The 72,089-nt window shown below is 38.6% G+C and overlaps 1 pseudogene; it reads right to left on the bottom strand.

Annotated features, from left to right (window-relative positions):
- Positions 1 to 60,781: 60,781 nt before the first annotated feature.
- Positions 60,782 to 68,700, bottom strand: LOC122813675 (annotated as a pseudogene).
- Positions 68,701 to 72,089: the final 3,389 nt, after the last annotated feature.

Raw genomic sequence — 72,089 nt, 5'->3', positions numbered from 1 at the left:
GGATTTTAAACAGTGAACTACAAAAGAGCTGGAAATGGTCCCAAACAATCAATTACTACAGCTTCTTGTGCTGAGGTCACTTCCCCCAAGGACAGGTAGGCTGCTCAAGGTCCCCACTCCCACTGGTGAGGAAAGAAACTTCCTTCTATCCAAGTAAGGTAATGGACAACACAGGAACTACACCACAGCCCAGAATACAGCAATGCCTGTAAACAGTCTAAACTAGGCGAGGAAGGCAGGAAAACAAGGATTATTTTTTTGTTTTTTTGTTTTTTTTGGTAGAAACACACAGAAAATGCAGAAACAGTGATAAATTAGTTACACAGGCTAGCAAACTTTAGTGGGCAGCCTCCACAGTTAAATTAAACAAGCAAACAAGCAAACTTTCGATCAAATTCGACTAAAATGTAGCTTTATGTGCAGATTTTAAAATAATGCAGCAATCAGTTAAAAAACAGTTCAGGCTAGTTCAAGGTAAGCTACAGAAGCTATTTCAAGTGAAAAAAAAGCAAAGATACTTAAATCCAGAAGGTAGTCGCTTTTCTGAGTTCCCTGCTGCTAGGACCACTCTGTAAACCCACGTGGAGCTTGTCTGAGCAGTATAGCCAGAAAAAAATGCCCAGAGGCGGATTTTAAACAGTGAACTACAAAAGAGCTGGAAATGGTCCCAAACAACCAATTACTACAGCTTCTTGTGCTGAGGTCACTTCCCCCAAGGACAGGTAGGCTGCTCAAGGTCCCCACTCCCACTGGTGAGGAAAGAAACTTCCTTCTATCCAAGTAAGGTAATGGACAACACAGGAACTACACCACAGCCCAGAATACAGCAATGCCTGTAAACTGTCTAAACTAGTCGAGGAAGGCAGGAAAACAAGGATTATTTTTTTGTTTTTTTGTTTTTTTTGGTAGAAACACACAGAAAATGCAGAAACAGTGATAAATTAGTTACACAGGCTAGCACACTTTAGTGGGCAGCCTCCACAGTTAAATTAAACAAACAAACAAGCAAACTTTCGATCAAATTCGACTAAAATGTAGCTTTATGTGCAGATTTTAAAATAATGCAGCAATCAGTTAAAAACAGTTCAGGCTAGTTCAAGGTAAGCTACAGAAGCTATTTCAAGTGAAAAAAAAGCAAAGATACTTAAATCCAGAAGGTAGTCGCTTTTCTGAGTTCCCTGCTGCTAGGACCACTCTGTAAACCCACGTGGAGCTTGTCTGAGCAGTATAGCCAGAAAAAAACGCCCAGAGGCAGATTTTAAACAGTGAACTACAAAAGAGTGTAGAATCCATTTGCCTAACTACAGAGTCACCAATCACTAGTACATTTCTGTTTGTGTTTGAATGTTACTTAAGTCTAGTTGGTCTGGAATGTGCTGTTTCAAAATGACTCACAACTGTTGCCAGAAATTGGTGTTGCAGTGCATAGTTTATGCTGGGACTTGCACCTACTAGTCTGTTGCAACCGAGGAAAGGATTTTCTTATTGTTTCACAGTATGATGATTTAGTATGTTTGGATTGTGGTGTAGGTGAGTGATGATCACAGGAATTATTTGCTTGTGAGAGTGTGACCTTGAATTTGGCTATATATAAACAAACAGTGACAAGTTAAGAAAATGATCATTGTCTGTGAACATCAGACTATCCTTGTATTTCCTGAGTATACCAACTGCTATGAGACTGACAACAAAAGGAAATACACAGTGCTTTGTTTTACTTCCCATATTTGTGTAACACAAATTATATAAATGAAATGTATGTTATGTTTACTACTCTATATAATTGAACCCCTTTCCTTGCTATATTGTATATATGTTCATTTTCCCAATGTATTTGACCATATCACAGTTTTAGAAATGGATGATGTCTGGAAATATGAAAAAAGATATGCCTGTAAATGTGGTCTAAGACTATTGATGAATCAAGACTCCATATAAAAAGAAAACAACATATGTAGACTAAGCAATTCAATTTATCTTGCTTTGCCGTAGTTGTTAAAAATTTGCCAGAATATCAAAAGCGTGTATAGTTCACTCATAACTTAGATTGAGTAATCATGGGATGAAGAACCCAAGGATGCTGTTCCTTTAAAATTCCTTAAAACAAACTTTATGATTTCATTAAATCTGTTAGACTATATTAACTCTTTTAAAAGAAAACTTTACCAAAATGTCCAGATTTTTCATCACAAACCATTATTCTTCCCTTTAGTTTAACACAAATAGTACCTCATTAAAAATACTTCAATTAGTACCTTACTGATTTCTGCATACAGTTGGTTGTTTATAAACAATTTAGGTTTTTTGTGAACTTTCGTGTAATTTAATTTTGGTGTTTATGTCATTTTCCATGAAATTACATAGGGTATATTTCCATTTTTAAGAAATGAAGTAAATGAGCAGATCGCTAATTCATGGTTTAAGCTCAGTTTGTCAGTCATTTCATGTCTTAGTTATTCAATGTCAGATGACCATCTTCACAACTCAGCTGGAGTTTCTTATCATATGAGCAGGGGTTCGGTGGGTGGTCTAATGTTTAAGGTCTTTGCCTTACAAACACAAGAGGCAGGGTTTGAGTCTCACAAGGAATAATTGGCTAGGCTTAAAATGACTTGCAAGGGCAGTTAGTCTAGTATTAATCTATGAACCTATAGGGCAGAGGGCTAGAATTTGTTGAATGCCTTTTGATAAACCACCTACAGTTCTAGTACCATTCTGACACTCTACCATTTTCTTGCTCCTAAATCTGATCATTATCATTTCATTGTAAGCCTTCATGACATACTGAAATTAACATTTTTCTTTTAGTATATTTTCTCTCCCCTTTCCTGCTGACTGTCTGAGCCACCATAGCAGATGTACCCCTACAAGGTTGCCGTTCAGGCAGAAATCAGAGGAATTTACCTTTAAGCCCTTCAATTCCTCTGTGTGTTATCAAATTGTACTCAGATGGTGGGCATGCAATGGGTGTAGTGATGGAGGTTGCATGGGTGATATAACCTTCCAGAAATCCTGTCCCCACTACAAGTCATTATTTAGTCCTCTGTTTCCCAGCCCTCTTCTAAGAGACTCATAAAAAGCTGTGTAATTCCTCTGTCTGTCTAGTCATCTCCTCCAGGACCTGTACTGCTATTTGAATCCAAGTCATTTGGGTTATAGCCAGCTTTTATCATTCTATGTAATGGTGCCAGCTGTCTATTTATCTAATGACTTGCAGGTAAAGATATTAGAGAAAATGGCCTTTTTTAATCACACTCTTGTTACAGTAACATAAAAGCATGAAACTATCTACAATAGCAACAACATTAACTTACAAATGTGATACATTTACTAGTATGTTGTGCTGTTATGCTTAGATAAACAATTAAATTATACCAACTTGTATCCATCCAAGTATAGTCCTGGAGCACAGAAATTCAGTAAATACAGCACTGCAACTACATTCAGCATTTTGTTGAGTTATGTTCTGAGTGACCTGGAGAACAGAGATAATGGGGATTACTGAGTGTACCAGGTATTGCATTTTGTATTACTGGGACTTTAATTAAAAAAGCTGTGCAAGATAATAAATACAGAGTAACTGATACTGAAACTGAAGCAGACAAAGATGATCACAGAAAAACTTACTGATTGTTAACCTCGAGCTAAACAATGCTCAGTACATTGAAACTGGAAGAATGCCAGCATGATTTAATCAGTGTTACAGTTAGAGAAGAAGGATAGGGTGACTTTTAGGTTTTTATCATTTCCCTCTTTTCTCTAAGCTTGTGTGAGCTCAGAGTATACATATATATATATATATATATATATATATATATATATATATATATATATATATATTAATTTGGAGATGTGGTGGCTCGTATGCTTGTCCGGGGATGCAGGGGCTGGGCTTTCTCCTACAAAAAATGTTTTTTGTGTGTTTTATGATCTTGGGAGAGTAGCTATTTTGAGTTGTGACCACCCAAGGATTTTAGACATTTTATGTATGTTTAATCATGTGTCAGTTATATGAGACATGATCATTCACAGTAAATCCATGACTGAAGCCCCATTGTGTAATGTGACGCAAAAAAAAATATATATATATATATATATATATATATATATATATATATATATATATATATATATATGGGCTCACTGTGAGTAATCCTGAAATACTGAAATCCCACATTTTAGTATTTTGAAATTACATAGCCGAAAACACTAAATCCTGAACCGCCAAAACAGTGAAATTTTAAATCCCGAACGTACGATACACATACAGCATACACATACACACAACTTCCCCCCACAATCAAATATATAATCCTACACTACAGAAAAAAAGGGGGGCAAGCCCCCCTGCACCCACCATGTGGGGGGCAGCACCCCCACACCCTCTACTTAAATATACTAACTCTGAGATCGCACAGACACACAAAGGAAACTCACACCCACACATTTTACAGTCCCTCAGACACACATCACAGTCACAACATGCACTGACACACACTAAAACCCCTAACCAACACACTTATGCATAAATACTTACCTAAACTTCTACCCATCCATTCACACATCGGACCACCAGAAACGCTAATTCAACATCTCTGAGCTTCATGATTTTGAATTTCGTGCTTCTGGGGTTTCGTGATTTTGTGATTCGGGTATATAATTTCGAAATACTGAAATTCAGGATTTCAATATTTCAAAATTACAAAGTGGACCCATATATACATTATAACTATTTATTTATTTATTTGAATTTGTTTACCGGGGTAGTGTACCAGTCAAAACTGACCATTTGTAGGCACAAATTGTAGGCCCTCTTCAAGAGAAATGTTTGTTTAATGTGGAACAGTTTTGCTTTAGATAGTGTGAAGCAGTGACGTTCTTGAGGAGGGGAGTTTTTGATGAATCTACAAACTGAGAAATCTTGATGAGTGGATAGGAAATAGAAAGTTCACCCTGGGGATCACTCCAGTGGCTCTACTTGATAGAGGCACTGGGAACTAATGACGGGCAGCATGATGCCAGGGCACTTCTATGGACTAGGCTTGTAAAGGCTCCAGGGCCATTAACCTATTACACACCTACGAACCTGTGAACCTATGAACAACTACAGTAATACAAAAAACAGTCATGAAGGGAAAGCTTATAAAACTAGTGCATAGACTATAGAGGTTTCGGACATGTACAGAATACAATAGTAAAATATATATGTACACTGTAGCTCATATACTGAAGATTAATTTATGCAAATGTTGTATTAGAAAGAATGTTAGTGTGGGGAGAATCCCATGTCCATAGAGAAGATATTGTATGTAAGCAATAAGTGAAGGAGTAAGAAAGTTTGTGGATAGTCTGGATAGCTACGGCATGGAAGTAGAGAGTGGTTTAGGTGATGCAGTCATTTTAGTGACATGAGCACTTCTTGCTGAAGGTGGGTGAAAAGCTCTTTCCTGAATCTGGATAGGTCAGATGTGCTGAGGTAATGATTGCCAGAGTGATGTGGCTGTTATAGTTCTTTGGATAGAATGAAAAGGACCAGTTTAAGATATGTTGTGTAGGTTGTATGTGGACTTTTTTTTCTTGAAGTCTGGCAGAAAGATGTGTAATGGACTGAAGGGGAGTTTGAAGTTGGGTGCCAAGTATGAGGTCAAATCTTTGTTTAATGTGGAACAGTTTTTCTTTAGGGAGTGTGAAGCAGTGATGTTCTTGAGAAGGGGAGTTTTTGATGAATCTACAAATTGAATTAGATATGGTTTGAAGTTTACAGGTATAGTCTTTGGAGGTTGTTAATGTGAAGAAACTGAAAACATTGTCATCTGTGTTAGCATGTCTGGCACGAGATTTGTGCATATTCTCAGATTAACTTGTACTGTATGCCAGCATGCCTAATTGTGAAAATGTAAATAAGTTTAAAAATGCTATTTCCCTGTTTAAACAGAATGTTTAAATAATCTGTCACTGCTTTGATACATTTCTAACTGCGCATGTTTGAGAAGGAAATTCTAAAGCATAAACCGTGGAGAATCAGTTGAACAGTAAGTGACATCATTAGAATGTTCCTGGTTGCTAAGAGATTATGTTAAACAGCTGACTGAGAGAAAAATATTTTTTTTAAACAGCTGACTGTTATCTTTAGAAATTAGACAGGTTAGGCTGCAGTTTGTCAAGTAATGAGCAAGTCAGTGGACACCAAGAAAACAGAACTCACCAAAAAAACTGTAAGCTTCCCTTGGCCTTGCTATTATATCTTAGAGTAGATCAGAGACAGTATTCTTTAGTTACATCAGGAAAGCTTAGTTATTAGGTTAGAGTTTTTCTGGATTAATGGACTCCTATCCTACAGTTTTATTTTACATTTCTGGTGATTGAATTCTGTTGTTTATTGCATCCTCCAAGTATGTTCATCCATGCCAAGCTATGCATAACAAAATGTGCACAAGGTATTGCATTTTCATAATCATTTCTTATTAGAATATCAGCACTGATTTCCTGACCTTTTAATACACAAAATAAAAAGAGCACTGTTCCATTTGACCTCATGCATGGCCAATATAAAATGGGTCTATATTAGAAGACCGAATGTTTATGTGATCTTACACCTAAACATTGATCTTCTAATATCGAAAGCAAAAACGGTGAAAGGCCGATTTAATGCAGGGAAAGACTTCCCTTGGCCATTCGGCGGACTTTGCTATTTCCCTACTGTTCAGCGATGTTGGAGTTGGTATATTTAGTTTATGTATGTTTAGATGTAAAGTAATGTTTTTTGTGTTGTGGCCAAGGGACATGTTTCCCTGGGACGTTCGACATTGTTTGGTTCGATATTAGAAGATCGAGGTTTAGGTGTTCGATCACCTAAGCGGTCGGTCTTATAATATAGAACCTATAAAACACAGGATATCACTGTTGATCAAGTATTTATTAATGATATGCATTTTACTAAAGGCATGTTTAAAAATGCCACAGATATAATAATCTCAAAAAAGAGCTGGATTATAATTATAATGTTGTAATTATACAAGGATAGTAGTAATACTATGCTTCTGTTTTTTTCTATGAAGGTGGGAGCCCTCAAACAACTCAATGATGCCAGATTCTGTATGAAGTTACCTCATGATCTAACTATTTCCAGCTACAAATTCAAGATTTTTTTAAATATTGGTTTGAACTTGAGTTAATTTCTTTTGCCTTGATGCAAGAATTGCTAGTAGAACATCACACATATTGATGTCCCTTATGGTACACAGATGTGAAAAATTGCTTCAAGGAAGACCTAAAGGCTTTCTCAGTGGTTTCTTTTCTGAAACCCACTCTGAGCTCCTTAGCACATGCCTAAACCCCTTTTGTGCCTGATAGATCTAAGATGTAGGATGACACTAAAATTTTATAATTGATGTCTAATATGTAGTTTGCCTGGAATGGTACCATGCAGAATAAATGTTAAGTCATTATATACATCTAGACCTGATGAAGGGGACTTTGTGCCCCGAGATTCTGTTTTGAGTTAAGCTGACATTCATTGTAGTAAAATTAGGGATTTTCTAATACAATTAGTTGAATCAGTGCTAACCAAGAACACTTTTTATTTTAAGGTTGATGTTTATCTACCTTTAATAAGCACAGCAATAGGGGAAGCTTTTACTCCCCATTTATGCTAATTTATTCATGAGGTATTTGTATGGAGAAATATACATATTTTATACATATATATATATATATATAATGTACACACACACACACACACACACACACACACAAATGAGGTTGTAGTCAGTAATATCAAATATATAGAATAGCAAATGTCACATTGTTCTGTGCATTAGTATTGCTGGTACAGCAAACATGTGTGTGTGTGTGTGTGTGTGTGTGTGTGTGTGTAGTGGGTATTTGCCCATTCCCTGCTATTGACTCATTTCAGGGTTGGTATATTTAAGTTATAGGAGGTGTTGGGCATTTTCCCTTTCCCTGCTATTGACTGATTTCAGGGTTGGTATGTATAAGTTACAGTAGGTTTTGGGGGTGCAGGAGGGCTTGACTGCATGTTTGCTGACTGTCACACACACACACACACACACACACACACACACACACACACACACACACATATATATATATGTGTGTGTGTGTGTGTGTGTGTGTGTGTGTGTGTGTGTGTGTGTGTGTGTGTGTGTGAGAGACACAAGCAGAAAGAGATTTATTTCTTCATTAGATGTGGATGTTTGGAGATGTTTCCTAGATGGCATAGGATTAATTTAGAAAGGTGAGCATCAGAGTTTACAACAGTTTTGTGATTATTTGAATGCAAATTAATTTGAAATACAGTTTGTATGTCAACCTGAACTGAATTGTTTAAACTTCAATTTTTGATGACAGGACAATATAATAATTAATTTTTATGAAATGTACTAAAAGACATGATGTAGGTGGATTAGACACTCTAAATTGGCCTTAGGTGTGAGTGCATGTGTGTGTGTGCCTTCTGTGGAAGGTTGGGTGCTGGGCTGGCAACTCGACACTGTAAAACTCCACTGCCAATCATGAGCGGACAAGGTGATCCACTGTGGTGACCCCTAACTGGGATAAGCCGAAAGAAGAAGAAGAAGAAGTACTAAATTGAACATGTCCAGTGTGAGTCGTATTAGGCTGAAGAATAGTCAGGATATCTTAAAGAATAAATTGTAAAACAAGTTTGACAGTTGTGCATATAAATATATAAATATTTTGCTTACACTGGCAGAATTTATAAAAGAATGGAAAGAAGATAATACATTAAGTGATTAGTTTCAAATTGAAATAAACTAATGGAATAAGAGTGGAATCATACACATGGACCTGAATGTAAATAAAGATAACTATACAAGTATTTACAGTTCTAGTAGGCATTTTCCGTGTAGTAACAAAAGGAAATATCAAAAAATCCAAAAATCTAAGACAACTAAGAATATATTAAGAAAACAACTGAAGAGACTTTTATTTTAAGTTGTATGAAGAGAAAACTTAAAAGCAGCAATACTTCTCAGAATTGAAGATGTAAACTATAATTTAGACATAGATGTAAACAGATTATATGGTCTGAACACTTTTACTGAGTCTCTGAATAATGACTCAGTGATATAGAGGCACTGGAGGCCAGAACCAAAGTTCCTACTGTTGTACAAAATCTACAGCCTACAATCAATGTTAGAAAAGGGCCTAGTCACCTCGTAGTTACTGGCCCAGTAAACATCAAAACACTAAAAGGCCTAAAACAGATACTTAACACAAATACAATAAATTCACATAATAGTATTGACAAGCCAATGGGAGACAACAGGCAGAGTTTAATGAAACAAAACGCTTACTGCTGAAATATTGCAAGACTGAAACACAATGGGAGGGCAATAAGAGCTCTGGAGCAACATGCCCAGTGACTACTAAATTAGTACTAATAGCCACAAGAAGAAAGCTGTGAAAAGAAAAGAGAGAAAGGAACATACTCATCAGAACTTCAAAATTAAGAGAACAGTTGTTCACCTCTTGGGATGAACAACCACATACCATAATGATAAATAAAGATGACAAAGATTTTATAAAAAGGGACACAGTAGGGAAAGATAATAGTAAAGGATGTAGCAATTCTATAAATGACCAAACAAAATTAGTAGAAGATGAAGAGGAAATTCAGATAAGAGGTGATTTTCAATTATCATCTGGCTAAGGTTATATATACAATAGGATGACTATATTGTCTCTATAAAAGAAATAGAGTTAAATGAGCAGTTATTTTGTACAAAATTGATGCCTAACACCTATAACTATACCTTTGTGTACTGGCAGGAATAAATCATATAATGTTTATTTAACACATATATTCTCTAGAGAGTACAACATAGGTGTACCGTTTTGTGAAATTCCACTGTCCCTCCAGTTTAACGAGAATGCTTATTCAAGAGCAAAACTGTTCAATATGTGCAATATATGTTTAACAACACAAGGATATCTGAAATTCATCACTATTATTACTATTTGGGCAGAACTTATCTGTGAAAATCAGTAGTTTATGGATGTTAACAGTAAAAAACTAAATCAACTACAATAAATAGTTATTGTCTTTCCCATGACAAAAGAGTTTTTGATGAGTAAGTGTAGTGAAAATCTCTAGCAACAGTTAAAAGAAATATCAGATTTAACAGAAAGCCATGATGGTGTAATAAATTAAAGATACTGTTAAAAAAAGAAAATTATTTATAAGTTATAGAGAGTATGCAGAAGTAACAACTACAAGATAAGGTTGTAGACATTTAGTAAAGAATTTAATAAAACAATATTGAGCCAAGAAAGGAAATTAAAATTAGAATTAGAAATGGTGAATAAAATTGATAATTACCAACAATTTCATGGGTATGTGAATTCTCAGATTCGTATTACAATCAGACCTCTTCAAATGAATGAAACACAAGGGAGGTCACTTTAAGAGATTGCTGAATTTCTTAATAACCATTTTTTTTAATTTGAGGAAAACTAACCCAATCAATACTAACAATATCAGTATTAGAACAAAGAACCTGCCTTATTTTTTTGATTAAAGATGTTAAGGAATCCCTAACCAAACTTACAAAAAACATATAAACCACAGGTCATGATAGTATCTTTGGTCAGTTAGACAGCACGCTCTCTAATAAATTAGAATACTCATTAACTTAAATGTTTGGTGAGTTATTGACAAAAGGAATTGACCCAAGGGTTGGATCAAATCATAAGTCTTTTTATCTATACAGTAATGGAAACAGGGAACATATTGCCAATTATTGACTTATTAGTTTTATCTCCAAAAACAATAAATGCTTTGAAAGCTGTTTACTAGCACAACTAAAAAGGGGCATCAAATATGAGCTCAATATTGACCAATGGCAATTTGGGTTCATAAATTGTCAATCAACTTTGGTCTGTTAGACATGGTTTTATGATGACATCTCTAAACTAACTGAGCAAGGAAATTGATGGGCAGTGCTATATCCTGATGCATCTAAGACATTTGATACCATGCTTCATGACCATATACTAGGCAAAGCATGTAGGTTAAATGTCAACCCATATATAAGCAGATGGCTAGGAAATTAGCTGACTACTAGAGAGAAAGCAGTGGAAAAACAATAAATCAGGGGTACCATTCAATATTATTTAATTTGGTATTTACTGATTTCCCAACATCAACTAATTTTTAAATATGTAATTATGAAGTGGACTGCAAGGCAGGCACAATACTTCAGAAAACTAAAGAGAACTCAACTGAATACCTATGCTGAAAAAATCAAAACATGGCTTGAAACTAAAGTTTCTATTTATCTATTTATTTTACTTTTTTATTTATCCTTTATTGAACAGGTTAGTCCCAGTAGGCTAGTAACCCCTTTTTAGTGGACTCCCAAGGTGGTATTTAAACTACTAAGAAAAATTTGGACCGAGAATTGGGGAACTTTCCGGACACTTTTTGATTGGTGATATGAGATCTTTTACATCTACCTGAGCTGCCACCAACTAAAACAGACAGAGCCTCGGATTCACATCTGATCCAAAGGATGGGACTCTTAGGAGTCCAGTACCCTCATATGCTACACTGCAGTATTATTAATCCCTCTACCCAGTGTGGGAATAGAAATCAAAAACTTCTGCATCAAAGGTACACTACCTGTTGTGCCACTGACACCAACAAGGTTTGATATTTAATATAGATAAGTGTAAAACATATTGCTCTCTGCAACAGACTCCCCATTCATGTGAAACAGAGCTCTTCCCTAAGCCTATCAAATGCAATTTAGACCAATGGATGGGAAATCACAAATTCATCCCTGCCTTGTCACATGTGTCCCTTATCAACAGCGCCAGTTTGTAAATGTCCTATGTCATGGGCATATTTCAAAGCCTTTCTGACCCATGAGCACCAATAACTGGGAAAATTGGGGCATGAATGGAGAGGCTGAAAATGGCTCTAGGGCCTTTAGCCTGGTAACCTCCTATGATCCTAAAATAATTTAATACAAATAAATGTAAACAGTCTGTTATATAGTACTGGATTCACTTCACATGCTCGAAATACTGAAATATCAAATTTATTATTTATTTATTCCAGTTTGGTGACCGGGGAGGTCCACTGGACTTGAGAGTCCATTTTCAGTGGAGGCCCGGAGAGAAAAGCTCCAGATAACAAGTTACAAATAATGTTTACATTGTTAAGCTGTGATGGTTCGCATAACAAGTTACATAACATATAGAATTTTTTTCACATTCCTAAGTTACTTATCAGATAACAAGTTAAAAAAATAATGTTTACATTGTTAAGCTGTGAAGGGTCGCATAACAAGCACATAACATATAGAATTTTTTACATTTCTAAGTTACTTATCAAGTTGAAATAACAAAAGAATGATTCTTTTACATTGCATACAGTATATAGTAGTGAAAAGTGTTTTATAGCTGGAAGGGTGGTAGCTAGAGAAGGAATCCAATACTAAGTAGTTAAGAAGATTACGAAAGATTAGAAATATAATATACGAACACAACTACGCTATTAAGAAAAGAAAGGCTGATAATGCACTAGCTAAACACGTAGAAACTCATTCAGACCATTCTTTTTTCTTCATAGCTATTGACCAGATTTCACCTGATTTCAGAGGTGGACCTATACCATTGTTCCTTGAATGTCCTGAGCTGGAATGGCAACTAGTGTTGAATGCATTTTGTTCTCATGGCCTTAATGAAAATTGCAACATTTCTTGTTTTTTGAAATGGAAGCGGTTAGTTAAACATTGAGGCTGGGTTAGATTTGATTAACTACAACTTAAATAGTTTATTTTTGGTTTCTAAAAATATTCTCAAGAGAGTTATTAAATTTTCAATGATAAACTCCTGCGTGATTATTTGTGGCTCTGCACTTCTGTTTTCTTTTTCGTTTATACTGAGTTTGTTTTGTGAACTTTTGGCTTGTTTGTTATGGCTACAGCAGTGTTTTCCAGCCCTCCCAGCCCCAACTTGTTTCGTTCCAATTCACCGACGAGACACACGGATTTAGTGTCCTTCATGAATTCACTTACTCAAAGACTTGACAACATTGTCATCTGTCTGGACACTATTGAAAATAACCACAGGACTGTAACTACCGAACTTAACAAGAGTTTACCTCAACTAAGTGGAACTTCGGTTAGCACAACCCAGCTAAGAGAAGATAACCCTTCTGGAAACAGGAACGGAGACATAAACTGTTCCAACAACTGTTCCAACAGTATACCGCTGCGGCAGATACCAAGACAAAGAAACCAACACGAGCCATGCACTAACTACACCAGCAACACAGGGCTTATTGGTGCTCCTAACTTTGCCGAATGGGTTAACAACATGGAGAACTTGACAACTGGCTTTCAAACACATCAGGAATGACCGGCCAGTGACGCTTTGCCAGCTCTCGTAAGTAAACCGACAGTTATGGATAAACTCAAAACACTTGATTTTAAACTAGTGAAAATAAAAAAACTGCAACTTGAAGTAATTTACTTCAAACAATGTCTAAAAGAGAAACTAGTACCTAAAGGTTTGAGAAACTATCAATTCCCGACTGGCTTAGTCCCAGATTCCTTATTTCACAAAGAATTGATGGATTTTTTTGACACCTCTGGTTTTACTCTTATGGAATTAATGATTAAACATTACTCAGTTCAAATTGATAAACTTTCAGTAGAAGTAAATAACTTAGACATTGACATTAAAACAGACAATGACTTCACTAGATACAAGTACGAGTATGACAGAACTTTTTCGAGTATTAACCAAATGATCGACAAACTTAAAGAGAACAAAATAAGGAAGTTGAACCAGGACCAATTGGCCTATTCAAACAGTTCCGCTTATCCTAGACCTAAGCAAACCCAAGTCTGGAATGACAAAAAACTTACTCTTAAATTTAATAATCAACCTTTAGATTCCAATTCTAACAACTTTAACTTAGACGATGATTTTGACCTTAGCTCACCTAATGGACAGGTGAGACGCAGTGAAAGATTACAAGCTAACAGAAACAACACTAATGTGGGTCAAAATTTCCAACAGACTGAGAAACCAAATAATCGGGTTGACAACGAACAGGTTTTTTGCAAAGACGGGCAAGCTATGAACAAGTCCAATCCCAAAACACCTCAGAACCAGAGGAACAAAAGATGGACCAGGAAGAAGCGATAGTAGAACTTTTGACTCCACACTTTCAAACTAAGCCAATTATTCAAAAAAACTCTAATGGTGACTTTAACATCTATAACTTTTCTTCTGTGGTTATTGACCCATTGTTGATAGACTTGTCAGCTAAAGGAAACACGTTTGTCCCGAGCAAGAACATGAACCTAGCCCGTACTATTATAGATTTAAAATGTTTCGTGAGGAAATTGAACCTTACTTTTCTATTTGGGAACAACCATTTCCATAACACTAGCTTTAAGACTGCTAGTGTTTCCAATCACCCACTTCACCCTTTGTTACGCACATTTGAAAATATGTGCGAACTAGACATTAGACACATTCTGTTTCACCGTAAGGTTAACAAAGATATGAACAATATAAGTCATGAACAAACTCAAGCTTTGGAGTTTCTAAGATCTCAGTCAGTTAGGTGTATTAAACCAGATAAAGGGGGTGGATTGGTCATTCTCGACAATAGTGAATACAATGACAAGATGGAAAATGTACTTGACACTACAACTTATGTAAAAGCTTCACTTAGTGAACACAACACTGCGTTGTCTAGAGTTAAAGGCTACTTCAGGGACCTCTTTATTGAAGGTAGAATTAACATAGATACATTTAGTTATATCAACACACCCTTTCCTAAACTTCCTATTTTGTTTGGGATACCCAAAATCCACAAAGACCTCTCTAATCCACCTATGAGACCTTTAATTGATGGCAGAGGCTATTTAACCTATCCGTGTGCCAAAGTTGTCGATTCAATTTTACAAAGATATCTAAAACTGATTCCACAAGTATGTAAGGACTCATGGTCACTATTAGCTGACTTGAATGAGGTAGTGTTGGACCCCTGTGACAACCTTTTGACAATAGACGTAGTAGACCTTTATACTTCTATTCCACACCTAGAAGCTGTTGAATGGTCAACTTTGATGTTAAAAGAAAAGAACACTTTGAAAAATGAGATAGACTTGGTTGGTGAACTGTTAGATATTATTTTGACTAACAACTACTTTACTTTCAATAACCAATTTTATTTGCAAAAGCATGGTGTAGCAATGGGCTCACCATGCGGAGCTAGTTTAGCAAATATATTTGTTGCATATTGAGAGAAGACTTTTATATTTGATATACCTGACAAAAGAAGTTTTATCAGTTACTATACAAGATTCCTTGATGACATATTTATAATTTTTAAAGGCGTACTAAGTGAAGCTAATCAATTTGTGGAATACTCGAACAATACGACCAATTTTTTTTAAATTCAAGTCTAAATTTGATACAACCAGTATTGAATATTTAGACGTGAAACTGACTAAGCACTCAAACCAAACAGAACTTTTTTCTAATATCTACAGAAAACCAACATATTGTAACTCTTTTCTCCATTTCACTAGCGCTCATCCTTTCAAACAGAAATGTTCTATAGTTAAGGGTCAACTAGTACGTGCAGCTAGACTATGTACACTAGAAGTTGATTTCCTTGATGAGTGTGGTAACCTGTCGAACATGTTTAAAAACAGAGGATATCCCCAGAGACTAGTCCAAGAGCTAGTTACAGAAGTTAAAAACAAATGAATGAAGGGTTTATTTAACCCCATTTTGTACTTTAAGGAACCTACAAAGAGTCAATTACTTTATACAGCAACTGACTTGGCATTGGTCGACACTGACTGCGACGTCAACGACTCTGTCACAGATCGGTCACACACTACTACACTTCCATTAAAATCAAGTTTTGTAACAGTTTTTAATAAAGACAGTAACTACATTAAATTTATCTTATATAAAAACTGGCAACTACTAGGTAGGGACAGTTCTCTTTTAGAACTGCTAGGTTATTCCTTTACCATTATTTACAGGAAAAGCGCTAACCTAAAAAACCTTTTAGAAACTAAGAGGACAGGATTTAAACATAGAACTTTAGGATGTTTCCAATGTGGTTCATGTAACGAATGCCACAGTGTTAAACCAACAAATTCATTTGTGATTAATGGTAAAAAGCACCTCATTTATCACAGACTTGACTGTAACTCTAGAAGATTAGTCTGTCTGGCACAGTGTAAGAACTGTCCAGTATTCTACATTGGAAAAAAAATCGAAAGTTTAGAAATAGAATATATGAACACAACTACGCTATTAAGAAAAGAAAGGCTGATAACGCACAAGCTAAACACGTAGAAATTCATTCAGACCATTCTTTTTTCTTCATAGCTATTGACCAGATTTCACCTGATTTCAGAGGTGGACCTATACCATTGTTCCTTGAATGTCCCGAGCTGGAATGGCAACTAGTGTTGAATGCATTTTGTTCTCGTGGCCTTAATGAAAATTGCAGCATTTCTTGTTTTTTGAAATGGAAGCGGTTAGTTAAACATTGAGGCTGGGTTAGATTTGATTAACTACAACTTAAATAGTTTATTTTTGGTTTCTAAAAATATTCTCAAGAGAGTTATTAAATTTTCAACGATAAACTCCTGCGTGATTATTGTGCTGTGGATGTGGCTCTGCACTTCTCTTTTCTTTTTCGTTTATACATTTGATGCCATGCTTCATGACCATATACTAGGCAAAGCATGTAGGTTAAATGTCACCCCATATATAAGCAGATGGCAAGGAAATTAGCTGACTACTAGAGAGAAAGCAGTGGAAAAACAATAAATCAGGGGTACCATTCAATATTATTTAATTTGGTATTTGCTGATTTCCCAACATCAACTAATTTTTAAATATGTAATTATGAAGTGGACTGCAAGACAGGCACAATACTTCAGAAAACTAAAGAGAACTCAACTGAATACTTATGTTGAAAAAATAAAAACATGGCTTGAAACTAAAGTTTCTATTTATCTATTTATTTTACTTTTTTATTTATCCTTTATTGAACAGGTTTGTCCCAGTAGGCTAGTAACCCCTTTTTAGTGGACTCCCAAGGTGGTATTTAAACTACTAAGAAAAATTTGGACCGAGAATTGGGGAACTTTCCGGACACTTTTTGATTGGTGATATGAGATCTTTTACATCTACCTGAGCTGCCACCAACTAAAACAGACAGAGCCTCGGTTTCACATCTGATCCAAAGGATGGGACTCTTAGGAATCCAGTACCCTCATATGCTACACTGCAGTGTTAGTAATCCCTCTACCCGGTGTGGGAATAGAAATCAAAGACTTCTGCATCAAAGGTACACTACCTGTTGTGCCACTGACACCAACAAGGTTTGATATTTAATACAGATAAGTGTAAAACATATTGCTCTCTGCAACAGACTCCCCATTCATGTGAAACAGAGCTCTTCCCTAAGCCTATCAAATGCAATTTAGACCAATGGATGGGAAATCACAAATTCATCCCTGCCTTGTCACATGTGTCCCTTATCAACAGCGCCAGTTTGTAAATATCATATGTCATGGGCATATTTCAAAGCCTTTCTGACCCCATGAGCACCAATAACTGGGAAAATTGGGGCATGAATGGAGAGGCTGAAAATGGCTCCAGGGCCTTTAGCCTGGTAACCTCCTATGATCCTAAAATAATTTAATACAAATAAATGTAAACAGTCTGTTATATAGTACTGGATTCACTTCACATGCTCGAAATACTGAAATATCGAATTTATTATTTATTTATTTATTTATTCCAGTTTGGTAACCAGGGAGGTCCACTGGACTCGAGAGTCCATTTTCAGTGGAGGCCCAGGGAGAAAAGCTCCAGATAACAAGTTACAAATAATGTTTGCATTGTTAAGCTGTGATGGTTCGCATAACAAGTTACATAACATACAGATTTTTTTTCACATTCCTAAGTTACTTATCAGATAACAAGTTAAAAAATAATGTTTACATTGTTAAGCTGTGAAGGGTCGCATAACAAGTACATAACATATAGAATTGTTTACATTTCTAAGTTACTTATCAAGTTGAAATAACAAAAGAATGATTCTTTTACATTGCATACAGTATATAGTAGTGAAAAGTGTTTTATAGCAGGAAGGGTGGTAGCTAGAGAAGGAATCCAATACTAGGTAGTTAAGAAGATTACAAGTAGTTATGAAGGAGAGAAAGAGAGACATAAGAGTGAGCGGCTGGGAGGAGATTGGTTATAACTTATAGTAAGAATATAAGAGAGAGGTTTGAAAGGAAAGGAGGTTACCCAGGAGAGAAGGAAGGGGGGAGCTTGGGAGGTATGGTGTGAGGAGTGCAGTTACATTTTCTTTGAAGAAGCAGGTAGGAGTGTAATAGTCTTTTGAAGGTGTTTAGGTTGTCACAAGCTCTCAGAGTGGAGGGCAGGGCATTCCATTTTTTAGCTAGAGTGAAGGAGAGTAGAAGCTGACCAGCAGGACACTTTGGTTTGTAGCTGGAGATGAGGTTTTGGTGAGTGGATCTAAGGGGTCTTGGAGGGCTGTAAGGTTGGAGGATATTAGATAAGGCAGGGCAGCTGGCGGGTTGATATATTAATTTGTGGGCTGAGACTAATTGGAGGAAGTCTAGTTGATTGGGGAGTTCTAGCCAGTTTATAGTTAGTAGGGAGGAGCAGTGGTGGGAGGAGGCTTTTGCCTTAGTGGCAAATCTGGAGATTTTGTTGTAGCATACTTCTAGTCTGGAGGTAAGGGTGGAGGATAGATTAGTAAGTAGAGGAGCACCATAAAGAAGGGATGGGAGAAGGTAAGTTGTGGCTAAGGTCAGTCTAGTAGAGGGAGAGAGGAAGTGATTATTCCTGTAGAGTAGGCCGAGTTTTATGTGGGTTTTCTTGATGCTGAGCTGGATATGGGTATTGGATTTTAGGTTTTCATCAATGGTGACTCCCAAGAGTTTGGTGGAGGGAACAATATCAATGACAGAGTTGTTAAGGCTGGTAATTTGGAATGAGTTTTTGTCAATGTGGGTGGATTTTGAGGGCTAAAATAAGAGGATTTTAGTTTTGTTGGCGTTTAGTGATAGGTGGTTTTGGTGCATCCATTTTTCAGTGGTTGAGAAGGCAGATTGAGTTAGAGTCTTGAGTTCAGTTTGGTTGGAGGCATAGCAGATGAGAGTGGAGTCATCTGCATATTGGACAATTTTGGTGAAGGGAATGGCTTTGTGGAAATCATTAATATCATTAATAAATCATTAATAAAGATGTTGAATAGCAGAGGGCCAAGAATGGAACCTTGGGGGACTCCTGTGGGTGTTGGAAGGAATGTGGAAGAGGATTTGCCCCATTTCACAGCTTGGGACCTGTTAGAAAGATAACTGGAGAACCAGGAAAGAGTTTTAGGCGAGATGTTAAGGTTAGATAGATGGTTAAGTAGATGGATGTGTGAGATGGTATCAAAGGCTTTAGAAAGGTCTAATAGAACAGATGAAACTAAGTTACCAGAATCTCAGGTCGAATTGATAGTGTGTAAAAAAGGAGAGAAGGGCTGTGTTGGTATTGTGTCCTGGGCGGAAGCCATGTTGGGTAGGAGAGAGCAGTTGATGTTCGGTTAGGAATGGCAAGAGCTGTATGTGAATGCATTTTTCGAGAAGATTGGAGAAGGGAGAGAGGATGGCTATAGGGCGGAAGTTGGAGAAGTTACAGTTTTTGCCACCTTTGTGGAGAGGGAGAATAAAAGCAGAACACCATAGTTTTGGCACACATGACTCAAGAAGTGATCTATTGACCAGGATGCTGATAGGAAGAGCAACACTGTCAGAGGCAATTTTTAAGAAGGAGGAGGGAATGTTGTCAGGAGCATTGGTGCAAGGTTTAAGTTTGTAGAGAAATTTCTTTATGAGGTTGGTGGATACTGATTTAAGTTCAAAAATATGGGGAGTGGGGAGGAGGTGGGGTGGGAGCTTGGGAGGAGGTTGGTTGGGGGATGTTATTTGGGAAGGTTTTGGTTAACTCAGCAATGGAGGAGGTGAAGAAGGTATTGAATAGTTCAGCAATTTCAGGTCAGATCTGCTGGTGTCAGGACAAGGGTTTTTTGTGGTACCAGGCTTGAGGAGGGTGTTTATAGAGTTCCAAAATTGTTGGGGTTTTTTGTATGTTTTATTTGTAGAATCTTTCAGTATCTCGAGACGAAAAGATTGAGCAGCCACAATGTCAAAGTACCAAAACATTGCAACCACAATGTCGAAGTACCAAAACATTCCAACCACAATGTTGAAGTACCAAAACATTGCAGATATCAAAATATCAAATTGTATTACACTGAATAGTCACAGAATGGAATATTCAGTGCATGATTTTATTGAAATAAACACATGCTCCACTCCAAAGTACACCTCCCCACACCGTAAAACATGTAGTAACATTTTTCACAGTAGAACTCCCGACACCATAACATATATAATAATATTCCCAAAGTGGGCCCCGATCCCATGCAACACATAGTGAAGACAGCAGTGCTTCCATGAACAAAGCAGTATATACTGGTACAACAACGGTCTAATTACATTTTCAGTAGTCTAGCTATCACTAGTAAGAAGTCCAGTGTGCTGTAGCTTGTCTTATTGGCTAAGACATTCTCAAACTGGCCATGCCATTTAACTATATGCCGACGTTTAGGTGAAGGGGCAACACCACTATCCATCTGAGCTCTCAATTCTTCAACCTTGTCCTGCTCTCTAGCTAACACACCCATAAATAGTGCTAAATCGGTTGCCTTGTTACATAAGAGACACTTTATTCTATGATGCCATGCCTCTACACTGTTTTGCGTGCAAGGCTGAAATAGGGTATTCCCCTCATGGATACTCCAAAAGGACACTGGGATCAAAGGTGGAAATCTACAAAATGTGGCTGTTTGTGTTGTAAATGTATGTACCTTTCACAGCACTTACCAGGCACCGAAGTACTTGATCAGATCCTTACCCTCGGTAGGGAATGTCTCTTTAAGTGCTTGAAATGCAGACAACACCTCCTCTTCCAGTAGGAAAGTCAAGGCCACAAGGTACTTCACTGCCATCTGGAACTGCATATGACTGTTATAAAGTGGACCTAATCCTAGCTGTTGGACCTTATGCCAAATATTTTGGCCAAAATGGAAAAGGCACCCTTTTGATACTACGCCATGTAGATTCAGTCTAATACTTTTAGTTGCCACTATTTCGAAGTCTGTCAACACATATTTCAGGCAAAATTCATAGCCATGCTCTACTAGGAGTTCTAGGGCACAATGCCACATGAAATTGTATGATTTCAAAGACTTCTTACTCATGAGGCAAAACAGTAGTGGTACACATTTATGAAACCCACCATAGTTGATAAGGCCATGGATACTATACAGCTGATGGCATATTATCCCTTTATAAAAAAAGTGCTGCCCATGAGCCAGATTTTAGCTGTACTTAAATCTAGTAGATTTTGTGCCATGTTTGATACCACTTCGGTGGTGTCTGTACTGGCATCTAGCATTCTTTTAGTGACAAAGATCCCTATTTTAGTGGGAGAGTCAGTGACAATATCTTCCAAGTGTAACATAGGTGCACCACATGGAGTTGTCTCCTTTTTACGTACTCTGCCTGCCCATTGCAGTAGAGCTTTCCATGTTGGCATATCAGGTATTACGTTTGTGGATGTGGATGCCAAAGCATCATCCACTATTAAGCATGGTGTGTCATGGGACATCATAGCTCTAACTTTCAGCTTGGCACACAGAGTATAGCATTCAACTTCTGCGGGGTCACCACTATGATTAAGACAGACTGACTTCACTAATCTTTCATCTATGGGTGTGCTCTCTGTAATAGCCCTACCTTTGCAGTTCTGGGAAAACTTCCTCTTACAGCACCAATACATCCTTTGCTTCAGGATAAACTCACGAGTTAGGAGATATCTTTCCAAAAGCAGTACAGGGTTTCCTTTCTGAGATGTACTCAATTCATATATATTTCCAATCTTTCCTGGTGCCATGGGTGCATTATGTGCCATAGTACTTGTAACGTCAGTCTTTCTCTCTGACAGCAGCAGCACAGTGGTGTAGTGTTATGCTAGGCTTTATTGTCACATTTAACATTTTAAATTTCACGGTAGTGAGTTTATAACATTGTGGTTGCTCGATCTTTTCATCTCAAGATACTGAAATTCGATATTTCAGTATTTTGAGCATGTGAAGTGAGTCCATAGTACTATATTACACTTACAAACCACATTAGGACAGTGTTCTTACTTGTGCATACATAAAGGATTTGGGTACCATTATTGGTAATCAATACACCTTAAAGTACCACTCACTAGATATAAGGTAACAGGCAATTAAAAAAGTTAGTTTAAACATAAAGGCAATAACATCAAGAGATGAAATGACAATGCTTATGTTACACAATTAATTGGTAAGATCAGATATTGAATATAATCTGAGCTTTCATAATATGACTTCAGCTGATCTGTGATTATTAGAATGTATTAAATATATGTTCACAAATATAAAATGGTGCTAAATATCTGGATTATGTTAAACAAGCTGAGGGAATTAAACTTCTACAGCAGACATAGGTAACTTAGGTGACCAAGGCTGCAAAAGTTTGGTTTAGAGAAGGGCAGGTCCTGTCTCCTGACTATAATACATTTCTGTGAAAAAGTTAGAGGCTGTGAGCAGTGGCTACTCTATGAACACTGCTTATCCTGATCTTACTAGGGCTTTTGACATTACACCTATTCTGATATTATTGAAAAGTTAGACAAACAATGAAGACTCCTATATTATCCACTGGATTGCAAACTTTTTATTCAAAAAATCCCAAGTAGTGAAGGTTGTCAGTACCCTATCTGAATGTAAAATTGTAAATACTGGGGCACCACAGAGATTAGTGCTGAGGCCTCTCCTGTTTAGCATTTATCTATCTATCTATCTATCTATCTATCTATCTATCTATCTATCTATCTATCTATCTATCTATCTGTTTTAATTGGGAAAGTCCATCTGGGATAATTTTTTTTTCTAGCAGAGGCATAGGGAGAAATACTTCACATTTAACACCAAAAATATATAAAATAGTTACATGATATCATAAAGAAATGCAAAATAAAGGAATGCGTGAAGGTTAACATATTGTTTTATAGTGTAAATATACATATTAGCTTAAATAAACAATACTTATATATATATATATATATATATATATATATATATATATATATATATATATATACATGGATTCACTTTATAATCCAGAAATCCTGAAATACCAAATCTCAGAATTTCGAGACCATAAAGCCGAAAGCTCTAAATACCGAAATCCCAAAAGTGTGAATTTTGAAATTGCGAATCCTGCACTAACCAGACACCACACACGTACACAAACACACACCTTCCCCCCACACACAAACACACAAACCTACACTACATACAAGCAGGGGCAAGCCCCCCTGCACCCCCACACCCCCCTACTTAAATATACTAACTCTAGGGTCACACTACACAGACAAACACACAAAAGTACCACCACACACCTACATTCCCCTTGCACACACACATCACAGTCACAACACACACTGACACACACTATAAAGCCCCTAACCACCATCCTTAAACATACATACTTACCTGAACTTCCATTCAAACACCGCAACACCAAAAGCGCTACTTCAACATCTCTGAATGTCGGGATTTTGAAATTCATGCTTCTGGGGTTTCGGTAGTTAGAACTTTTGGCTTTATGATCTCGGGATTCTGAAATTCGGCATTTCAGAATTTCGGGAATATAAAGTGTTCCCATATACATACACACACACACACACACACACACACACACACACACACACACACACACACACTTGTGTTGATAAAGCAGTTTTAGGCTAAATACTTTCACTTCCAATATCTTCACCAAATGCCATCAATTATGATGATGAGTGGCACTACTTGCCACCAAATGTGAAGACTAGGCTGGAACTGATAGATTGAGCCCCATAACTTCCAACCACTGGACCAGCTGAGTATGTCAGGAACAGTGACTGTGTTCATTGTTTTTTCTCCTATGCTCAAAATTGGCCTGATGATTGCCAGTAGAATGGCATCGTGAGTCATGCCACTGCTACTCAACAAGATAAATTAAAAAGGTATGCACAAATATGATTTAGTAACTAGTTCAGTAAGGGAATTCTGGTCCCAGGAGCCAAAACAGAATGTGCAGTGCTGTCCTGGGTATGGACTTTTGAAATCTACTCCCAAAGTAGGTCTATGCACTTTTTCACCTTTCACTCTGTGAAACACAGTGTATCCCACTGCCCCCTATTCAATGTAACTGTCTTCCAAACAAAGTAGTTTTCACACACACACACACACACACACACATAGAAAATTACCAAGGAAGGCTGGTAGAATTCTCCAATTCATCAGAGCTTTCATTCTGGCACAGTAGGACTACCACCAATCCTTATATGACTTAAGACCAAATAAACCAATTACTTGGCACTTTTTATTTAGTCATATATCAATGATATCTCATTGGTAGTATGCTCAGGCAATCTGCATAATTGGAGATGAATACCATGTTTTTCCATCCAAAAATGCTAAATAATATCCTCTTCTCATGCACTTAATGACAATGAATAAGAAATACCAGCCACAAGAGCATGAAACTGAATACTTAAAACTTTTCTTAAACAATACAGAAATCAAGACAGTAGTGCTATTACAGATGAACTCTGCAAAGGTCAATGCAATGCACAAAGAACATAAAAAATGAAAGCCAGAGGTGCAAGTCAGAATATTTTAAGAATAATCTGATATACAGGTAAAGTACATTAGCCTTCTCTTACTAAAGAAATACAGGATCTATTTGTTCTAAGTTAATAAAATTATACATTACCAGTCATGGGGATCTGCAAAAGTGTGGCACCTAACTAGTAAAACACTTAGTCTGAAAGTGTAACTGTGCATTCAAGAGAAGTGTCCCATTTGAAAACAAATGTACCCTTATATTTGGAGCCATCAAAAGTACACCATATGGACTTAAACCAACTGAACCATGTGCTTTCTACACTTACAAGTATGTGCAGAACAAAGTTATGTTTAACAAATTAATTAATTAAAAAACTGTTATGAAGTTAATCCTGCACAAATGCACATAGCATTAACGTGTCCACACAAATGGTTCTAAAGTGAAATGATACAATTGTTCACCCTGTTTGGAAGTGAAGTAATGCAACTAGTCATCCTTTTTGGAAACTAAACCTGTAAAACAAGAAGGGAGATGGGATAATAACGTGGCTTGTGTATGTAATATATTACATACATTTTAAGTGTCTGAAGGATTTCAAGCCTGCATAAGTTATAGCACTGCTAGTGATTCCCTGCAAAGGTTTCCCACCCATCCTCCTGTCTGTCATTCTTTTTAAACCTGGTGATTTTAAGCTTCCCACCACTACTTTAAATTGAGTTTAATAAGTTCTTCCCTTTATACACTGCTGTTCATATCTTGAATTTTTTTATTTGAATTATTTATTTGCCGTTCCTTATGCTTATATCAAAAAAAGTGCATTTGCCTTTTATTATCTGTTGTACTGATTTACTTCATCTGAATTCATTATCCAGCTAGCTGCTGGATAAAGTAGAGTATTTTTTTTACACTCTTGAAAGCACTTGTTTTCTATGAAGGTCAGTAGATTTTCCTTCTAGTGCACTGGGAGCCTGGTCTGTCTATATTGAGGAAATACTTGAGATTTCTGCATATAGTTTTATTACCTGGAGACCTTATTAATTAGCTTATCTTGTTTTTAGCGCCTTTATAAATTTTGTGCAATTGAGTGGCTCTTGGCTCATTTATACAAAACAAAGTACTTTTATTGAATAATCACACTTTTGTGAGCTGTTTTAGGTACACTGCTGTATCCATATCTTTAAGTTTGTTTGTGTAGCACTTCACTCTTGACACTCTCTTACTATGCTTTTACTTAGGAGGATTGGGATTATTCATCTAGTGGCTGTAGGTGTTTACCTGGTTGCCCACAAAAGGGCTCTAAGTACTTCTTCTTTGCACTTCTCTTATACTGTGACTGCACTTCAGCAGTTAAAATAATGTACTGTTTGCTGCTGCCTTGCACTATATTTTACTTCTGCATTTGTTGCACTTTGACTGTATTTCATACCAACTGCTGCTTTTACTAAATTTAAGAAAAAAATCTGTTTCTGTGGTTTTATTCTGTTGCTATTATTAATTCAAGAAAAACTGTGCTGCTTTGTACACTGTTGCTTATTTAATTAAAAAGAAATATCATCCTGCTTTTTTCCTGTTCTTCCTTTGCACTTCTGCTGGCGATAGTATAGACTGGATTCAGACCAGATGAGTCCAGTTCTGTTTTAGACTGAGCACTAAAAATCAGTGCATCTTTTTTGGAGAAGCCCCCCCCCTTACCCTCATGGCAGGAGCATACAGTAGGACTATTAATGTTTCAGGGCTCAGTTTGAGCTATTTCATTGGTGCAGGGCTCAGTTTGAGCTTTTTCATTGGTTTCTTTGTAGTAGCTGCTTTGGTCTTGCTTGCAAGTAGTGCACCATCATGAACTACGATGCCGAGGGGGTAACTCTTGGTGGTTATAGATACCAAAGCGCCAATAGAAATATCTTCCTTTAGAAGCAGCTGCTATCTAGCCGAGCAGTTATTGAATAGCTCTCAGCTGTTCAGTGAACCACCCAGCAGAGATTTTACCTCTCATCTATCAACATCAGATCCTATATATTCACTCTTTTATAGACCTCGTACTGTACACCTCATAGGTTAGTTGCCCTAAAATAGCTCCCAGCCTGATACCCCTATATTTTTCTCCCTATCTCCTGAGATACCAGGTTCAAACCTTACATTATGGACAGTCAGTTTCCCTCTGATTCTCCTGCCAGCCTGGTGTACAGGGCTTTTTTGAATCAGTGTAGCAGCTGTCTTATGTACACTGAGAACCCCTTAGTCCTAAATCAGTCAAGTACAATTTGTGAGAAATGCTCCTACACTAAGTATCTGGAATCACTGCTCTCTCACCCAGAACAGCAACACTAAACAGGTCGGCAGCTCACACACCATGACTCCTATTCATAATATGCACTCAACACATAGATCTTCATATGCAGAAGTACTCTGAGGAAACCTAGCTATACAGCAGAGACCTCCAAAACACAAACATGCTACACCTAACACAACACCCAAAGCACCAGGTATATATAAAAACACTACCACCTGTGTCTCACCAAATAAACCCTTAAGACAATGCACAACTATTCCAAATGTTTCAGTTATAGGTGACTCTATAGTGAGAAATACCTCACTCACCAGGTTGAACAAGGAGAAGGTTACAGTCAGCTGCCTGACTGGTGCAAGGATTTACCCGATCACACATGCACTCAATTTTCTCAAGAACAAGTACTGTTATGATTCTGTAATAGTTCATGTTGACATGAATGACTTGAGACATACCTCTCTGGACAATATGAAGAGAGACATTATTGAGCTCTCTAAATATGTGTCCCAGGCAGGTATGTCCCTAGCTTTGATCAGTATTTTACTCACCTAGGATGATACCACAATATAAACAGAAAATTATTGACTTCAATAATTGGATTAGTTTCTGGTGTCATTCTAATGGTATCACTTTCCTCTCAGCCTGGGATGACATGGTGAACAGAGCACTCTGCCTTGCCAGAGATGGTCTTCACCTGGCACCTCTAGGCTTTCAGTTGCTGGCTAAGACACTTGCTTCCCCCATAATGCCTTTTTTAGGCAAGGTCACAACAACAAAATTCCCAACATGATAATATCAAATACAAAGAAACTAAAGGTCATGCTGCTAAATGCTAGGAGTTGAAATCAGAAACTGTAATCTCTGGAAGCACTCCTCTCCCTGGAAGATGTTGACATCTGTGCAGTCACAGAAACCTGGCTGAAGGCCCCAGAAAGTACCCTGGCTTTGCAAGGCTACAATGCCATCCATACATTCAGACTGCAAATTGAAGGCGTGAGAACCAAAGGAGGTAGAGTATCTATCTTCATTAAAGATAATTACACCTCTAGACTGGTTAGATAAAAAAACACTATGGAGCTACTCCAAGTCCAAATTACTGTGGGTAAGATCCCCTCCCCTTCAGGTCATCATCAGTTACAAGTCCCCTTCCATGAGCCAAGATACCCAAAAAACTTATTTAGACCTATTGGGACAATTAAGGTACAACCTAACACCCTAGTCATGGATGACTTCAACTATCCTTGCATTAATTGGGAAGCTTATATGAGCCCAAACTCACTTGCACAAAAGTTCCTGGAATTTGTTAACTCAAATGCCCTTGAACAAATAGTGCACCACCCCACAAGGGGCTCCAATATTCTAGACCTAGTGCTCAACAGCATGAGCGACAGATGCAACGCCTTAAGTGTAAGGCCTGCACTGTTTAAATCTGACCATAAATCAGTCATTTTTGAAGTAGAAATAGCACCAGAAGTCCCCTAAGGAGAAGTCAGGCTAAAAAAGTTCACCAAAGCTAACTATACCCTCCTAAGGGAAGATATCATAGACTTCCAAGCTCCAGTTTTTACAGATGACATTGACAGCTATACTAAGGTTATACATTGATGACCAATATAAACATCAACACAAATGTATAGACACAGCCATGCCAGATGGGATTAAAGGAAGAACCTCAAAAAAATCATGGTAAATGTCTAGCATTAATAAATTATACTATAAGCAAAGGAAGCTGCTGTCTAAAAATACAAAAGTGAGATCCTAGAGCTGGAAGACCACCCTCCTCAGCCTAAACAAGTAAATCAGACAACTTGTAAAATCTTCAAAGAGCAACTAAGAGAAAAATTTAGCAAGCATAAGGCTTTCTTCAGCTATGTCCACAACTTAAAAGGTAGGACTCAGATGTGTGCTGAACTAATTGAGAATGGCATCACACACACTGACCCTGCAGAAATTGCAAACCTGCTAGCAGACAGGTTTGGTGGAAATTTCATCCCCCCATCTCCACAAGCATACCACAAACCATGTTATCATCATCTCCTCTACTCTGCATCTCGGAAGAGCAAGTAATCAATGCTCTCTCCAAGGCTAAGAACACAGCCTCCATGGGACCAGATGACATACTGGGCTGCATTCTTAATGTTCTAAAACAAGAGTTAGCTATTCCCTTAGGTACTCTATTCAACCACAGCCTAAGTACTGGCTTTGGGGACAGTTGAATAGAAAACAGTGACTGTTATCGTCCTCCACGAGGGCAGCTTGGCAACAAACCTGGGTAAGTATAGACCCATATGTTTAACCAGCCTTATCTGTAAGGCAATGGAACAAATCATTATGGACCTCATAAGTATGTATATAGGTGACCTCTAAACCCTGGATCTATCCCAGTTCAGTTTTGCTAAGTGCAGGACATGCCTGCTAAACCAGGCGGACTTCTTCAAGAACGTGACCAGAACCATAGATGAGGGAACAGCCATGCACAAAGCCTGTCTTGACTTGGCCAAGACCTTCAACACTGTCCCATATTCAGACATCTTTAACAATCTCACCTAGTTGAATATCAACTCCTATATTGTCAGGTGGTTTGCAAACTGGCTCACAGATTGACAACACTTAGTTAAAGTGGGAGACTTTATCTCTACCAGCAGACCTGTCACCAGTGGGGTCCCACAAAGGTCAGTGCTGGGCCTCCTCTTGTTTGGCATTTACTTCTCAGAAGTCCATGCCAAAATGGAGGGGCTGTGGCTAACCAAGATTGTGGATGACTGCAAATTAGGTGCTATCATTGAATCCCCTAGTAGTGTCAGTGTAATTCAAAAGGGGCTTACACAGACCAAGAATTAGTGCCAAAGCCATGGTCTTAAACTAAATGCTAATAAATACATCATCATTCCCTTCGGTAAAAACAACATAACTGCTGATTATAAAATAAACAATATAAGTACCAATTCAGTAGTAAGAGACCTGGGAACACAAGTTGACTGTGACCTCAGATTTGACCACCATGTGTCTACTGTAGCGAGGATGGCATTGTATGTCACTCACCTGATTAGCAAAGGCATCACCCCAAGACCAAAAGTAGTTATAACTCCCCTGTACTCGTCCTTCATCAGGCCTATTATTGACCATAATGCTCCCTTAGATATGTGCCATACCAGACACCTGCACTTGAGAGACCTGAGAGATTTCTAACTAAGAAAATTCAGGATTTCCAGCACATATCTTACATGGACAGACTGAAGTCACTGTCACTATACTCAGTAGTGTATAGACTACTTAGATGTGACTTATGTTTGGTTTACAGGACAATCTCTGACCCAAATCTAATGAAAATGTTGCACATCTGTAAGTCAAATGGGACTAAACACTCACCTTCTAGGGACCACAGTCTAGCCAGCAACATAAACAGTAACTGCTGGAGAGACAGATACATCTCTCAGAGGTTGCCACTCCTCTAGAACAGACTTCCAACCCATATCAAGCAGAGCACCTCCATACCCCTGTTTTAAGCACAACCTAGAATACTGGATGGGAAAACATAAATTTCTACCAGGGATTGCCCCAGTGTCTCTCCTGGACATGGGTAGTCCTTGCTAGCAAAACCTTGGGCATAGGCAATATCTCTCATCTAGTGTTATATTGGGATTTAATGGCTAGTTTTGCATAGACCCTTGTGTCAATAGCCTAGTAACATCCTATGAACCTATGAACCTATAACCAAGGTTTACAAAAAAAGAAGATAGAACCTTCAAACCACTTAATACTAATCAGAAAGAAGGCATTTAGCAAAATATCTCTTGAATTCCATGAAGCTGACAAAGTAACCTAAAATTACTAAGATTACAATTATCTAACATATAAAGTAACATCAAATCTTCCTAGTTAAGTTAGCAAAGAATGTTAAGAATGTTAAAAAAACAGTTAAAATGTATGAGAATGTTTAACAAGTAAACCATGCTAAAATATAAAATATAAATAAATGCTAAAAATAAATGTATCGGAAAACAGAACCAATGTCAGTTATTTTCATTGTAAAATGTTTACAGTGTTATTTATTTTTAAAAATATTAGCCAGTAATTTCATCATTAATCAGTCCCATATCAGTATTTTAATAGTCTTTTAAACAATAGGGCATTTTTCTGAGTTCTAGTATTTTGTATGGAGCAATAATAATTCAGCCCTAGTTTTCAAAAAGAGTTCAGTTTCAGCTGCCACAGTAGTTTACATTTTGTTAAAAAATTGGGGGTGTCTCCTTCCAGTTCCAAAAGGTCCACATGGTCAATAATTTGAAATTTAAAGCCAGTGTGTCTTTTGTGAAGCTGCAGGTGCTGAGCCAATGCATTATTCTTGCACTTAGCTCTAATTTTGGAATGATGGCTAGAAATCTTTCTTTTGTGTCTTTTGACCATTTTCCCCAAATAAAATGCTTCGCAGTCATTGCAGATCGTCCTGTAAACCAGCTGTATGGAGTTACAGTCTCCTCTTGCCATTAGTTTTAATCGTTTTCTTTAAATAATGGCAGGAAAATATCTCCTTCCTGTATGTGCTGAATAAAGACACAGTTGGCTCCACACTTATTGGAGCATGTATCCTGTGGCCTGGACCTACCTTCTACCCAACTCCTGGTGTTTCTAGCTTTCCTATACATAAAAGAAGGGGCTTCTCCAAGGATGTCCATTAAATATGAGCTTTCAGTAATTATGGCCCAACATTAATGATGCTGTGATAGTCAACAGTAAAAGTCAAGATACAACTGTCTTTAGATTTGTTGTTCTTGGATTTCTTTAACACACTCATGCAAGGACTATTAAGTACCGATACATTTTTACTTTTTAATTCAATTATAGGTTCCAAAATGCTTCTTAACATTTTGCTTCTATATCCTCTCACCAAAAAATCATTTCCAAGATCATTTATGTTTTTAAGGATAGGTTCCATTTCATGGTGACTCTAGCCAACCTGTAGTCCTGGGACTTAACAGTGTTATATTTTGTCCTGGTGGGATGGAGACTCTTATTATGCAGCAGGAGGTCAACTTTGGTAGGTTTTCTGTAAAGATATATGTCCATTTTACCTTGGTCCAAGTCTTTAGTTATCTGCATATCTGCATATCTAAGAAGACTGCCGAGGTGAGGCTGTGGGAGGAGGTGAAATGCAGGAAGCTGGTTGTTTGATTCAGACAGCTGATAAAATCTTCTAATTTAGCATTGTCTCCTTTCCAAACAATAAAAATATTGTCAATAAAGTGCAGATACACTGTAATATGTTACATGTATTCTCTGTTGTTATAAACAAAATCCTCCTCCTACTTGCCCAGGGCTATGTTGACTAAGCTAGCTGCCCCCCATGGCTATACCAGGCTTTTGTTTCTAGTAATTTCATTAAACATAAAGAAATTGTAGCTGTGTGCCATTGTTGTTTTTCCTGTAAGAATCAATCACTGTTTCAATACAATAATTATGTGGAAGTGCAGTATATTTTTATGACGGAAATGTTCTTCTCAGCCAGAGAGTGTAACAAGAAATTAAGGTAAATGGCAGTGACTTTGGTCTGGGAATCCCTGCTTGCAACCACTGTCCTGTAAGGAGGGTTTTCTCTATTTTTTTTTGCTTAGAGATTCCAAAGAATTCAGGCAAGTGGGGGAAGGTGTCTGTAAATAGTCAGACAAGTCATCTGCTAACAAACCATCATCATAAAGTGCAGTCAAGGCTGTGTAACAGTCATTGTATGGTGCCTTAATCTCCTCTAAAGTTAAAGGTTCTTAATAGTTTGTGTCACTCAGCATTTCTTCTATCCTGTGGTTATAGCTGCTGGTATCAGTAACAGCAATATCCCCTCCCTTGTCAGCCTTCATAACCCGTTGAGACTTATTTCTGCCTAGCTCTAACAAATTTGTTTTTTCTCACCAATGTTAAGGTTATAGAACTTTCTCCTCACTGTTTTTTGCAGTACTTTCTTAATGTCCATTTCATATTTGACCACAAAGGCTGCTACAGTTGGTGTAAGGGAGGACAGTAATTACTGTTTTTCTTATTATTTCTTCCATAGTTTTTTTTCTCAGTGGTATCAGATTTGCCATGGAACAGAACTTTCAGATTCAATTTTCTGACGTAGGATTTTAAATCAACCAGTACCTATGCTGTGCTAGATCTGCAGTGGAGAGCAAAAGTTAATCCCTTTGAAAGGACACTAATCACTGTCCCATGGGTAGACTCTTCTTCTTCGAGACTTTGTTGTAAATATATTTCCTCCCAAAATAAGCCTCTCATGTATTTCAGTTCTTTCTTGTCATTTATTAATTTATTTATTCATTTACTTATATTTTATATTTTAGTATGGTTTATCTGTTAAACATTCTGATACATTTAACACTTTTTTTTAACATTCTTTGCTAACTTATTCAAAAGATTTAATGTTACTTTATATGTTAATAAATTACAATCTTAATATTTTTATTGTTACATTGTCATCTTCATACAATTCAGGAGATAGTTTGCTAAGATTCTTATAGATATGTTACTTTATATTCTGGGATTTAAGTGGTTTGATGGTTTGAGTTTCTATTTCCTATTTTGGTAAACCTGGTTATAACATTTAAAATGTATGTAACATATTATACACACAAGCCACATTATTTTTCCATCAGCCCTTCTGGTTTTACAGATTTAGTTTCCAAACAGGGTAACTAGTTACATTATTTCAGTTCCAGATGGTGATTAGTTGCATCATCTCACTTTAGAACCATTCATGTGAGCCTGTTAATGCTAGGCACATTCATGCAGGATTAACTTCATGAGAGTTTTTAGTTAATTCATTTATTTATTAAACACAACTTTGCTCTGCACATACTTATAAATATAAAATCACATGGTTCAGCTGGTTGAAGTCCATATGGTATATTTCTGATAGCTCCACATGTAAGGATACATTTGTTTTCAAACAGGACACTTTTCTTGAGTACACAGTTACACATTCAAGCTAAGTATTTTACTAGTTAGATGCCATACTTTAACAGATCCCCATGGCCTTAGTACTTTATTTTTAACATTTATCACTGCATTTCCACCTGAGCAATTATCATTTTGTTTCTCCTCCTACTTAGGTTTTCACTTGTAGAATTATACATGTGTTCCTTCACTTTATAATTTGTTATTGACACACAAACCTGATGAAGTAGGTATTTGATGCAAAAGCAATCTTTGTTAATAGTGGTTTAGTTCATTTTTATTAATATTTATTGTGATAGAGGACTAGTGGTACATTTTTTGTTAGTAAGTTAGCTAATCAGTTTGTTAGTTTCTTAATATAGTTTGGATTATTTGGTTAGCCTATATAAAGTGTTAATAAACTGGTCTTATAATAAAATTTGTCTCTATATTTTTAGTTTCAGTGTTAGGTAGCACAGTCTCTAATTATTCTATGGTGTTAAGGGGAAGGGGGACTTGGTTAAAAGAATGATTGTAATGCTTTGATTATTCTTAACAGAACTACCCTCTGTAACAACTCCCTTGCTCCAAATAACCTAATTATATATAAATAAGAAATGTTTTTGTTGATTTATATTAACCAGGATCACTTATTTGTGTGTTTCAATAAATGATATTCCATGTTTAACTCAACTGTGGATTACCTACTATTTTCTATTTTATTTTTTGTAACATGTATTTTACAGTTTGGTTTTTATTATTGAACTAGGTGCTTAACATCATTCAGGAAGTGAGCATCACACCCTCCACACTGTGAAGTTTCTTTTTGGTTTAGTAAAACAAGTTGACAAACACTGTGGACATTTTTTTTTATTTTGATCACAGTTTGTCATATGAAGTATACAGTGTCAGTAATGTCCATAAATAGCTCATACATATAAAACTGTCTCATTCTCATAGCAGGTCTGACTTGTATTCTCAAGAAGTAGACTACAGTTGGAAGATTATTTACAACATGGAGTTAAGTATGACCAATTATTTATGCAAAACTGAACCCATGCACAAAGCTGGCTCTGCTGTTATGTTGCTCAATCACATTAATGCTAACCCTACTAATTCTGTTGCTTTCTGCACCCTCTTTCTCTGAAGTTACTAGCTGTCACTGTAAATAAGGCTTGTTTTCCCATTTCCTGGGCCCACCTGTCAGCTGTTTCTAGACAGACTTTGGTGGAGCATAAAAGGTGTTTACTCCTGGAAACATCTTCCCATCCATACTCTGTTATGTGACTTCTAATATTTTCCCACTTTTACTTTGGTTATTAGCAGCATGTCATTACCTTCTGACCTTAGCTAAATGGTAGGACTGAATATTTAGAAATCAATGGACTCATGCAGGTTTTGGGAAACCTATGACCTACAAAGTTTATTTTTGAATCATTCTTTATTGGTTATGTTTGTTTTATTCAGCAGTGTGTTGGCATATGGCAGAAATAATAGGGAGACTGACTGGCCTTCTGCATCGAGTTCACTTTTGAATCCCTCTGTCCTGATCCTCGTAATGTTCAGCAGTGCTGATATGCAGTAAGAAACAGTGAAAGCCTGAATGACTTCTGCAGTGTCCTCTGTGTCATTCCAAAATGTCCACTCAGTCATGCATTTGAAAGGATGCATTTTGTAAGACATTTCATTTCCCATATGTTAGTTATTAGGCTATAGGTATGTACTCCCACATTCCTAGATGGAATGAATGGTGACTTTTTCCTGGTTTCCTTTTTTCCTGATTAGACCCAATTTGCAATGTGTTGGACAGTTTTGCACTTCACATTTTATTAAGGGCTCCAGATGATTAATCTATTGGGATATTTTGCAGTGTTGCATATTTACACAAACTTTGTTATCTTTTGCGATTATTGGGATTTGACTCATTCTGATAGTCTTTGTTTAACACATGGCTGGAGAGACAAATAACTTGTAAAGATTTTAGAAAGATTTCTCTCTTTGTGTCTGAAGATCTCTATGGTGTTGATATTTCTCTCATAGCTGTGAAGTAGAAGTTAACATGGAAGAGGCCACAATGGTTAAGGTTTAAATCCTATGTGTCAGGCCTGAGTTTTGCAGTCACAGCTTGGACAAATCTCACAGGTTTGAGATTGACAGCATTGAAGCTAACTTTGTGGGACCTGCATATCTATCTTTATCTTTAGAATTTTGGTGTGGAGCAATTGCAAGGACTGACCAATGTGGCTTTCCAACCACTAGTACAGTGAACATGTTCTTAACACATCATGACATTTGGAAGAATAACAATCTGTTTGCCACCTTCTGCTTTTGAAATGATCTATGGCATGAACTGTTCCACTATCTTGCACTGCCAACAACAACTTCACTATATTTTACTTCACTATATCTTATAATGCCCTAATCGTGAGACCTCCTTCCTGACAGGACAGCATGGGCAGCCACTACCTTCAGTATTTTACTGGTAGAGCCTGTATGGCTAATTTGCACATCTGAATGTAATACCAAATTTGAAGGATAGGTGCATAAACTGCAGGCACCTGCAGAATCTGTTCATGTGCGTGGTGCATATAATATTCTTAGGAATGCCTGGAATACAGGTCAACACTAAGGGATTCTGGCTAACAAAGTTTGCAGATGACTGCAAACTGGGAGCCATTATTGAATCCCCAAATGATGTGGATACTCTACAAAAGGGCCTTACAGAAACAGATGCTTGGTGCCAGAGCCATGGGCTCAAGCTCAATGCCAAGAAATGTATTGTTATCCCCTTTGGGAAAAAACATGTATCCATGAATTACCATATAGGTGGCAGTACACTAAACACAGAAAGTGTGATAAGAGACTTAGGGACACAGGTGGACAGTGGTCTCACCTTCGATAACCACATCGCCACAACAGTCAGGAAATCCTTCTATGTGGCACACCTCATCACGAAGGGCTTTTCATCCAGAAAAAGGAGGTCATTGTCCCTCTGTACTCATCCCTCATTAGACCCATTATAGAATACAACGCCCCATTTGGTATGTACCTCTCAAGACATCTGCAACAACTGGAAAGGCCTCAGAAATACCTCACTAAAAGAATCACAGGCCTAAAGCAGATGCCCTACGCTGACCGCCTTAAAAAACTCCAGCTATACTCTGTCACATATCGTCTACTCAGAGGCGATCTCTGCTTAACATACAAGGCCATGTCAAACCCAGAGCTGTTGGACATGCTACACTTAAAGAAATCCCAATCCCTCAGAGCTACACGCTCCAGGGATCTAAACCTTGTCATCACAATAAACAAAACATGTTGGAGGGATAGGTTCCTGACCCAGAGACTCCCCAGACTCTGGAATAGATTGCCCATACATGTCAAGCAGAGTGCCTCTTTGGACCTCTTCAAGAGGAACCTTGACGATTGGATGGGAGAAAGGAAATTCACCCCAGGGATCACGTCAGTCGCCCTGCTAGACAGGGGTCCAGGAAAGTAAATAATGTGGGAAGAAATAGCCAGGGAATTGTTATGGCTAGGCTTGTATAGGCCCTAGGGCTGATAGCCTAGTACCAACCTATGAACCAACCTATGAACCTATATGAAACTACTGGATGACCTAGTTGCTTTTTCTGCCTTTTTATCAGCTTTGCTTTTTGAAGCTGGGATTGTTTTTTCATATGTATTAAATTAGTGACAGTACAGTGTGATAGAACTCTACATTTGTCTTTGTGTAGATTTTTTCACTCATTATCAGCAGGTTTTCACTGCCAGGAAAGAGCACTACAGATGCGATCTTTGCTCTGAGAGTGTTGATGGAGAAGTACAGAGAATGTCGGAAGGAGTTGCATTGTGTTTTTGTAGACTTAGAGAAAGCATATGACAAGGTGCCTAGAGAGGAGTTGTGGTATTGTATGAGGAAGTCAGGAGTGTCAGAAAAGTATGTAAGAGTGGTACAGGATATGTACGAGGATAGTGTGACAGAGGTGAGGTCTGCAGTGGGAGTGACGGATGCGTTTAAGGTGGAGGTGGGGTTACATCAAGGATCAACTCTGAGCCGTTTCTTATTTGCAATGGTGATGGACAGGTTGACAGACGAGATCAGACAGGAGTCCCCGTGGACTATGATGTTTGCAGATGACATTGTGATCTGTAGTGAGAGTAGGGAACAGGTGGAGGAGACCCTGGAGAGATGGAGATATGCTCTAGAGAGAAGAGGAATGAAGGTCAGCAGGACTAAGACAGAATATATGTGTGTGAATGAGAGGGAGGATAGAGGAATGGTGAGGATGCAAGGAGTAGAGGTGGCGAAGGTGGATGAGTTTAAATACTTGGGGTCAATAGTTCAGAGTAACGGTGAGTGTGGAAGAGAGATGAAGAAGAGAGTACAGGTAGGATGGAGTGGATGGAGAAAAGTGTCAGGAGTGATTTGTGACAGACGAGTACCTGTAAGAGTGAAAGGGAAGGTCTACAAGAGGGTAGTGAGACCAGCTATGTTAAATGGGTTGGAGACAGTGGCATTGACAAAAAGGCAGGAGTTTGAGCTGGATGTGGCAGAATTAAAGATGTTAAGATTTGCACTGGGTGTGACAAGGGTGGACAAGATTAGGAATAAGTATATTAGAGGGTCAGCCCAGGTTGGAAGGTTTGGAGACAAAGCCAGAGAGGCAAGATTACATTGGTTTGGACATGTGCTGAGGAGGGATGCTGAGTATATTGGGAAAAAGATGCAAAGGATGAAGCTACCAGGTAACAGGAAAAGAGGAAGGCCTAAGATAAGGTTTATGGATGTGGTGAGAGGGGACATGCAGGTGGTTGGTGTGACAGAGCAAGATGCAGAGGACAGGAAGAAATGTAAACAGGTGATCTGCTGTGGCGACCCCTGACAGGAGCAGCCGAAAGAAGATGATGATGATCAGCAGGTTTTCACTGTACTGCTGTAGACTGCCTACTGTTCTCTCCTACAATAGTTCAAGGTGCATATGCACCACAATACAATATAATAATCATGTAGGGATAGGTATAAAGTCCTGATAGTCTGTGTCTTATAATATACTTCACCATAGTGTCTATATTTTTAAAAGTGACAGTATTATGAAAGTTTATAATTTCATTAGGTAGTATATTCTAATCTAAACCAGCAGTTCTTAAAATGAATCAGTTGTGATGCTATTTCTCTCTTTTTCTTACGTCTAAACACTCCCATAACAAGGGGTTACATACTGCCTAGTAAAGTAGGATCACATCACCACGTGTTAATCTGCAATTTACAGAAAACATCTGCAGTTTAGACAGTCTTTCTTAAAGGCCAACTTCACCACGCATGGATCATTTTAGTATACTTTTTATGGATTTTTCTCCAGCTATATTTTGTGAGTTTTTAAAAAAGTAGGTCATCAGTCAGTTTCTAAATTCAGTTTTAGGTCTAATAATACCATGTAGATTGTTTTGATGTCACATATTTGCCCTGATTTAATATGTTTTAATGCAGCCAAAATAGAAAATTATGATCAGGTCGCTGATCATAACCTGCTTATTATGTGCTCAAGTCATGAATGCCAAGAAATTCACCTTAACAGTGAAGCTCAAGAGGTGAATCTTAACATCTTTGTTGTAAACACGTAGTTAAAGGTTATGGTCAGAGACCAGACCCTAATTCGTTGTAGTGCATGGGGCTTTATCTGCCCCATGTACTAGTAGTTACAGGAAAAAAGAAAAACAAAAGCAAAATGTTTTGCCAGCTTTCAAAACTGTACATCTCTTAGCAAGTTCTGTCAGAAATGCAGTGTAACACAGCCCCTTATGCTTATACTCACCTTGCCATGGCTCTCAAATGTCCAGATTATCACAGAATGCCCAGATGTTTGTGTTCAATGTTTAGTATGTTTCTCATAAAACAACTCTTTTCTGGATAAACTACTGAGGAATAAAGTCAGTAAATAATGTGACATTTGAAGTTCAGACTTCATGTCCTTCAGAAAATGCAGGATAATATCCTGCTATTCTACCTGCTTTCTAACTTTGTAACAGGAAGTCAGAGACACATTATCAGTACAGACAGCAGGCAGAAGCAAATGTGTGTTTTATTCTGCCACTGTCATTTGTTGGTTATTAGTGGAATATTTGACTGACTAGCATGAGATCTGACCTTAAGTGAAGTAGGGGATGCCTAACATTTAAGATCAGGTCTCATGTAATAGTGGTTGTCACACTGCCAGCCCAACTATCTGGAATTTTGTAAATAATTCTATATCATTTGTGAATATTGATATGACTTATACAGAACTGTATGTTATGTACTGAGCTTCAAGAATGTAGCCACAGCATACCCTGCTGGAACACAGAAGATTAACTTACAAAGGTTAAGAATAGTTGAGGATAAGTTACTTTATAGCTGGGCTATAAACAAGAGATGTTATCTCTCAGTTTCAGTGCAGAAGCAGACACAATATCTAGAGCTAGAATGGTTTTGTATTGTCTTGGAGAAAAGTAATTACTAGGTTTGAAATGTAAAATTTGTTTTATTGCTTTTTGACTTCCCAGCAGCTGCACAGTTCTGAGAGATATGTATTTCTCACACAGAAATGCTGAATTCTGTTAAGTTTCTGTTTAGCCTGGAAACTGAAGTCAGGTGATAAAGATTGATGTCATCCCAGCCAAGCTGGCCCAGCAGTAATGTTTGATATTAATTTAAGAGCACTCTCAGAGAGAGACTGTGCATTTTGTATTTTGTCTTGGACCTAGCAAGAATATCCACTCATCATCAACATCTGCACTTGCCTGCCTGGAAGTAAGATTCAGGGCACAGTATCTCTTGTAGATATAGATAGGATTATAGTAAAGATTAGTTTAGATGTTTTCTATATTTATTTGAGACTGTCCTGCAATGTTGTTTTAAAACATTTCCTGTGATTTTGAACTCTGAAGTAACTGTGATTGTTTTCTGAGTATTGTCTTGTTCTTTTATCATTTATTATTAAACATATTTAAACTTATCTTTGTGGCTGATATTTGTGAGACATATTTAAGCTCTTAGTGTACTTGCATATGTATTTGGTAACACTGTACAGGCCACTCCTAAATAGCCTTGCAAGTCTTGGTCAAAACTACCATTTGGATTAATAGTAACCTTATACAGTAGGATTGTACACCATTGTAAGGGCCTTATAGTAGCTGATAAAGGTAGCTTGTGGTAGCTGGAACTACCTTATAGTCTGGGCATAGCTAGTAAACCTGTGCCAGCCTTTTCCAGGTGTGTGTGTGTGTGTGTGTGTGTGTGTGTGTGTGTGTGTGTGTGTGTGTGTGTGTGTGTGTGTGTTTGCATATCAATCAAATCTCAAAGTGTGTATGTGTGTCAGCTACTTGGGCAGGGACACGAAGCACTGGTTGGACAAAGAGGGTGCTGGAGGGCTTAGCTTAGCCACTCAGCTAATTTCTCAACTCTATAGCTGTGCCAGTGGGGAGTCTTATTGGGGATCTGGAGAAAGAGGGAGAAACCAGCTCCAGACTGACTGTGATCTCTGTGTGCTTTTAAGGGAAATTGCCCTTTACTGTGTGTGTACTTCTCTTCCTCCCATTGTGTACATCCTTTACTGTTTCCATTGGTGAGGACTGAGGCTCCTTGATTACTGGGCCAGTGCTGGGATGTCACAGTGTGCTTAAATGATTTGCCTTTTCCAGGTATCAGAACAAAATCACTATGCTTCATGTACTACAATTTTCTTCCAGTCTTTATATGTACTGCTCATAAGGTGACCAAACAAAATTTGTCTTTAAAAAACATAACATTTTTAATATACGTTCCCAATCTTGTAACTGTATTCATTATGTCATTGCTTCATTTCATTGGTGTTAATGTTCATGCTGTTTTCTTCTGACCAGATATTTAGTTCAGTCAAACATAATTGCAATTGCTAATTATGATCTTTACTGGTAGTATATGTTTATAATTTTAACTCAGCATAGACAGATTGAAATGTATAAATGTATGCTGATGTCAAGATATATAGCCTAAACAGATAAACAACAACCCTACCCTTGAAGTTGTATTTACCTCTTCGTTTTGCTAACCATTCTACCATCCAGTCCTGGTATTGATAAATCATACAGTTTCTGCATTAGTGTATTGTGACCCACCCTATCAAATGTTAAAGTAAGGTCAATAAAGATCACATCCATTTGCATTTTTTGGTCAACAACCATAATGACATTACCATTAAAAAAACTACAAGTAGCAATGGCTCTGTCCTTCATGTATGCATGTTGATGGACATTATATATGCGTAACTGTTCTAATTCAGACTCCAGTGGCTTAATAAATAAGGCATTGGCCTCCTGAAAGATGTATCGTGGGTTTCAGTCTTTTGGAATGTACCTCACAAGACATCTGCAGCAGCTGGAAAGGCCACAGAAGTACTTCACAAAGAGGATTACTGGCCTCAAACAGATGCCCTACACTGACCATCTCAAAAAACTCCAGCTTTACTCCGAGTGAGGTGATCTCTGCCTAACATATAAAGCTATGTCAAACCCAGAGCTGTTGGACATGCTACAGCTAAAGAAATCCAAATCCCTCTGAGCTACACGCTCTAAGGACCTAAACCTTGTCACCACAATAAACAGGATATGCTGGAGGGATAGATTCCTGTCCTAGAGACTTCCTATACTCTGGAACAGGCTACCCATCTATGTCAAGCAAAGTTCCTCACTAGCACTCTTCAAGAAAAATCTTGATGAGTGGATGGGAAATAGGAAATACACCCCAGGGATCACTTCTGAGGCTCTGCTCGACAGGGACACAGGAAAATAACTTTGTTGGGTGGTGTATGCCAGGGAACCTTGTTGGCTAGGCTTACTTAGGCCCTTGGGTCAATAGCATAGTACCTACCTATGAACCTATGAACCTATAAGGGGTGGTATAAATTTCTATGAACTTATATCTCAGTTATTATCGCTAGGGGTAATATATAATTATTAGCCAAGGGATGGAAAAGGCTAATCTGTCACCAAGCAGGGTAGTTTAATTCAAACACCAAAACAAAAAAATGGCTAAGCTTAAAATTGAAATATGTTAGACTGGTAAAGTTAGTTTCACTGAATGTAAAATGAGTGAGCGCTGTTCGGAGAAACTAACTTCACCAACAGTGGAGCTTGCCTTTTTCTCATATGTTATGAGTCTTTGAGTTGGTATATACATCAATTTGGGAGATGTCTGGGTGTTTCCCCCCACATGAAGATATAGGGGGACTTATCCCTTTGCAAAAAAAAAAAATACTTATAGTCACCAAAGGTGGTTCCAGCAGGAAGTTTTTGAACTTTTACCATTGCCAAAACTACCTTCAGTGAGTTGACACAATTCCCTTAAAACAGCCTGCAAGGGCAGCTAGCCTAGTACTTTCGTATTACAAATTTTGTAAGTAATGCTGAGAGTGTAGTTGACTGCATTACTTTTCCAGTGTTTGACAGCAGACTGATGGGTCTAAAATTACTTAGGCAATCATGTGCACCTTTTCCATTATGTGTGGATCTTACTGTTGCTAATTTCCAAGCATGAGATATTTTGGCAGTACCATAGGTTGTTTTAGATATCAGCAACTGAATATCACAAGATTTTTCCTGAGCAATGTTAAGTGATTGCTAGACATATCATCTCTACCACTGGAGTTAATGCAATCCAACTTAATATGTTTAAAATTATGTCTTTGATATGGAAAGGTGAAGGCTGTCCGTTTTGCTCTTCTTCTTGTTAATAATTCCTTTGTTACCATTAAGTAGTTTTGTAACATTTTGTAAATATATTTGCAATTTCTCTCACTTCCCTTGCAGTCTCACAATGAAAACAAACTTAGCAACAGTAAACTTCTCTTCCACTGAAATGTACATTCATTGAAAATGCATCTGGCCAGTAGTGGATTATATGTACATTTATCTCCAACGTCATACCCAAACTCAGTAGTTATAGCTACATTGCCAACTGAATCCTTCTCAGATGGCTGTGTAAAGGAAAAATAATAATGACCAAAGTCACATTTCAAATCTGTTTCATGTAAATACGCAGTAGCCAAAGTATTCCAGCTTAATTTACACATGTGCACACTAGTGCTGCAAAGCTGGATTAAAAATGTTTAAAAATGACCAGATGATGACAGCATCAGGCACTTTCATCCACAGAGAGGCCCCCACCCCATGAGCAGTTATAGCCACTTGTACTTAATTGGTAACTGTGTGTGAACTACATGAAATTGTACAAAGATCACCATCATCATACCATAAGATGCAACCACATGTAGCAGAGTTTAAATAGAAGAGTATTTATGAGCATAAGAAATATTAGCCATCTGATAACATACGTTAAGTCAATATGCACAATCTCTGAAGAAGTAAAAGTCATCTGAGTAATTCTACATTAAAGAGAGATATTGATAATGCAGATGTTCCTGCTGAATCTTGGACTAGATCAGCAATGGAATAGGGAATGGCTGGCAAACAACAACAGGTTCAAAGTTACTAGGCATACAGTCCAGAAGACCATTAGGGAGCCGAGCCCAAATTCATAATTTTTCCAAAGCATTGTTTGGTTAAGTGGCTTGCTGAATGTCACACAATATGTTAATGAAGGTGGAAAGAATAAAGCCTTCCAATCTTGCCACAGCAAGCAGCTCATTAACAAGTAGGAGCTTTAGTCCTCTGCACTATATCCTTTACAATCCAACCTTGTAGAGAAGAGTGTATACCAATCACATGCAACAATGACTATATAATGGATGCTGAAGATAAAACTGTTCTGATCTTCACCACAACTAACACAGGCTATATGGCTTGACAAATATCAACCCCTTTGCAATTTTGGCAGGCTGTACAGAGAATTTTTTTTTAAATATGCTGCTAAAATATAATATGTTCATACTATTAAAATGCAACATGTTTAGGTTATATTACACAATCAAGATATATTAGTGAATTAATTCAATTTTTAGTGCCATGAATTAAAAAGCAATTAATGACAATATAAATACAGCAGCAGCTTTTGTTCAACAGCTCACGAATCACACAAAAATCAGACACATTACTGCATGGAACATGCTATTCATGGATAGGCGTTTACATGCTTACAGGACAACTACATCTCATTTTGACATCCCTATGTCTTCTCTGTCATGAAGAATAGCTATTACATCAGACATCACTTAGTATAGGTCAGTCGTACTTGAAAAATGGCTAATAATGCTGTACTGTTACACTATACACCCCCAGAGTCAACAGAGGCAGATCCTGGCAAATAAGGCCCTTAGTAGGGTAATGAATCTGTCTCCACCAGCCATACCAATATCCCATTATTTGTCTGTCCTCTAATTACCAAAAGCCAGGCTCAAACCTGTCAGTGTTCACACTGTTCTTTTCTTTACTTTTACACTTATCAAAGTGATTTGGATTTCATTTAAAACTTGTATTTCAAATTTTACAGAAAAGACACTGATGGCAATTTTCTAAATAAAACAAAGCACTCTCACATAGAAAACAGATTTAGCATCAGAAACAGTAAACGTCTCTTCCCTTGAAATTCACATTTAGTGAAAATGCATTTGGTAGCCCATTAAACTGCAAGAGATGTGCTAAGATTCATACTGAAATATTACACATTGAAGTGCTTACTGGTCTAACAGCCTGGGACAGGCCACTCAGCACATGTCCCTTTTCAGGAGCGCGCAGGAGTACTATCTGATAAAGTAACTTGGCACATTCTCATAGAAGACAAATGGAAGTTGAGGGAAATCAAACCTTGTACTACAGGAAGCAGCTTATTTATTTATTTATTTATTTTTATTTAACATTTGTTTACTGGGAATGTCTGACTTGGAATGAAGCCAATTTTCAGTGGAAGCCCAGGGAGAAATGCTCTAGATGCATGTCTTTGTAATGTGGGAGGAAACCCGGGCTGTATACTGCATGAATTACAAAATGAACTTGCACCTCACCTAAGTGTCATGTTTAATCATACCCTCACCTCAGGCTTTGTGCCCACTGAGTGGCGCACAGCTTCAGTTATCCCACACCACAAGGGGGGATCCACCTTGGATCTCGGGAACTACCGCCCCATCAGTCTGATGAGCTTGATCTGTAAGGCCATGGAATGTATTATCATGGAACTTATAAACAAAGACATTGGCAACCTTAAAACACTGGGCCCCACTCAGTTTGGGTTTGTGAAGGGCCGATCTTGTCTGCTGAACCTTACTGACTTCTTCGAATCAGTCTCCAGAGCTGTGGATGAGGGTAAGGCAGTCCACACAGCCTATCTGGACCTCACCAAGGCCTTTGACACCATCCCCCACTCTGGAATCATAGATAAACTTACTAAGCTGGGCATTAATCCCTACATCACTCGATGGGTTGCCAACGGGCTTACTGACTGAACCAACACTGTAAAAGCAGCTGACTCCAAATCCAGCTCCAGACAAGTGACAAGTGGAGTACCTCAGGGTTCAGTCCTGGGACCTCACTTGTTTGGCATCTACTTCACTGAAGTACAGGCCAACACTAAGGGACTCTGGCTAACAAAGTTTGCAGATGACTGCAAACTGGGAGCCATTATTGAATCCCCAAATGATGTGGATACTCTATAAAAGGGCCTTACAGAAACAGATGCTTGGTGCCAGAGCCATGGGCTTAAGCTCAATGCCAAGAAATGTATAGTTATCCCCTTTGGGAAAGAACACGTACCCCTGAATTATCACATAGGTGGCAGTACACTAAACACCGAAAGTGTGATAAGAGATTTAGGGACACAGGTGGACAGTGGTCTCACCTTCAATAACCACATCACCACAGCAGTCAGGAAATCCATCTATGTGGCACACCTCATCACTAAGGGCTTTTCATCCAGAAAAAAGGAGGTCATTGTCCCACTGTACTCATCCCTCATTAGACCCATTATAGAATACAATGCCCCATTTGGTATGCACCTCTCAAAACATCTGCAACAACTGGAAAGGCCACAGAAATATCTCACTAAAAGAATCACAGACCTAAAGCAGATGCCATATGCTGACCACCTTACTTGTAATTTCTTTTACCCGGCCTTTGGCATCCTATATATTTACTTAAAAATAATACGAAAGATTTCCTGAAATTAAGCATTGCACAAATGCAATCCATAACATTAGTTTTCTTATCAATTTTTGATAAATGTTTCTAAAACTTGAACGTATTCTTTAACCAAAAATAAAACCTTATCTTCAACACCAGTGATACTGCATGTATGGCAATAATAGATTTTAGAACCTTCAAAATCACATGCTCAGTAATAGCTGTGCCCACTTCGTGATTATGTAAGGACTGGTTAAGAAAAGCCCTGTTAGTAAGTCTGTGTATGTGTGACACCCCTGCACTGGCCCAGTAATCAAGGAGCCACAATCCTCTCCACTGGCAACAGTGGGGGATGTACACAATGGGAGTATGGCAAGTACACACACAGTAAAGTGCAATTTCCCTTAAGAGCACACAGAGATCACAGTCAGTCTGGGGCTGGTTTCTCCTTCTTTCTCCAGATACCCAATAAGACTCCCCCACTGGCTCAGCTATAGGGTTAAGAGCTCAGCTGAGGGGCCAAGCCTAGACCTCCAGCACCCTCTCTGTCCAACCAGTGCTTCATGTTCCTGCCCAAGTAGCTGACACACACACACACACACACACACACACACACACACACACACACACACACACACACACACACACACACACACACACACACTTTGAGATTTGATTTATATACAAACATATACACACACCTGAGAAATGCTGGTGCACACAGGCTTACTAGCTATGTTCCCTTCTGCCCAGACTATAAGGTAGTTATCACTGCCACCAACCCCTACTTATCAGCTACTATAAGGCCCTTACATAGTGTGTTAAGTCCTACTGTGTAATGTTACTATTATCCAAATGGTAGTTTTGACCAAGCGCCAGGCTATTAGGAGTGGCCTGTGTGGTGTCACCAAATGCATATGCAATACTCTAAGAGCTTAAATATGTCTCACAAATAGCCACAAAGGTAGGTTTAAATATTTTTAATAATAAATAATAAAAACATGACAATAATCAGTCAATCAACACATCTGCTTCAGAGTTCAAAATCACAGGAAATATTTTAAAACAACATTGCAGGACTGTCTCAAATAAATACAGAAAACATCTAAACTAATCTTTACTATATTCCTATCTGCATCTGAAAGAGATACTATGCCCTGAATCTTACTTACAGCAAGTGCAGATGTAGTGCTGATGAGTGGATGTTCTTGCTAACTCCAAAACAAAATACAAAATGCACAGTCTCTCTCTGAGAGAGTTCTTAAATTAATATCAAGCATTACTGCTGGGTTAGCTTGGATGACATCACTGTTTGTTGCCTGACTTCAGTTCTCAGGCTAAACAGAAACTTGACAAAATGTAGCATCTCTGTATTAAAAATACATATCTCTCATAACTGTGCAGCTGTTAGGAAGTCATAAAGCAATAAAACACTTTTTACATTTTAAACCTAGTAATTACTTATCTCCAAGACAATGCAAAAACTCCTAGCTCCAGACATTGTGTCTGCTACTGAAATGAACAGAGAGATAACATCTTTTATTTATATTTATGGACCAGCTATAAAGTATCGTAACCTCAACTATTCTTAAGTTTTATATGTTATTCTTCTATGTCCCAGCAGGGTATGCTGTGGTTACATTTTTTGAAGCTCAGTACATAACACACAGTTCTGTATAAATCATATCAATATTCACAAATGACACAGAATTATTTACAAAATTCCAGATAGCTGGGCTGGCAGTGTCACAGTAGGTTTGTCAATAAAATTGTTAGTTTATTTGTTTTATTTCTTGTCTACAATTTTAAGACAATTGGAAAAAAGCAGTAATGTTATGTTTTGTGCCTCAACATATCAATTCTGTGTATTTCTTTGTCTACCTTGCAAGAATAACAGCCATCCTTTACATACTAATGAACAATGTAGGATGACTGGGATATACCTAGCCCATGAGTGGATTTTTGTTTAACATTCCCTGTCACCCAATCAATGTTTAATGACTAATTAGTCACAGGTTATTTTTTTTCTCATTAATAGGATCTCTTATAATATGCATTTTAACCCAGTTTTAGATAAGGAAGTTATCAGGTCACAAATGTTGCTATATAGGATATGTGGTTCTTCACAAATGAAATTTGTTACAGCATGTATGGTAGTTTAATTAAATTTCTTGTCATCTTTTATTATCCTGTGTCTCTCTCTTACTTCTTCAGTCTATACTCCATTAAAATGCATAACAGTTCTCATAAAATTGTTATTTTTGCATCTAAATCTTATTATTACAGAGTTTACAATAATTATTGTTGTCAGTTTAACTGCTGCATTTACTTTGACCCTGTTTTGTTTTTTTTTTTTTTGTGTGTTCGTTCCGGGCCTTCTTTCTGTCTCTGCCAATACTTCACCATAATCTTTAGATCCCTTATATTTGGTGTGGAGTGATTTATAATGTTACTGATTTCATGTAACTTAAGTTGGAAAAACATGTTCACTATCAAATATACCAATCACTAGTCAGTAACTCATAATCCTGTCATATTACCCCGCTACTATTTTATATGAACAGATACACTCATTAAAAATGTAGCTGCTAGACTTTTCCACTGTTTTTCATGTACGTTTTCCTTAATTTATTAGAACTAAAGCAGCTCTTACTGAATGTATCTTGAAATTACAAATTACACCAACACACAAATACTAGAACCCCCCCCCCCCCCACCGCTTAGACTCTGTTAGAATCATAAAAGGGAAAGGTAATATTAGCTCACTTGTGGGACTTGAACACACATCCTCCAACATACCATGCTAGTGGCAGTGCTGCTGCTGGACAAACAAGGGGCACTGGACATACTGGTACTGAGTTTTCCCTTAAGAAACTCATTATTTCAACTAGGAAACCACTGGCACGATGATTAACATCAAGTTACAAATTCAGTCATAAATATAGAGAATGCCTTCTTGTAATACCCTGAAAAAATGTGTACATGGATGCAATGCATTAAAATTATTTAAAGAACCTTTCAAAACAAATGTGTTAAAATCCTTATGTTGATGAGGTATTGAGAAACAATTACTACACGGCATTACACAAAACAGTGTGGTGAGTGGCTATGTGAAAGGAGGTGGTAAGTCACATAAACATGTAGCACAACTGTAGAGATAGAAGATTATTATTGTTATGATAAAACTGCATAAGTGACAGCTGTCAGTTATGCAAATATTGAAACCAGACATGATGCAGCAATTCACAAATGTGTGATTTAGCACAGGGAGCCACAACACTCAACTATCCTGATCACCAGGATCTGCTAGCATACAGGATCCTGTTAGTAAAAATCAGTATTAGCAGGGAAACCTAGAGGTACAGGATATGTACGAGGGTAGTGTGACAGTGGTGAGGTCTGCGGTGGGAGTGACAGATGCGTTTAAGGTGGAGGTGGGATTACATCAAGGATCACCTCTGAGCCCTTTCTTATTTGCAATGGTGATGGACAGGTTGACAGACGAGATCAGACAGGAGTCCCCATGGACTATGATGTTTGCAGATGACATTGTGATCTGTAGGGAGAGTAGGGAACAGGTGGAGGAGACCCTGGACAAGTGGAGATATGCTCTAGAGAGAAGAGGAATGAAGGTCAGCAGGACTAAGACAGAATATATGTGTGTGAATGAGGGACAGAGGAATGGTGAGGATGCAGGGAGTAGAGGTGGCGAAGGTGAATGAGCTTAAATACTTGGGATCAACAGTTCAGAGTAATGGTGAGTGTGGAAGAGAGGTGAAGAAGAGAATACAGGCAGGATGGAGTGGGTGGAGAAGAGTGTCAGGAGTGATTTGTGACAGATGAGTACCAGTAAGAGTGAAAGGGAAGGTCTACAAGAGGGTAGTGAGACCAGCTATGTTATATGGGATGGAGATAGTGGCATTGACAAAAAGACAGGAGTCAGAGCTTGACGTGGCAGAGTTGAAGATGTTAAGATTTGCACTGGGTGTGATGAGGATGGACAGGATTAGGAATAAGTATATTAGAGGGTCAGCCCAGGTTGGAAAGTTTGGAGACAAAGCAGGAGAGGCAAGATTACGTTGGTTTGGACATGTGCTGAGAAGGGATGCAGAGTATATTGGGAAAAAGATGCTACGGATGAAGCTACCAGGTAATAGGAAAAGAGGAGGGCCTAAGATAAGGTTTATGGATGTGGTGAGAGAGGACATACAGGCAGTTGGTGTGACAGAGCAAGATGCAGAGGACAGGAAGAAATGGAAACAGTTGATCTGCTGTGGCGACCCCTAACAGGAGCAGCCGAAAGAAGAAGTATTAGCAGGGAAACCTGCATTAGTGACTGCCTTTAGGACCAGAGTCTGGGATACGGAGCATCATTGCTCTCAGTGCTGCAGGTCACTCCATCAGATGTTCAAGATTAGAAATGAAGATAACTGTTCAGAATGTCAGATCCTGGCCACTGCTAATTTAACAAAAATAAAATACTATTTCCAGACGGGGGAAAAAACAGTTAATGGTTTAAGCAGACCTTTATTCAATGATGGATGTGTGTACATCATTGAATGGGTAAGGTTAAATTAGAGGTATTGGTAATTTGTGGCACATGAGCAAAGCTACGAGAACTTTTGGATTTGTTTCAACAGCATCTTGAAGGATTTCAGGTTTGATTGAGGGGGCAATCAAAATCTAGACTTCAGAAAAGTAAGAATTCAGGGACTCACCTGCAGAATGGTTTCAATTCAGTGCAGTAAGAAGTTGTCAATGGAAGAAGGACTCCTATATGGGGAGGAAGGCTGGATATTATTATTTATCTTTTTTCAGTTTGGAAAATTAGATTGTGAACAGTATTTGAGAGGTTGGAATCATATTCACGGTCAGGATGTAGCTCCCATGCCATGATATCTGCCTCACTGCACTGTGCAATGCTAGAGTATTATGAATGGAGACATCCTAGTGTTACTGAGGCAATTCTAAATTATGAATTTTTTTAGTAGTATAGCTTTAACTATTAAGTTATAGCATTTTTCTAACACAGTTACCTCTATAGCATGAAGATTGACAAATAAAGGCAGAACATATAGGAAGGAGGAATATACAGTAGAAGTCATGGTTTGCATAGTCTGGTCAGTTAGGTACAATTTAACTCAATATAGTGTGCCGAGATAGTCTGTTTTATTGATAGCTTTATGTGATGGTAAAATCTCATGGCATTATCTATGGTGATATATAAGAGCTTGCTATGAGCTTCCATTCCAATTTTGGTTTGGTGAAAAATAATGGTGAATGGAGGTTTTTCATTGTAGTATTGCTTAGGTTTGCACAGAATAAGTACTAATCGAGAGTTACAAAGCCATGTTTCAGTGAAGATGGATTCCTTGTGTTTGGGTTTGAAAGTGTAGGTTTTTGGCAGAAAAGGTGTGTGGAATTATCAGCATACTGAATAAATGTAGCATGTTTACTTGTGGCACATAGATTGCTTATGGAGACATGTTAGATCCATCTTTGAGGCACCCTTATGTGCATGGAGACAGGAGTCTGTAGCACAGTTGTTGGCCAGTGTGTCATCTGCATTTCTGTTCCTTTTGTTGGAGGTAGCAAAGCTGAATACAGCCATTACAGTTTTGTGGTATGGCTGGAAACTGATCTACAAGGGTTAGCAAGTTGTAGTAACAAGTTTAAGGAGCTAGTAAGATTTGATGGGGAGGACAGAAAGGCTATTGGACCGTATTTGTAGTTAGGTAGAGAAGTCACAAGACAGCTTTGTATCTACTTACTCTACACACTTACAAAAAGTGCAGCGCAATGTGTTTTACCTTAAAGTGGAATACACTTAAAGTGGAATAAAGTGGAATGTTTTAATTGCCCAGATACTATAGATGAAAAGGGAGTTACTAGCCACTTTTAGTTCACTCGCTTCTTCCAGAGTGACTGACTTTTAGCCCTTAGTCATCTTTTGATACACTTGCCAACTAGTTGCACATTTGTATAGAGCATCATTTGAGGGAATGGCTTGTTATCAGCACTTTTTCAAATAGTAAGTGTTTAATTTTGAGAAAGTGATCATGTATTGTTTGTACAGGTGAAGATAGGTGAAAGACAGGTAGAAGGCAAGAGTAAACAAGGGCATCCTGAAAGATACGGATGGATTGTGAGAGAACTACAACACTCAAGTATGACTGTCAAAGGAGGAGCATAGCACTTGAGATGATGATACTCATCCCAGTGTAGAAAGATCAGAGACCAAGGGGTTGATGACATGTTGAGTTAGATGCAACATTTGTGAATGCAATTCTGGAGCAGGACAGCATTTCATTTTTTGCAGTTCCTCCACAATTTTGCAGCCTTGGAGGTGGAGTGCATGTTTCCCTTTGCATTGTTTGATTGGACAGTCTAATGTGGATTAATGGTTTTTCATGCAATTCTCACACGTGCATAACAGTAAAGTATAACTATTGACCAAAGATAGTTGGATATGCGGTATATGATAAGTTAATAATCCAATAAATTCTCCCTAAAAGGAGAAATTTGCTGAAAACCACAGTAACCATTTTGAGTACAAAATTAGTCATGGAGACCAATTGCTGCCAAATACCACGGAGCACGATATTGGACTCCTTCTTCAGAGGAGCAGTTTATCACAAACCTATGCTGTTCCAAAGAGTGGAACTGCAATTTATCATAATGGTTAAGGTATTACCTTGAGGTAAAAGGTTAGATTCTCACCTCTGGAAAGGTGATTATTTCTTAAGAGCAGTTAGCACATGCATGTGAACCTGTTGCACTTGCATTGCAACATGTAAAATAAGCAGCTTTGTGATCTGTATTGCCCTTCCATCTCCCAGGTGCAATCAAGATAATGTGGTTAACCACCATACCTGTGGAACATACCACTGTAGCTGTAGGTATGCTGGACTTTTTACTCACTCCCACAGTCATGTATATGGCACTGTTAACCAGTTTGCATTATTTACATTTTGAACTGAAGTTGCTATAATTAACTAGACACACTGGAGCCCCTGTTGGAATGCAGGGGAAATTTCTGTGACTAGTTGGCATAATTGCAGTGTGAAGTGGACCACCACATATCCCACATTCCAATCATGATTGAAGAGGACCAGCTCAAGTACCACCATGGTCACACCATCCAAGTGAAATGAATAACTATTAAAAACTGAATGAGGGCAGTTAGCATCAGCACTGAATGAATTTGGTGCTACCATTATTTGTAGATGTAGTGAAATATCTCCACAACACTGAACACCTACTTCATAGCATGAAAGAAATGTAGAACACAGTACCACAGCAAGCCAATAAAAAGCAAATGGCAAAGAGCAGTATAAAATCCAAACAGACTTTTATTAGTGTTGTAAACTATGAAGCCACAGTTACTAGCTAGAAATGCTTGTGTAGTAGCCATTAAGAAAATTTGGAATTGCAACTAAGGCCCAATTGCTTCTTTAAAAGGAGTAGTCAACTCACTTGTAATAAAGTGAGTAGCAGGCCACCTTCAAGTCTACAAAGGCACATTGTGGAGCTAAATTAGCAAAGCATGGGAACACTGGACACAGTGTAAGTCCACTGTTAAGGCCAAATAAGGCCCCCCTATACCACTGGTAAATACAGGTCTTTAATAAGCGTTGCTTACAACAAAAATACAACTAGAGTGCCACACTGACAGCATTGCTTGAGAAAAGGTACTCAGTAACCTGATCACAATTGTAAGCTGACAAATGCAGCACTGGCTGACAGCAGCCAGTTCACACACTGATAGCTGGTGTTACCTTGTTAGTCTATTCACCCCACAGCAATTCCCATTGCTTGATGGGACCTTGACAAGCCACAGTAGACATGATAACCACAAGTATACCCATACAACCACTATAGTCCCTCTTTCCAATAGAACTGTGGGATGCATCTGCTAGCACCCCCGGCCTTTTCCACACCAAGCAGATGCCTACATGACTGTGGCAGAGAATTAGTACTATAGTGTTGCCTCCTAGCGGAGACTTCCTCTGCTCCTAACTCCAAGTCTTTTTTGGAAAGAGTGGAAGCCAATCATTCCTCTACCAGCTCAGCCCATTTCCCTGCTGTACAGTTCCCTAGTGAGTGGGATACAGGGCCAGTCAAGCAGGCAGTCATGGTAGTAGTTTATGCCCATACCAGCCACCAAAAGAAATAAAGGCATTTGAGGCATGGATCCTGTCCCTGGTGGCCAGCAGAAATACCCACATTTCTAAGGCCATCCTGTTTTTCCTAATGGCAAGCTTGCCTCCACACATCCTGCAAGATGTCAGGGACCACCAATCCTACATTAGTCAGTTATACTTGTCATGAGCCATAGAAGCCAATGCCTTCACAGGAGCATGAGGGCAGTCTTGGGCCACTATTCCACAAGAAATCTGGCATAAGCCCTCACCCCCCACCCATTGCTCAGGTGGAAGCACATAAGTCTCAGATCTAACCCATGCATTACAAGTGGGCAGCCTTTGGAGGGCAATCATTCCTTCCTTTTGATTAATAGAGACTCACTGCACCCTATTGGTTGAGTTTTCCAGCACAAATGAGATCACTGCCAGGGCTTCTAATCTTACACTGGCATTACTGCCATCTTGGACATGAAATGATATGAAGTTACCTACCCAATGTAGGTTATGTAAAACATGTTCAGATTTACCACGATAAAGATGAAATGCTTCAAAGAAAGAACGAGTGCCGTGTACAACAGTCAGTTTAGTGGAGAAATCTTGGCAGAAAGTATGAAGTACAGTTGTGTAAAATCTTACCATAACTGTAGATGCCCTTGCCTTCACCACTGCAGTATTCATAACTTGTGGGAGAATGTCAAAGCAAGAAACTTGAGGAGGAAGCAGCAGTAGAGCCATCTTAGAACTCATGAATAGCATTGTCAAAATCAGCTCTAGCTTTGGAGATACCATCCAACTTGTAGTGTTTGGAAAAAGTGTGCATAGACATCCAGGTAGCTGGTTCAATAGAAGCAATGTCAAGCCCTTGAAAAAGCAACAGAAACAGCTAGAAGCCACAGGTATAGTAGAATAAGCCTTTACAGAAGGCAGGCTCTCACGATAAGAGGCAAAAAAATAGTTTTTGAAAGTCAAGTAGAAATAGCCTATCTATAGGTCTAAGATGAAAGGAAATTGGTCATATTTTGATAGGTTTCTGAGCTGTCTATGCACATCAAAGGTATGCAGCACCCTCTCAGTCAGGTTGCAGAGAGGGCAGAAAGTAAGCTTATTAAATAGAGTAAGTCTATTAACCACCTTGGGCATAAAAATTAGTGTTATGGAAGGACACCCTGTCCTCATGGAATAGGCAAAACCCAACTGAGTACTTACCTGCAGCAGTGAGGAAATCAGTAAACAGGAGTAATCACCAGAATTCCAATATACAGAGAAAAAACGCAGAGGAAACAGACCAACAGTTAAAAACAGAGTGTTTGGACTGACAGCAATGTTCTTAGGATGGTACGCTGAATGTCACTTTTATCCCCTACACTACACAAGCAGTGTTTAGGTGCTGTTCAGTGTACCTTATAATGGTAGGCTTTGGTGAACTGGCTAAATGACAGGCTTCATGGCAGGGAATCCCTTAAGTTATGAATACTACAGCAGTGAATGCAAGAACAATTCTCTGCTGTAGATTGGGGCATGTGCTTACGTCATTAGACAGTGTGCTTTGGGAAGAATGACAGCAGTGTTTCATCTCATTAACCAAAATTCTGAAAATGTTACTCATTAGCCGCCCCTCACAGGTCTCAGTCTCTTAGAGGCCACTGTGGAACACAAACCCTGGAAATGTGTGGCACACAGTTCCACACTGCGTTCACGCACCATTTCATTGGGACCTGGTTGAAGTGGGCCGAAGTATTAAGCTAGTGAATACTGCACATTTTTAAAATCCATTAAGACACAAATGTAAAAAACAAAGTCAGCAGAAACCATTAATAAAATACAATATACTCAGCAACAAATAGTTATGTAACAGTATTCAAGTGCAACTATTAAAAATGCTCTTCAGCATCTATTTTTCCAACCCCTGCACATTTCTCCCAACTAAATCAATTAGTTAACTAAACCAGTCACAGACAAATCAGAGAAGAATCAGGGACAAATAAAGAATTAGTCAGGGTTACTTAGAATAAGAGAATGTGAATTAATACAAACTTTCTGAAATGAAACAAGTATACAACTTGTCATTATTTATTAAACATAATGCATCACCTTTGCTCCAAATGTCACCAACCTGGCTCTCAATGAGTCAGAGACAAATCCAAAAATAATCAGGGACACTCAGCTGAGGACTTAACCCTACAACTGTCCAGTGGAAAGGCTTATTGGGGACCTGAGGAGAAACACATAGAAACACAGACCCTGGGCTGAGTGTGCTCCTTGTGTGATCTTAAGGGAAAGTGAACTTGATGCAGAGAGCTGTATCTGGAAAGACTAGGTATATCCATTTTGGTCCAAGTGAACATCCCTCTCCAGTGCCAGTGGTGAGGATTCACACTCCTTGATTGCTGGCCTAGAGTGGGGACATTTCAAGGATCATAAGATCATAGGACTTACAAGGTGAGTAAACCATGAGACCATTTGCACTTCATCATGTAACTCTTGCTTCTAGGATGGCAACACAAGTCAGGCCACATTTGAATTTTCAGATGCTCATCCAGTTGAAGGTTAGTCTTGAAGGATGTGAGAAAGTCACTCTGTTTAATGTATGAGGGGACTTTATTACTGACGTGGATAAACATTGTGTGCCTGCTACTCACACCCAGTGACTGGCTCATTCAGTTCTGAACACTGGAACAGATCTTTGTAGTTTTGTTTGCTCAGTATCCTCACTCAGTGACTACCCCAGTCAGTGCTGAGCAGCACCGCAGAACTTCATGGATCTGCCACACTTGGTTCCCATAAGCAGTACTATCCTCTGTGTTTCAATCAGCTAAAATTCCCATGTAGTTTCAACCAGAGACAGCACACCAGTCAACACTTTGGTGGAACCTACAGCAAAAAGGATATTTTTTAGGAAAAATAAATTTCTCTATGAACCTCTTATACCCCCTTACTTAAATATGCAAACTCCATGGTCACAAGACTGTACAGAAAATAAACCTACAAAAAGAAATTACTGCTGACAAATAAATAGAAACTGCACCAGCAGTGATTTCCAATAAGTAATAGAAATCAGGTAGTTCAAAGTCCAGAAATTATTTCACTGATTTGAAATCTTATTCTCTTCAAACTTGAGAAAGACTTAGGAAAAGTAGCAGTACCGAACCTACTGAGTCTGCTTGCCAAGTATCCAGGTCCAAGACAGCTCTTTGTTCCCTTTAGCAGTGCAGAACCTCATATTTCCGTATGACCAGTATACGGGTCCATAGTTGCTTTGACTTGGTTCTGTTTAGCAGTACAGTACAGCAGACACATTTCTGTAGCACACAAGCACCAATAAACCTGTAATTGTATCCGCATTATGAAAGCAGGAGCACAACACCTGCCAAGGCAGGTACTTGTAGCTATCGAGAAATCTGCCATTATTATGAGTCAGAAATGGCTACTTCAAAATTCTCAAAGTGCATTAACTACACGTTCCATTTGCCACGGTGTTAAGGACAACATAAAACAGATATGTTAAGGCAGAAGGTTAAGGCATGTGCTTTTTTGGATAAAAATAGTCCAGAGTTCTGAGCCTGAAGCACCGGTATAAGTTTTGTGTCCTTGCTGAGCTTACAAATTAACACTGTGCACAATAATAATGAATTAGAAAATGTGGCTCTGCAAAGCAACCTGTATGAATATACCTACCATGTAAATAATCCCAAAAGTATATGAAAAACACCTGAGTCAACTTAAGGTATAAAACAGGAAAGAGTTCCTTTTGCAAAAATGAGGTCTATATTACCAGATCGAAAACCCATTTCAGCGAACACCACAAGACAGACACGTATAGCACGAACTACGATAATGCCGAATGTTCAAAACCGTGAAACACAAAATGTCGAAGTGTCATGGTTGGCCCGTCTGCAGTATAGCTCTGTAAGGTAAGTGTGCAATAGTTACGGACCTTAGGGTTAGGGTGCAGGTTAAGGTAAGTGCATAGATAGTAATGTATGTAAGGTTTAGTGTAGGGTTAGAAGTAGGGTTTAGTTAGTGTATGTATGTGTTTTATTTATTATGTTTGGGTATGTAATATGTAGCGCACAGTGGTGTTGACTGACTATGACGATTCGAGGTTTGAAATTTCACAGTTTAGGGGGTTTGGAGTATTTGCGGTTCAGGCTATATGTGTTGGTCTTGTGGTGTTCGCTGAAACGGGTTTTCGATCTGGTAATATAGACCCCAAAAACTGGGTTAGCCACCCTTTGTGTCTAAAACAAGAGATGAATCTTCCTGCCTTGGTGTTAATAAGATTTTGTCTTCCATCTCCAGGATTACTTTCAAATGCTCAAATATGAAGCATCCCAAGATTGGGTTTTACTTATATTATACTACTTCCCAAGAGCTATAAGAGTATTTTTATTTATTTATTTACTTATCAAGTTCCAGGTGTACATTAAAAGCCTACAAGCAAATCAATAAAAAATACAAGTATAATGAGGTGTTTCTTTTTCATTTTTCTTTTTTTTTTAATCATTGCCATTTTTTTGAAGTAAGACTAGCTCATATACTGCAATGTCAATTGGCTATAACTGTAATATACGAGCCAGTCAAATATCACAAAGAGGAACCACCACTGCTCAATGTGGAAGAGAGGAGCAGTGGGCTAAATCAATCACAAATGGAGTGTTCCACACAATCTGGAGCACTTGGTTACTCAGCCTCCCCTACCAACAAGTGTTAAGGTTAGTCATTTAAATCAGTAGATGGGGACCAAACTGAACCACTTATTGTGCTGGAAACCACTAACCCTGCCACATAGAGAGGTTAGGCTAAACATGCCCCTCAACTATCCAGATTCACTTTATATATTTATTGTCTGCTCAATAAAAATTTGTAGTTTTCTGGCAAATTCGTGTGGATTGGAGTTACACACGGTCAGTTGTTTTAGTTGTATTTCATATCCTTCAGAAAATGCATGCTCATACCAAACCTGTTCTATTAGGTTTCTCAGGTTGAATGGGATTCTTAAAATTTGTACTTATTTTTGAGCCTTTGTCCACCCAGCATTATTTTTGGTAGTTTCCCTTTTTGGCTTTGTCCGGAGGTATGAGGCCAACTCCTACATTTGAGCTCAAAGTTTAATCTGCTCCATGAAGACTAGCTTTAGTCAATTCTGAAGGAAAAGACTGTCTAGTAAGAAGCTCAAAGCAGCACAGATAGGAAGCAACATTAATAGCCAGTACTACATTCCATGCATTGTATTTTAAGACAAATCTTTACTTTAGATCTTTCTGGAACCATAAAAGTGTTATCAGTGAAAATTGCCATACATATGGGAGGTTTGATCTTCATAACACTGCATGCTAGACCAGTTTGGTACTCTTTTATTGAGCTATGGGAAAGATATATAGCCAGTGCATATTCTGGCATCTTTACCCAGCTACAAAACTAGTTTGTGTACTTAAAGTCATAGCACTATAGTTTGAGGTTTCATTATTTTATTATGATCCACTTGTGTATCAAATGCTGCAGTCTCAGTATGTAGACTTTATTTGCTCACTGACACCTGTCACTTTTTGAAGTCCATTTTCGCATCTTCACCACATTTCTCAGCCATGAGGTCCAGCAGATTTCCACAAAATATCTGACAGAAAATGAGATATTTTAGTTCTAATGTTAGAAACTAGTGCAGGATTTCATACAAAATTGTTTAGTTATTAGCAAAAGAATGGAACAAGATGGACCAAGTGTCAGTAGTCCTACAGTTGTTGTTAGACAAACTGGACATCTGGTTTGTTCAGTGGCTCAAGTGAGTGTATTGTAGTTTGACATGGAGCGCCAACCCCCCCTACCCCCCATCCTGAAACCCATCACCAAAGGCTCCAAACCAGAGAGAGATCTATTAGTGTTTGATGCTACACCTCAGAATTCTACCATGTTTTCCTCAAAATGTACGATGTCACTGTCCCAGATGGAGTGTTGGGAACTTATGCCACCCTTAATGGCAACCTCATTATGTGGACATGCTTTGCTACACTATCACATCTGGAGAGCACTAGATGTGCACTCCTCTACCATGACCAAACATTTTGAACCACAATGTTATTTTGACCACTAGTCCTTGCTGAGCAATTTTCAGCCACTTGGAGAGGATGGTTCAGGTCCAACACCAACTGCAAAACTTGCCTTTGAGTCTTGCAAGATTGCACAGGGGTGGGGGTAATGAGCCAATATGTCATGAAAGGAAAATGCACCTTAGTCTCAATCCCAATTTTCAGTCAGTACAAGTCCAAGGAAGAGAGCTATTTAAAATTAAGAGGAACTTGAAGCCAAGTTATGCAACATAAACGTTGCAGTGTATTCAGGGCTGTATTGACTTTGGACTTGTGTGCACATACCAGTGCAATGTCCTGTATATACACTACATTCTGAAAAGGAGTCAAAAATCCTCACTGCAGATACTTGGGGCAATGGAGTGCCACTGTCTGTTCAGATAGTACATTTGAAATGTTTAATTCCAGTTTTAGATATATTGTGCCCTTATATTTTGCTTAGATACAAACCTCCTCAAGCCTTGTTTCTATGCCAAATACCATCCATCCTCATGAGTCAGATTCACCATCCTCTCCAGCAAATATGGCCCTCAAGATCATGTAGGTTTACTTGGGGCTTTAGCCAGACAATTCAAGTATTTGCCATTTTCTGTTATTTCCCCACTTGGTAAATAGTCATTCATGCCACTACTGGGCAGCACATATTGTACCCCTGTCTGTGTATAAGTAAATCAGTGCAAACAGAATTCCCAGACAGAAGTTGTCAGCTAATCTTTGGGAAAAACCCAGTTCCCATGAATTACCACATCAATGGTAGTCCACTGAACACAGAAGGTGTTATAAGAGATAACACAGGGTCACAGCAACCTCTCCTTTGACCACCAGATTACCACTGTGGTCAGAAAGCCCTTCTATGTGGCACATCTCATTACTAAGGGTTTTGCCTCCAGGAAGAAAGAGGTCATTATCTCCCTCTACTCTTCCCTCATTAGGCCAATCATTGAGTACAATGCCCCGTTTGGCATGTACCTCACTAGACACCTGCAACAACTGGAGAGGCCACAAAAGTAACTCACAAAGAGGATCCTAGGCCTTAAATACTTTTCCCTATATGGACAGACTCAAAAAACTCCAACTATTCTCTGTCTCATATTTCCTACATAGAGTCAATCTCTGCTTGACTTACAAAGCCATATCTGACCCAGCTCTGTTAGAAATGTTACATCTAAAGAAATCCCAATCCCTCCACACCACATGCTCCAGACACCTCAACCTCATTACCACAATTAACAGAACATGCTGGAGGGACAGGTTCATAACCCAGAGACTGCCCATGCTATGGAATAGACTTCCCATACATGTCAAACAGAGCACCTCACTGGCCCTCTTCAAGAGAAATCTTGATGAGTGGATGGGAAATAGAGCATTCACCCCAGGATCACTCCAGTGGCTCTACTCAACAGAAGCAGTAGGAACTATGGTCGGGTGGCACGATGCCAGGGTAATCCTATCGGCTAGGCTTGTAAAGGCTCCAGGGCCATTAGCCTAGTACACACCTATGAGCCTAAGCAGGTTACTTTACCTACTTGGAAGGTCATGCAGAGTACAAATACACAAATGTGCTCATTATTAGATCAGCCAATCCCTTCTGGCCTACATGTGGTTTTAGTTTGCTGCTGTAGACTACATTTTGCAGGTCCTACATTTTTTGTAAGTCTCAGCATTATAATACATTTCCTGAGACAGCTTGCATTACCTTTTTACTGCCACAAAGCTTTGATATGGCAAGTGGCTTTTTAGATGTAAGGATACCCAGAGCCCAGAGTATTTTTCAAACTGCTTGTTTCTTTATACGCTGAGGCTTTCTATAAATTGCCAGAATTTTGATGAGGGAGCAGTTTTGTTCCCCTAAAGTACATGTGGTTTTTCAAATATTTATTCAAGTTGTCACATACCAAATTTATGTGATACACACGTACGGCCAAAGTCACTTCAAGAACTTAAGCATTGTTTATACAGTGCATTTCCTTGCAGTGATATCCTGTATTAGGAGACATTACAGTTTGGATATTACCAATGTAAGATGCAGTATTCCACTCCACTAACCCAAGTGCATATTTAGAAAATACCCAGGTTCACTGTGTGAATTGACAGTCAAATCCAGTATAGTTACCACCTTACAATATCCACTGCACTTAACTGTGCACAGAGAACTGTAGTACTGCCCACATTTGCCCTCAAAATGTCAGTGTACTCCAAGACAATCCAGGGTAGAAACCCTTTTGCACTCTTGTGGGTGTTCTGTCCATCTAGATCACTCTAGCCTTTGATTGTGTTATTGCTAAAGTTCTGGAGTGTGAGAGTGGATTCTGATCAGAATGTACCACAACTGATCCAATGTTTGTAGAGACTGGATAGCTGGACTCATCTCAACTGAGATTTCCCAAACCTGGAAAAGGAATATGGCAAGGTCCCAAGAGAGTCTCCAAAACATAGTTGTACATAGCCTGCACCATTTCTGAGGACCCAGTGACTCCAGCACAGCGTTTGGAGTCAGAGGGAGTCAAAGTGTGATTGTGCATCAGGGATATCTCTGACCCTACTGCTGTTTATTTTGATAATGAGTAGTTTTAGAAAACAGGTTGGAGGGAACAGACCAAAGTTGCTGTATGCAGAAGTGGCATCTGAGGCAGAATGAGCAAGAACTTATTCTACTTTTAATTCCTCATTTCTTGAAGGTACATTGGATGGAGTATAAAGCAAGGGTTTTAATGACAGCAGATGGGGAAATCAGCTGAGAATAGAGAAATATAGGAATAGTGGAGCTGGTTAACAGTGGTTAGTACTACGGTATGGTACAGAAACCTTGTCAGTAAAGACAGAGCAGTTGAGGAACCCAAAGGTGATGGACATGAAGTGCCAGATATCGGCAACTGGATTTGGATCTGCTGCCCCACACAGTGCATCTTAAGAAGCTTCAATAGTCAGGTACACCTGTCAAAGGTAGTAGTGGCATTGCTTAGTGAGATGCAACACCCCAACTCCATGCAAAACAGACAAAGGTTTCATCACCATCAACTCCAGACTCACACATCTCCACAGAAAAGGTAGAATGAAAGAAATGCTTACATTCATCAAGCAGAAACACAGCATTTAGTACCACTATCCTTTATATTTGGGTTGCAGACCAATACTGATGGACGAGCTGTTCAAATCTATTAACTCTTCTTACTAGAATCCACCTTCAGTGGTATGTCTGTGATAGGAAGTTTAGTCTCACTTTGCAACTCCCCCCCTCCCCATTTATTAGGGCCCTGGATAACTTCTCAGCCTTCCTTCATTAAGAGGTCAGTATAATAGCCTTTGACACAATACCCCACTCGGGCATCATAAATAAGCTTACCAGCTTAAATATCAACCCCTATATCACAAGATGGGTTGCAAACTGGCTCAGAGATAGAACCCACATGGTCAGAATCGCAGGTGCCATGTCCGAATCCAAACCAGTTACAAGTGGCGTCCCACAGGGCTCAGTTCTGGGACCTCTCTTGTTCGGTATATACTTCTCTGAGGTTCAGGCTAACACAGGGGGATTATGGCTGACAAAGTTCGCAGATGACTGCAAACTGGGAGCCATAACTGAATCACCAGCCGACACAAGCATCCTCCAAAAGGGTCTCACAGAGACGGATGCTTGGTGCCAGAGCCACGGCCTCAAGCTAAATGCTAAAAAGTGCATAGTCATCCCCTTTGGGAAAAACAAGGTGCCCACAAATTACCACATAGGTGGTAATCCATTAAGTACGGAAAAAGTAATTAGAGATTTGGGGACCAACGTAGATATTAATCTCTCCTTTGATAATCATGTTGCCAAAGTGGTTAGAAAGACCTTCTATATAGCCCACCTTATCATGATAGGGTTCGCATCTAGATCAAGAGAGGTCATTGTGCCCCTCTACTCGTCACTCATCAGGCCCATAATTGAATACAATGCACCTTTTGGGATGTACCTTACCCGACACCTGCAGCAACTGGAGAGACCCCAAAAGTACCTCACCAAGAGGATCATGGGCTACAAACAGATGTCCCATGCAGCTCAACTAAAGAAACTCCAGCTCTACTCAGTTGCTTACCGCCTACTCAGAGGCGATCTATGCCTGATGTACAAAGCCATGTCAAACCCAGAATTAATGGACATGCTCCACCTCAAAACATCCAAGTCCCTTAGAGCTACATGCTCCAGGGACCTAAACCTCAGCACAAAAATAAATAGGACATGCTGGAGGAACATATTCATTTCCCAGAGGCTCCCCTCACTTTGGAATAGAATCCCAATTCATGTTAGACATAGCCCCTCGCTGACCCTCTTCAAGCGAAATCTGGACGCGTGGATGGGAAATCGCAAATTCACCCCTGGGATCTCTTCTGTGTCCCTGCTAGACAGAGGCACAGTAAACTAATCTTAAAAGGGTACCTTCTGTGACCTACTTTACAGAGGCACAGTAGGCTAATCTAATAGGGAGGCGGAATCCAAATACACTCTGGCTAGGCTTATAAATGCCCTAGGGCAGATAGCCTAGTATCTACCTATGAACCTATGAACCTATTCATAGGAGCAGATCAGGCAATCTTAAAGGGGGTGTTGGCTATGTTTTATGAATGACAGCATAATGTGTAAAGATACCTTCTCTTTCTGTGCCAAGAACCAATCCTGTGTTAAGTACCCATGTAGCAATTCTGCTTCTTTGCCGTACAATTGGCCCAAACCATTACTCTGTCCTATAGAAACAGAAGTTAAATTTATACTTGTGCTATTGAATGACTTGGCCCTTTTTAACATAAAAGCCAACAAGCGATACCTGCTTGGGTTTCCATACTAAGAATGAGTGGCCATGCACTCATAACGCTCACCCAGAGCCAATAATGGAGAATCAGTGAGAATGTAGTATTCAGCCATGTGCAAAGTAGGTTTTATGGCCCTAGACAACTTGCCCTTTGTTATTTTAAGGACCAAAAAGTTAATCCCGCTTTATTCAATGACCTTCCTAAGACAAACAGAAGCCCCCAGTAACGTATGCCTTTATAGACAAGACCAAGACTTTAATATACTCACCAAACATCTCAGTACCATACCTATCTAAAGTTTACTTCCAGAGCAAAGTTGAAAGAAAGGAACACAGATTTAGGAGCAATTAAAATGCTAGTACTATTATCTTTATCTATTACCTATACTAAACTGGAAAATTGAGAATCTGAATGCAAATGTTTGAGGAAACTTTAGGGATACCCTCCAATATCTGAGCAGGTAGGTGCAAGCTCAATACCCTTAGCCTGCTTTAACAAACTATAATCTCCATCCCCTCTATATCATAGAGGCTCCCGACTCTGAACCTAAATAGAACCTATGTTGGAGGAAACACCCCTTCTGAAAACGACACTATGCTACCACATCAGCAAAACAAGACACATTTAAGGTATTAGAGTTGTTTCTGGAATAGTTCAGTCTTGCATATTAGGAGGACTTCCTGAGCACCCAATTAAACTCAGCCCAGATGATAAGTCTTCCTCTAGGCTATCTGGAAAGTTCATTAATGGGGAGCAGTTTTCCCACACTAGTAGGAGTACAGCAATGCTTTTTGAGTGGCAGTTATTCTGCTATCAGGTAGCACATTAAGAGCGCACTAACTAAGACTATATGTACAAGCAACAAGTTACATCAACAGGATCAAAACTAATACGGATGGTAAAAGTCAAAAGTTTACCTCTGTTTCTACAGGAAAAAGCACTAGTCTCCCCTAAAATGATTAACTGTCATTCAGATCTTATTGTCTACAGAACTCAGACACTACTTACTTCAAATTCCTTTCCATCTACTTTAAGTTCTATGGGCATGCTCCTTGCCTAAAGACTCAATAATAGCTTTTAAAGCATCCATGTTGTCCACTTGCTGTACCATATCATTCAGAGCAGACAAAACTTTCTTGCCATGGATGTAAACTTCTGATAGGCCTTCAAGTTCTGCAACTGAGGCAGTTCCTGCAATGGACTGTAGTTCTTTGAAGTTTGAGAAGTAGCTCACAGTATGTGGGAGCGCTTTGAACATTCTAGAAAAGAGAACATACATTAAAACATGGACAATATACATTACACGGGGTGTATTCTTCACTTTAGTGACACAACATTCAATTAAAGCAACATCTACAGCAACAAGAGTTTAGTGCCAGTATTGGAGTATAGGGCAACAGCCCTCCCTATGGTCCAGACAAGCAAGATTCACTTATCAGCTCAAACATCTGAGACACAGGGAGGGTAGGAAGAGCATGCACTCAAGCACACCCAGTAAGTCTCAAGACTTAGGAATAGCATTTATGAAGCGGTGACAGAAAATATGTTACCGCAGAGGTATATGTGCCAGCATGTTCCACTGCATTAGACCATAAAGAGTTCCTGCAGATTTTTTAAGTACTTCAATGATCAAATATCCCTGTATTTTGCTTTGATCTAGGTCGCTATGCAAATGTCTTTGTTAGTTAATTTTGTTAAGATGTTTCTTTGATTGGTTTGGTCTCTGATACTTGCGTATTTTAAAGTTATCAATATATCTTTACGTGATGTGCTCTGTTTGCTATTGAAATAATTTACTTAGTCACTTTTGTTAACATATGACTATTAAATGTATATGTTAGAAGATCTAATTGTATTCTTCCTGTTTGCGGAGATTTTCTCCCTGGGTCTCCTCTGAAAACAGGTAACTGGTCCAATCAGACACTACCCGGTGAAATGAAGTGAAATGAAAGATTAATTAGAACTAATGTGTTATACCATTACAAGATCCTCAAGCACCTCTCCAGCCCTGAACATAGGAGAGGATTAGTTTGTGGGGGAGACCAAGTTATATCCAATCTACATAAAGGCCAGAAAGCAAGCTAATGGTCAGCTATAGGGATTATATTACTAGTAAAGAGTCCAGAGTTTGGGAAGGGGGTGAAACCAACTTTCATCACATTCTTATACTTTGAAATGGAATAAATAGAACAAGAGAATGATGTGGGTAGGACCATTTGTTAGCGTCTGCTGCAGGGGGAAGACACACACTGTCCCCAATTATGCCTCCCAGTTTGCCTTGGAACTCAATTAAGCTAATGTTTAAAAATGTCCAGTTGTATGCCTTTATTTCACATTATTTTTAGCTTTGCCTAAAAGTCTTAGAAGGTTGACAATGAGAAGTATGAATCAAGATATGTTTAAATACACAGGAAAAAACTAAAATATATCTTCAAGTTTCATCTCATTAAAGAAAATAACCTGCTCAATACAATTGTTCCATTGTCCTCAGCATTTACATAAAACCTCTCCCAAACACTCCTGGCCTTCTGAATGTCATCAACAACCAAAGCCATTGCTGTTCAGTTAAAAAGAATACCAGAAAGAAAAAACAAATTTCACAGAAAACCTGATGTAACCATAACACTTACAATTCCTAGCTTATATAGTTAGCCATAATACTTTTCCAGTGAGCTGTCAGTACCTGCAGAAATACGTAATTGTTATCAGTCAGGCAAAGGAAAGTTTAATCCTTTCAGCACCACACGTTTGCTAGACTATATGGTTTATAGTACTACCTTCCCAGTTAAACTGCAGGCTGTATGGGAAAGGGGTGGGGCAGATGGTACCACAGCTCCCAGCTCTGGGATGCAGATTGAAAGAGAACAGTTATATATGGTAAGTATGTTAAAGGGTATTATTAAGAAGCAGTGATGAGACTTTTGGTGATTAAGAAAACATTACTCCCCAATTTTGTAGTAAGGTTTGAGCCAAAGACTGCAAGTCTGATTGAGAACCAGACATTTTACTGTTGGCTGCAATTTCCATCAGATTTCAGAACAGTTTTTTTTACAATATGAAGCAATTATTGTTCTGAAGATACATTGTGAATAATTTCCTTACTAATGTTGTTCAACCAATATTTTACCAGAGCTCTGGGATGCAGATTGAAAGAGAACAGTTATATATGGTAAGTATGTTAAAAGGTATTATTAAGAAGCAGTGATGAGACTTTTGGTGATTAAGAAAACATTACTCCCCAAGTCTGTAGTAAGGATTGGGCCAAAAACTGCAACTTTGATTGAAAACCAGACTTATTTTACTGTTGGCTGCAATTTCCATCAGATTTCAGAAGAACAGTTTTTTTTACAATATGAAGCAATTATTGTTCTGAAGATACATTGTGAATAATTTCCTTACTAATGTTGTTCAATCAATATTTTACCAGTATGTTTCTGGTAAATTTAAGTCCCAGCTAATATTATTCTTCATTCATGTGTTTCATGCAAGAAATGTATGAATTCCTTTAGGTCATCAGAACTTGGCTTTTGCGGTCTATACACTCCAACAATTGTTATATGTTCCAGGGGGGTCTATATTAGATCACCGAACACTTAATAAAGTGAACGGTGATTAATCGACACTAAGTAAGCAAGAGTTTACAATTTCGAACTGTCAGAACAGCGATTTTTTCCCTCGGGAAAAAAAATCGCTGTTCCAACAAAAAAAAAAAAAAAAAACACTTTAAACATTACATTAAGTGAGGGGCCTTGCCCCCCCACTCCCCCGATGTGGGGGGCTGCACCCCCACACCCCCTACTTAAATATACCAACTCTGAGACCGCATTACAGTGCCGAAAATGGCAAAGTAACAAAGCGGCCAAGCAAATTCTTTCCCAGGGAAAGAATTAACTTAAAAGTCGCTTTGATATTTTGCCGTTTCAGGCTTTTGAGTTTGACAAAGACGCATTCGAAATAATGCGTCTTCCATCTTCTAATAAGGAACCATTCCAGGGTTGTCTTTATTGTCACAGTTACACAGTCAATAATGTTGGGTTATCATTAAACATGTAATAATCACAGGTCTCATAACTGCATAACTATCTTTAATCCTTATCATAACATGTTCACCTGATTTTTTTTTTGTTAGAATGTCTGTTACTGCAAAAACATTTATACTTTGACAGAACTGGTTTCCAGTCATTGCTATTTATATATGTTTCACAAACAACAACATCAGTCTTATGGGAACGTAGCAGATTTTCCAATAAAACTTTACAACAAATGCAAAACGTTGCTAAGATAAACTAAGGCGATGCCTCAACAATAGAAAAGCACCCTCCTCAGCCTCAACAGGCAAATAAGATATGTCAAGTCCACTAAGGGTGACTCTGAGGAAAAACTTAGCAATCATAGCCAAGGATAATCATAAGGCCTTTTACAGCTAAATACGTAGCAGAAAAGTTAGGACTGAAGCACATGCCAAACTTGTGACTAATGGTATTACACACACTGATCCTGTAGAGATAGCAAACCAGCTAACGGACAGATTTAGTAAAAATTTCACTCTCTTGTCCCCTCCAAACTTATCACAGACCTTGCCCACAACTTCACCCAACCCTACTTATCTGAAGAGCATTCCATTAAAGCCTTGTCTAAGGCAAAAAACACAGCCTCTGTGGGACTAGATAGTATCCCAAGCTATCTTCTAAGCAAACTGAAACATGAACTAGCATCACCACTAAGTACCGTATTCAATCACAGCTTAACCACTGGCTTTGTTCCTGTGAATGGAGAACATTTATTCCCCTCCACAGAGGTGGCTTGGCAACAGGAATTATAGACCCATAAGTCTGACCATCTTCATCTCTAAAGCCATGGAATGTATCATCATGGCCCTCATAAATACATCTATAGGTGACCTCCAAACCCTGGATCTCACCCAATTTGGCTTTGTCAAGGGCAGATCCTACCTGTTAGACTTGGTGGATTTCTTCAAAAATGTGACCAGGGCCATTGATGAGGGCAAATCCTTTGACACAATCCCACACTCAGGCATTACTGGTAAACTTAGCAAACTGAATGTAAACACCTTTGTTGTAAGATGGGTTGCCAGTTGTCTCGCAAACTGGTCACACACTATCACAGTGAGTGACTCCACATCAATCAGAACATCTTTCACCAGTGGTGTGCCACAAGGGTCAGTGCTGGGCACCTTACTGTTTGGTATATACTTATCAGAAGTTCAGGCCAAAAGTAAGAGGCTGTGGCTGACCAAGTTTTGCAGACGACTGCAAACTGGATATAGTTATTGAATCCCCAAATGATGTCAGTATACTTCAGGAGGGTCTTACACTGACCAATAATGGTGTCTTAGTAATGGTCTCAGACTGAATGCAAAGAAATGCATCATTATTCCCTCCAGTAAAACCTATGCCCTCTTCACACTATAAAATTAACAACAATACCCTATGCACCTATGGTGGTGCTGCGGTAGCATTGTTGCCTCACAGTAAGATGTTGTCCTGTTCAATTCTCAGCTAGAGCGTCTTCTGTGTAGAGACATCCATGAGTGGGTGTACCTTCATTGAAGGTTGTGCATCAGGGCCAGTAACTTGGCACGTAAAAATCTACTGCCAATCATTAGCGGACCGGAGTTCCGCTGTGGCGACCCCTAACCGGGAAAAGCCAAAAGACACAACAACCCTATGCACCTATGAAGTGGTAAGAGATCTGAGATCACAAGGAGACTGTGACTTCAACTTAAATGACCATGTGTCTATTGTATTTAAGAAGGCTTTCTATGTAGCACACTTAATAGCAAATGCATCACCTCTAGAGCAAAGAAGGTTAAATCCCCTCTATACTCATCACTAATCAGGCCCATAATTGAGTATACCACACAAAGCACCTTCAGCAATTGGAGAGACCTCAGAGGTTTCTAATTAAGAAGATCAAGGGACTC

This window comes from Protopterus annectens, chromosome 1.part1 (assembly GCF_019279795.1).
Source record: "Protopterus annectens isolate FY-2018-M chromosome 1.part1, PAN1.0, whole genome shotgun sequence".
Classification (NCBI taxonomy): domain Eukaryota; kingdom Metazoa; phylum Chordata; order Ceratodontiformes; family Protopteridae; genus Protopterus; species Protopterus annectens.
This window is presented reverse-complemented; position numbering and strand designations above follow the sequence as displayed.